This window comes from Sminthopsis crassicaudata, chromosome 1 (assembly GCF_048593235.1).
Source record: "Sminthopsis crassicaudata isolate SCR6 chromosome 1, ASM4859323v1, whole genome shotgun sequence".
Classification (NCBI taxonomy): domain Eukaryota; kingdom Metazoa; phylum Chordata; class Mammalia; order Dasyuromorphia; family Dasyuridae; genus Sminthopsis; species Sminthopsis crassicaudata.
This window is the reverse complement of record NC_133617.1, coordinates 138,153,198-138,225,286: the sequence shown is the minus strand read 5'-3', so window position 1 is coordinate 138,225,286 and position 72,089 is coordinate 138,153,198. Positions and strand designations below refer to the sequence as shown.

Below are 72,089 nucleotides of genomic sequence, written 5' to 3'. Positions count from 1 at the left end.
TATTTGTTATATATTTAGTATTGATATTGGGTCATTGCTTATGGTTCCATTAAGCATGATTTCCCTTCCTTATATTCACATTCTCTATCTATCAACTTCCTGTTAAAAGTAAGAATTCCTCTATTCACATCCTTTCTTTTCTGTTTCCTCTTTTTGGTGTGGAATGATTTGAGTTAAGTGACTTGCCTGGAATCACACACTAGTAAGTGTCTCTATCCACCCCCCTCTTCCCCATGAAAGGGAACTTTCCATATGAACTTATTAGAAGCTGATACTCAATAATAAGAAGGACTAGATGCACAGCATGCTGTACTATGTTGGATAGTGAATGCCAAGTGATGTTGTATTCCTGTCAGACATTTGTATCAGATACTTTTATAGTCTATGTAGGAATTGCATGTTTGTGGATCACTTATAATAGGACACTTTCAGTGTCAGCTTAGTTCCCTAGGGAAGAAATAGATAAAAAAGGGAGCCAGTATGTCCAGTCCCTAAACATATCTGGTGTGCCAGAGTAAATTGAGACTAACTACAATTTGTTCAAAGTATTAACAGAATATTATGGATATGAGCTGAGGATCAGTACATGTACTGCTGAGCAATCCTTGGTTCATGTTCAGATAATCAGCAAAGGAAAGAAGCCAGTAGTAGAAAACAGTATCAAAGGAGTGCTGAATCCTACATCTTGGGAGAATCCAGGGAAGCTTAATTTATTGATTCCTCAGTGCCTGAGCAATTGAATAACCAATTTAAGAATAAGTTTCATTACACAAAAAGAATGAGACCATGAAGTGACATGGAGAATCTACATCAATGTTTCCCAATGCTTTAGAGATGGATCTAAAAAGATACATCATCCTGGGGTTAAAGACATCAGAAAATATCTGCATATCTCTCAGTCAATGGCATAATCATAGGGTCTTGAAATTCTTAATCCTCATCTAAAGTGGTTTCAAAGAAGGACCCTGAAAAATGCAGACACCCAAGAAGTATCAAGTTTTGAATGAGAGAACTAAAGTGTATCAGTACACCAAGCTATGTTTTCAAGATATCCTAAGTAATCAGGGCATTTTCAGTCTTAGATATGCACAGTGGGTATGATCAGATCCCCACTGCAGAGGAAGTAAAAGAGAAGACAACCTTCATCTGCCCACCAGGATTCAACTACTTTGAACAGATAACCCCAAGGAATCTTAAATTTGCCTGCCATTTTTTCAGTGACTTCTGGAGAATGTAGTTGAGCATGGCTAACATGGTAAGATGTTTGATAGTATGTCATATGCAGGATGGATGTGGAATTTTTTGCCTTCTCAAAAATTTTAAATAAAAAAAGAAAAGGTAATTGGAAATATGAATCATTGGGAGGTATTGATGCCTTCATGCCCTGTTGAATATTTTTTTTCAGAAGATTTTTGGGAGAAAATAAGTAGCAAAAAAGGTATTTTAGCTGCAAGATATGGTCTACAGCTATCAGTTCCTAAGTGTCAATTCTTTTAAAATATTTTGTTGATATTCTTTTTTAATCAAAGCTTTTTATTTTCAAAACATATATATGGATAATTTTTCAACAATGACCCTTGCAAAACCTTATGTTCCAAATTTTCCTCCTTCTTCCCCCCACTCCCTCCCCAGATGGCAAGTAATCGAATATATGTTAAACATGTTAAAAAAAATATGTTAAATCCAATATATATATATATATACATATATATATATACATATTTATACAATTATTGTGCTGCACAAAAAAATCAGATCAAAAAAGGAAAAAATGAAAAATAAAACAAAATGCAAGCAAACAACAACAAAAAGAGTGAAATGCTATTTCATTTGATTTTCACAACAACCTTGGGAGGTAGGTGATATTAACCCCATTTTACTTTTTGAGGAAGCTAAGGTAAAAAGGGGTTAATTGAAGGGTGGGTAGATGGTACAGTGGATAGAGCACTGGCTCTGGCATCAAATCCAGTCTTAGACACTTAACACTTACTAGCTGTATAAATTAATCTCCTTAACCCCAGTTACCCCACAAAAATAAATGAAAAGAGGTAAAATGACTTTTCCAGAGTTGTGCAGCAAGTGTCTGAAGCCTCATTTGAACTCAAATCTTCCATTATTCTATCCATCATACCACCTAGTAGCCTATCAAATATTTTTTCTAAGATTTGATTCTCACTACCAAAAATTTGTTATGTACTCTACCATCAAGATTATCTTGAAGTGAATTCATTCCTGTATAAGTAATGGAAATGAACTAAAAACATAAGGGGAAAAAAAGTCAAGTTGACCCAATTTCTTTGGTACTATTTGGAAATGTTTACTGGAGAAGCATAAAGAAGCTTATTTAAAGAACTTGATCAGTGGCTTCAGACATTATTCATTTATGGGATTCTTTGTGTTGGGGATCTTTTTTGTTACTCAGTGAAGTTACCCTGGAAGGCTTGGAACCAGTCTTATACCACAAGAGAAGCAACCATCAAAAAGCAAATATATTTGCAATTAGAGTACATAGTGATAGGGAGATTTGCTGACCCATGCATCAAAGGAGTTCTTGGTTGTGGAAAGGGTGTGACAGTAATTTCAGAGACTATAAATGTAAGGAGCCGATCAGGGAAGATACTGATCAATTTTATGAGCTATAAGGTAATCTTTGTTTGAAACTTTGAGAACATCTGTCTATGAAGGGTGTGGGTAAATACATTGCCTGTTTAATAATCTTCCTGAGAGGACTGGGGAGGAGAGTCTGTTTGATAACTGGTACATGTTCAGTAACACCTTTTCTTTTTGAGGGGACAAGAAAAATCAGATTAAAAAAAAAAAGAAAGTAAATGAGTAAGAAAACAAAATGCAAGCGAACAACAACAAAAAGAGTGAGAATGTTATGTTGTGATTCAGATTCAGATTCAGTTCAGTCTTCTCTCTGGGTGTAGATGGCTCTCTTCATCACTGAACAATTGGAACTGGCCTGGATCATCTCATTGTTGAAAAGAGCTATGTCTATCAGAACTGATCCTCATGTAATCTTGTTTCTGTGTATAATGATCTCCTGGTTCTACTCATTTCACTCAGCATCAGTTCCTGTAAGTCTCTCCAAGTCTTTCTGAAATCATCCTGTTGGTTGTTTCTTATAGAACAATAGTATTCCATAACATTCATATATCATGACTTTCAGCCATTCTCTAATTGATGGTCATCCACTCTTTTTCCAGTTTCTGGCCACTACAAAAAGAACTGCCACAAACATTTTTGTACATGTGGGTCCCTTTCCCTCCTTTAAGATCAAATGAGGAAAAATTCTAAGGTTGAATTTACAGTTTGGAATAACAAGAGAGGAAGCTAGGAGCATAGTAAAAGCCTGTACAGCTTGCCTTCCTTTCCACACTTCTACTCTCCCTCCAGGGAAGAACCCTCCTGGTTTGAGACCCAGTGAAATTTGGCAAATGGGTGTGGTCGTCTGTCTTTTATCCACATGGTGGTAGACACCTTTTCAGGATTCACTTTTGCAGTGCCAACAGCAAAAGAGATTGCCTGAGTGGTCACTGAATTTCTTATCCAAGCATTTGCAATTATGGGTGTGCCAGAAGAAATAAAAACAGACCTGCATATACTTCTAAACATTTTGCACACTTTTGTACACAGCATAAGATTTTACACATCACTGGCATATCTTTTAATCCTCAAGGTCAGGCAATAGTAGAAAGAAGAAACAGAGACATTAAGACACTCCTCCAAAAACAAAAGAAAGGGGGAGCCATAGGTAACCCTAGAGAACTTCTAAATTTAGTTCTCTATACCATTAATTTTTAAATTTTTGACAAAGATGCACTGGCTCCGGCAGACAGGTTTTATAACCCACCAGAAGGACAGTGTCCAGTACGAGCAGCTCCACTATCTTTAGATAATCGCCCGGTGATGTAGAGAGACCCAGAAAGTGATGAATGGAAGGGACCAGATAGGTTAACTGCTTGGGGGAGAGGATTTGCTTGTATTTCTTCAGATGAAGAAAGAATCAGATGGGTGCCAATGAGTCATATTCACCTTGCCCATCAGAGAGAGACAGAAAAAGAGAAGAATATGAGAACAAAGGAGATCTAAGAAACGTCTGTCACTGAAAGAGCATGGCTGATGATAAAAACTGTTGAAGGACTTGAAAATCATCAGGAATCATTGGATTCCTTGAGATGAAAAATTGTTGATGATTTTATTGCAGGACTTTAAAATTTGCAGGAATTATTGGATTCCTGGAACATGAACTAATGGACAATGGATTCCTTTTAGACTATTTCTAGGACTTATGGACATGTATAAATTCCTCATATTGATTCATGTTATTACATCACTTCTAGCCTATGTTATATTGCTATGTGCTTATGTAATTTATGTAATTATGTGTAATACCTCGCATATTGATGGATTTATGTATACCTGTTTCAAGTGAGCCTCTTCAGAAACCTGCTAATCTGATTTGATTTCCCATTTCCTTTGATATTTTCATCTCCCTGGGAAGTCAGGGAAGATGTGACTACCCCCTTTTATGATTTTTTCACTTATTTTTTGAGCAGTCAGAGAAGGAGTGATCACCTTCTTTTGGGGGGTTCTCACCTCCTTGAAAAGTCAGGGAGGTCATGAGCACCCTATGTTCTAAATAAAAGAAAGGAGGAGATGTTAGGATTCTTACAAGGTGCTAAGTCACTGGAATGGATATAATTATCTAATGGTTCAGTATGATTGATTTAATCCTACAAAGAGATGTTATGAGCCTGAACTTGAAACAAGGTACTGAGTGGAATTGAGGAGACAATGGTTAAATCTAATTTAGCATTAATTTAATCCTACAACAAATAATGGTTTCCTAGTGATGAAATGATTGGTGTATACTCAGTGTGCACCATATAAGCAAGAAGCTCTCAGGGCCAGGGAGGACTTTGGGAAAACTTCTCGGGAGTTTCAGAGTGAAGATTCATTCCCACTTCAACATTCCTGCTAGCAGGTGACATTCTGACAAGAGCTCTCTGGAACCAAAGAGAAAGATAGGCCTCTAAGAAAGCTAACCAGGCCCAGGAAAAGATTCAGGATTTTGAAGGACACAATAAAGGATCTGGACTGCATTTTGGGATTATTGAACTGAACTGAAACTAAGGCTGCCTCCAGAAGCCCCCCAAGAAATCCTCCTCCCAGAGAATGATTTCAATGTAGAGAAACAGAACATTAAAAGATCCCCCAAACTAGCTCTGAATACAGCAGCATAAAAAATCTGAGGCTTGAGACTGTTCTCTTGACTCCAGGAGGAGAGCCTACCTTTAACACAAATTTGAAAGTCAAGAAATATTCTGGAAAAATGAACAAACAACAGCAACAGCAAATCTGACCATGAAAGTAACTAAGGAGACAGGCACAAATCCAGAAGAAGACAAGGAAATGAAAACAGCAGAATGAAAAGCCTCAAAGAAAAAAATTGTAAAACGTGAAGCCACAAAAGAACTCCTAGAAGAGCTAAAAAATGATTTTAAAAAATGAACAAGAAAGGTAGGGAGAAAATTGGGAGAAGAAATGAAAGTAATGGGCAAGAAAATAAAAATTAAAACAAAACAAAGTAATGCTTTTAAAAATGGAACTGGCCAAATAGTTAAAAGGGGGGGGGGGCACTAAAAAAAAAAGGCACAAAAAACCTCTCATAGAATAAAAGAAACCATAAAATAGGAGAAATTTTAAAAAGCAGAATTGTCCAAATAAAAATTTTTTTACAAACATTCACTAAAAAACAAAACAAAACAAAACAAAACAAAAAAACCTCATTAAGAAGTTGAATTGGTAGAAGTAGAAAGGAGTTTGTAAAACAAAAACTCATTAAAGAAAATAATTCTTTTTTTTCCCCTGAGGCTGGACTTAAGTGACTTGCCCAGGGTCACACAGCACTTAACACTTAACTTAAGTGTCTGAGACCAGATTTGAACTCTGGTCCTCCTGAATTCAGGGCTGGTGCTCTATCCACTGCACCACCTAAGGAAAATAATTCTTTAAAAATTAGAATTAGGCAAGTGAAAGTTAATGATTCCATGAGTCATCAAGAAACAATAAAACAAAATCAAAAGAATGGAAAAACAGGGAAAAAAAGTGAAATATCTCATTTGAAAAACAACTGATCTGGAATAGATCAAGGGGAGATAATTTTAAAATTATTACATGACCTGAAAGTCTTGCTCAAAGAAAAAGTTTAGACATCATATTTCAAGAAATTATCAAGGAAAACTACTTTGATATCTTTGAATCAGAGGATAAAATAGAAATTGAAAAAATTCACCGATCACCTCCTGAAAAAAATCCCAAAATGAAAAGTCTCAGGAATATTATAGCCAAATCCTACTTAGAATTCCTAGATGAAGAAGAAAATATTGCCTGCAGCCAGCAAGGAACAATTCAATTATTGTGGAGCCACAGTCAGACTAACAGAAGATCTAGAAGCTTCTACATTAAAAGATTGGAGGTCTTGGAATATGCCAAAAGGCAAAGGAATGAGAATTACAACCAAGAATCACCTATCCAGCAAAACTGAGTACAATGCTTCAATAGTGGAAATGGTTTTTTAATGAAATAGAAGACTTTCAAACATTCCTAATGAAAAGTCCAGAGCTGAATAGAAAATTTTACTTTCAAATACAAGATTTAAGAGAAGCATAAAAAGGTAAACATGAAAGAGAAATCACAATTCATTAAAATCAAACTATTTACATTTCTATGTAAAAATACTTGCAACTCTTAAAAACATTTTTATTATTAGGAGATGAGTGTGAGTCAATTATCGTGGGATGATTTCCTAAAAATCAAACAAACAAACAAACAAACATACAAAAACATTAGGGTGAGAAAGAGGGTTGCACTGGGAAAAGGGACAAAGTGGGAAAAATAGGGGAAATTATCTCATTTAAAATATAGAACTTTTACAGTTTAAGGGAAAATAGGGTGTTGGACTATATTGAACCTTACTCTCATTGGAATTGTCTCAAAAAAAAGGAATAACATAGGCAATATAAATCAAATTCCTTTAATGGGATAAATGTGTCTGATAAATAAACAGGGAAGGATAAATTATGGAAAGATAAAGATCAATTTAATTAACATTGATGTTAGTTTTGCTTTCATAGTTCCTAATAGTTCCTTTCATTTCCTCTCTGTTATGTATTTGCCTTATTCATTTTTTATTTTAGTTATTTAATGTTTTTCTCTTTTTCTCGATCAGGTTCACTATATCAATTTTGTTAGGTTTCAAAAGAAGTTCTTAGTTTTATTTATCGGTTCTCTATTGCCTTTTCCACTATTATGAATGTGTGCTGAGAATGTCTGTGGCAGCCCTCTTTGTGGTGGCCAGTAACTGGAAACTACGTGGATGCCCATCAATTGGAGAATGGCTGAATAAATTGTGGTATATGAATGTTATGGAATATTATTGCTCTGTAAGAAATGACCAACAGGATGATTTCAGAGAGGCCTGGAGAAACTTACATGAACTGATGCTGAGTGAAATGAGCAGGACCAGGAGATCATTGTATACTTCAACAGCAATACTATATGATGATCAATTCTGATGGATGTGGCCATTTTCAACAATGAGATGAACCAAATCAGTTCCAATAGAGCAGTAATGAACTGAACCAGCTACACTCAGCGAAAGAACTCTGGGAGATGACTATGGACCACTACATAGAATTTCTAATCCCTCTAATTTTATCCGCTTACATTTTGGATTTCCTTCACAGGCTAATTGTACACTATTTCAAAGTCCAATTCTTTTTGTTCAGCAAAACAATTGTTTGGACATGTATACATATATCATATTTAATTTATACTTTAACATATTTAACATGTATTGGTCAACCTGCCATCTGAGGGACAGGGTGAGGGGAAGGAGGGGAAAAGTTGGAACAAAAGGTTTGGCAATTGTCAACATTGTAAAATTACCCATGTATATATCTGGTAAATAAAAACGATTATAAAAAAAAAAAAGAATGTGTGCTGTATTTGGAACTATACTCAAAAAGTTATCAAACTGTGCCTACTCTTTGATTCAGCTGTGTTTCTACTGGGCTAATATCCCAAAGAGACACTAAAGAAGGGAAAGGGACCAATGTACACAAAAATGTTTGTGACAGCCCTTTTTGTAGTGGCTAGAAACTAGAAATTGAATGGATGTCCATCAATTGGAGAATGGTTGAATAAATTGTGGTATATGAATATTATGGAATATTATTGCTCTGTAAGAAATAACCAGCAGGATGAATTCAGAAAGGCCTGGAGAGACTTAGATGAATTGATGCTGAGTGAAATGAGCAGAACCAGGAGATCATTATACGCTTCAACAACAATACTATATGAGAACCAATTCTGATGGACGTGGCTATCTTTGTCAATTAGAGGATCCAAATCAGTCCCAATTGATATATAATGAACAGAACCAGCTACACCCAGAGAAAGAACACTGGGAAATGAGTATGGACCACAACATAACATTTCCACTCTCTGTATTTGCTTGAATTTTTGTTTTTTTCTTCTCAGGTTATTTTTTACCTTCTTTCTAAATCCAATCTTTCTTGTGCAACAAGATAACTATATAAATACATATGTATACATTGTATTTAACATATACTTTATATTCATATTTAACATGTATGGGACTACCTGCCATCTAGGGGAGGGATGGAGGGAAGAAAGGGAAAATTTGGAAAGAAGGTTTTGCAAGGGTCAATGTAGAAAAATTATCCATGCATATGTTTTTTTTAAATTAATTTTATAATTATATATTTTTGACAGTATATATGCATGAGTAATTTTTTATAACATTATCCCTTGTAATCATTTTTCCAGATTTTCCCCTCCCTCCTTCTACTCCCTCCCCTAGATGACAGGCAATCCCATACATTTTACATGTGTTACAGTATAACCTAGATACAATATATGTGTGTAAATCCAATTTTCTTGTTGCATATTAAGTATTAGATTCCGAAGGTAACCTGGGTAGATAGACAGTAGTGCTAATATTTTACATTCACTTCCCAGTGTTCCTTCTCTGGGTGTAGTTGTTTCTGTCCATCATTGATCAGCTGGAAGTGAACTAGTTGGATCTTCTTTATGTTGAAAATATCCACTTCCATCAGAATACATCCTCATACAGTATTGTTGTTGAAGTGTATAGCGATCTTCTGGTTCTGCTCATTTCACTCAGCATCAGTTGATGTAAGTCTCTCCAAGCCTTTCTGAATTCATCCTGCTGGTCATTTCTTACAGAGCAATAATATTCCATAACATTCATATATCATAATTTATCCAACCATTCTCCAGTTGATGGACATCCATTCATCTTCCAGTTTCTAGCCACTACAAAAAGGGCTGCTACAAACACACACAGGTCACTTTCCCCTCTTTAGTATTTCTTTGGGATATAAGCCCAGTAGCAGCACTTCATGCATATGTTTTGTAAATAAAAAACTATAATAAAAATGATTGTGTTGTTTTATTACACATTGTTATCTTTTTCTCATTTTTATTCTTTCTTCTAGTTTTGTACTAATTTTGGTATTTGCTCTAACAAGTTATCTGTAGACAGGGAGCTAATTCAGAAAGACTACTATCTCAATAGTAAGTAATTTCCTGTCAGTTTGCCCCTGGGCCAACAGTTTAACTGCTGGAATGCTTTTCATCATATCTGATCACTGTGATTTCCACAATCCTTTTAATATTACGCATATAAAGATACGACAATGCTTTTAAGAATTTTGTAACTGCAAGTACTATCCTTCCTCATTTTAAGGAATATAAATGAATTGATATTGCTTGCCATAGAATATATTTATACATCTACAAAGATATAGTTATATTTATAAGCAAGGTCTTTATCCTCTTAAGATTTATGTATATGAAAAGTTGATTCTATCTCTCCCCACACCTACCCTCTTGAATGAGTTAGCATTTCATATATAACATCTTAAAGAAAAAGCATAAAGTACTCTGTAAACATTTGATTCCTCACTTGAAATAACAATCCAAGGATATTCTCCTTCCATTGCCAAATAATTGGTATATTTCATATAAATACGTTCTTCAGTTTTGGTTTTCATACCTAAAAGCAACTGACAATTCCCCTTATTTTTCCAATAATTTCAGAAGTTAACAAAAAATTGATCTAGACCTATATGGTTCCATAGCATCATGGGTAAAAATTCTCTACATCGTCCTCAGCTAATTTTGCATAATCAGTCTCATACTTTTACTACCCTTAACCAATTGCTGCACTCAAAGATCCCCAAGTGTTGATAGGGGAACAAAGGTAAGGGATAATGTCTTCCTCCCCACAATCTCCATTCAGGAATCCCTAAAAATGTAGGAACATCTCTAATACAGGTCAAAGATAACACTTTTTCTAAATGAAAAGGAAAACTGGGGAAACCATTTTTGGAGATGCCATACCTCTATACTATGGAGAATTAAAACATTTCCCCCTAATCTAGCTGCAGAATCTGAAGGTCTAAAGTTTTACAATCTTATCTTCAGATAGCTACAAGGTATTCTTTTTAAAATTTCCTTTGGGGGAAGCTAGGTGGCACAGGGGATAGAGCACCAGCCTTGAAGTCAGGAGGACCTAAGTTCAAATTTGACTTCAGACACTTAACAGTTCCTAGCTGTGTGACCTTGGACAAGCCACTTAACCCCAATTGCCTCAGGGTAGGAAAAACTCCTTTGGACTTGTACATTTTTGTATAATTTTCCTTTTCTTCTTCCTTGTCCAGGTACAAGATTCCCATGTAACTATTCATTTGGAGACGCATTTGCTGCCAAGAGAAAAAATAAAAAACAGGTAAAAGAATTTTATCAGGTATCCTCATTTTTAAAATTTTTTTGAACTCAAGGACCTCTCATTTTTATTGCTGCAGTAAAAGACTATACCCCACCATTAAAACAAAATTAAATCCCTTTTTTGATAATGTGACATCATTTCTGATGTCTTTGGACATTCTGATACTTTATCACTGATCCATATTTTCCAATATATAGCTTTTATTGACATCATTAACTATCAAAATATGTATTTGGAAGGTCTTATCAATTCTTCATAAAATCTCTCTTCATCTTCTTCAATAGATCTTGATGATTAAGATACCATTTTTATGTTGCTTGCTTTGTACTTATTATTGTATATAATACAAAATTTTTATTGTATTAATATGCATTTATTAGTAGTATTGCTTCTCAATTGTTCTCAATAAGTGTGTGGATGAATCCCATAAAACATTTTGTATAGAAAATAAGAATATAGGTCAGAATTTTTTCCTTACTCAACTTTTTCAGTACTATCAAGGACTGAATACCCAAATTTGTTTCTCTTCCAATAAGCATATAAAACACAGCCCAGTTTCATAAAGCTGGATGCCTCTATGAAACTCTACAGTATGAAATGCAAATCATTGGAAAGATAGTGTGAGGGGAGTTCTAATTGCAACCCCAAGTTGACTTTCCTTCAAAAGGAATTTCAAACTATGAAATTGTTCTATGAGTCTGGAAGACTCTAGAATCCCAAGAACTCTACAACTCTTCAGAAAAGGTAGACAATTGCATTGATTTTTATGGATTACTAAGAGTCTTTTATCATTTTCTTTTTCTTTTCTTTTCTTTTTTTTTAATTTCCTGTGAGCATTAAAGACTGAACTGCACTCAGTATATACATTATTATCTTAAATGCATGTTTGGGATCTAAGGACCCTTTTACTCATATATGTGGAAATCTAGACATATGTATTCCCAGTAGAGAAAGGGTATTATAAACCAAAAAAGAATAATTCAGGGTACAGCTTCCAGATTTAATCTGGTCTGTGTAAGCAGAAAGTTTTGGAAGAAATCACAGAGCTCAAATATAACTGTTCCACAAATAGTCCACTGGTATATTCTTACCAACAGTAAGTTTGATACTGCTTACCAGCAATGGTTATTAGAACTAAATAATTATGAGTTCAAGATGCATTGTCAGAGAAGGCTATGTGCTATTCACATTAAATAGAAAGGATATTGACTTTAGAGTACCAAGTATAAATCCTTCCTCTGATATTATTACCTGTGTGACCTCAGGCACATGAACTAACCTCACCAGATTTCAGTTTTCTCATTTGTAAAATGAGAATATTAAAAAAGCAATGACTATTGAGCTGGGATTATTTTTTTTCCTAAAAGGCAAGAAAGCAGTCCTAGAGACTTAAATGACCCAGGAGACAAGGCTATGAGCTGTTGATATGATTTTCCAGGTTCCTTGGGAATAAAAAACCCATAATAAGGCAGAAATACTCAGACTTGGTAGATATCCTACTTCTATATAGGTCAACAGACTTTTCTGACCAACATACTCTCTGACCAGAATGACATGGCCCAGAGGTAAAGCATATGCATCTCCATGCATGGATCTATAATTGGAAGGAATTTCAGAAACCAATAGTTTAGTCCAACCCTTTATAGGTTCTAGGCCATGCTTGATTCAGACTCAGGATGAGAGTGAAATGTTTCATTAGTAGGCCATCTATCATTTAACAAAAAGAAGTTTACTTAGTAATAACTTGGAAAGGATATTCAGCAAGGATACAGAACTAGTTTTAGTAGATAGATGCAGCCTTCATCTCTATCAAATCAAATTTATATGACCTTGTCTCTAGCTCTGATCCTGTGAGCCCTTTAGTCCCACCTTCTCATTTTGCATTTGAATAAAGTGAAGCTTAGAGAAAGTTAAATGATTTGCCCAACATCAAAGAGAGAGTAAGCATCAAAAATGGGATATGAACTAGGTCCTTAGTGATTTTGTAAATGTCTATAAGCACTATTCTCTGAATGATTGCTATAAAAAAGTGCATTTTGCTTTTTTGGTTTTTAGCAGAAAAATCCCCAGGCATACATGGGCACCATTATTTCAGAGCCTACAGAAGCTATGGAGGTAGCTGGGTATCTCAGTAGATAGAGTATCAGCCTTGAGTCAGCAAGGTCTGAGTTCAAATTCAGCCTCAGATACTTTCTAGCTGTGTGACCTTGGACAAGTGATTTAACTTTTTTTTTTTTTTTTTTTTTTTTTTTTTTTTTTTTTTTTGCTTTAATCCACTGGAGAATAAAACGGCAAACCACTCCAGGATCTTTGCCAGAAAAACCCCTAGTTTTTAATGTGTCCATGGGGTCATAATGAATGGGGACTTGACAGAACAACAATGGTAAAGAAGCTTTGAAACAGAAAAGCCTTCCCAATATTTTTCTACTTTGGTTGTGATAAGAATTTTCTGCTTTAAAAGCAAGTAAACAAGTATTGTATATGGAAGTTTGGGAAGTAGTTCTTCTAATATTTTCCTGCAAATCTGAAATTCTCATTGAATCATTGCTTGTGTTCTAGGATGGGAGCCTTCCTCCCCAGGGAGCACTATATAAATGTTGGTGGTTGTTCTCAGTTCCTCCCCAGTCTGAGAACAATCACCAACATTTGTATAGTGCTTCCTATATGCTGGACACAATGCTCAGCACTTTATAATGCTGCCCCTGAATTTTGCCTTAGATCACAGTTATTATTTAACATGAAATAATTCTCTCCAATACTGTATCCTAGAAACTTTTAATTCATGGTAAGACACAAAGCCCGTTTCTCCCTCCCCCCCAAAAAAAATAGTAGAGGGAAAGAAATTAGGAGAGAACTGGGGGCAGAATATTCTACCTTGCTCCTGTTGGGTAAATGCTAGTGCCTATGGGAGGGCAGGGTTGAAGTTAGATATCAAAACAAGAAAATTTCAGAGAATAGGTAATAGTTTTAGACTTATATACAGTCATTGAAAGTAAGGCAGCATTATTATAGGCTCTAACGTGCACCTGTCATAAGAAGGCACCTGGAAGACCAGATAGATGTATGGGGATGCAGGCAGAGGCTGGAATCTAGCCTTCCAGAGGAATGGGCATGGGAGTCCAAAAGGAAGAAGAGAGTCTGAAAGAAATCAGAAGGGAGAGGGCAAGTGGGTAGATGCACCAGGTCTCAATCTGTGAAGGTTGGGCACAATGATCAGTCAATATCCAAATGGCAGCCATAAATCCAGAGAGAGGCACAGCAGCTCCAAGAATAATAAGGGGTAGGAGGCTAGGTAGGCTTTGTAGACTAGGGGTACAACAACAAATACCCCCTTACTCATACAAGTTCACTAAGACCAGGAAGCACACTCAGGCAAAATGCACCAAGGTGAAGCCCAACAAGGACCATCGAGGTGGAAAGAACCTGGGGAACTTCCTTCCAGGACTCTGAGCTCTGAACCTTAGGAGCATGAAGGGCAACACTGAACCTGAAAGAGCTTTTCTGGAGGCAATAAACTAACCTCCAGTTCACATGGTAACGGAGACTATGACATCCTCAGTGGGTGGTGAGGTCATAGAATGCATGCTATAAAATAAGTGAATTATGGGGGTTTCCTTTATCTTTAAAGGAAACTTCTGAGAAGAGCTTAGAACAATTTTTTTCCCCCTCGAGTGCCAGTTTCCAAAGGTACTCACCGACAAATAAGGTGTGACTAATGGCTGCACTAAGTTGTCTATTGGACAGTGTAAGAAGGGATATAAGGAAGGTGGACAGAGAACTAAGGCAATTGAAATGCCTCGACGAATGCACACGTTGCCTCTGCGACTTATATGTGCATCCTTATTGCTGTTGTGACTTACATCCATACCCTTATTGCCAGTGCTATACCAAGTGCTCACGCGTTTGTGGGCTATGTGATCTATATCCATATTGCCTGTGTGATATCAAGCTATTCTGTCTTCGACCATCAATCAGAAGTTTGGAGAGGAAAGCCATTAAAGCCATTCTGGATGAAAAGAAAGAACTGACCAAGTAAACTTATTCTTGCATATTTATAGTTGCTAATATTAACCTGATAAGATGGGATAAGGAAAGAGGTTCAATGATTGGTTCTTACACAAAGGTGAAATGATGCTTGGGAATAAAAAGGATGCCTTAGCAAGGAAAAGAAAGACAATGAGTTCAAGGAGGAAAGGGATGTAGTAAAAGTGACTGCATGATGTGAACATGGGTTTATAGTATTACTACTATGATTATAATTAGGTTTGACGATGGTTCCACAGACAGATGGAATACTGGTGCTTGCCAAAAAGGTTATTTGATAAAGGGCAAGTGCACATAAGGTGGTCAGAAAAAGTAATAAACAGACACCCTCAAGGTCTCTCTTAAGAGCTTTAGAATTAATTGTATGACATGGGAGACATCAGCACAGAACTGCTCAGCATGGTGTGCCCTCATCAGGGAAAGTGTTCTGTGAGCAAAATAGAATTGAATTATCTCAGAAGAAACATGAGATGAGCAAAGTTAGAGAGTGCATCCCTAGTTTTCACAGGATCTATTTGTGACTTACCTGAGATCCTATGGGTCTGATCAGCCATAGTTGGACATACTGTAAAACTACTCTAACGCAGTGATGTCATTTTGGTCCTCTTCGAGAATGCAGGGCAACAACCAGCCAGGTTTGAGAAAAAGTGTGGGGCTCTGAATGATTGAAGGCAACAAACTCAGCATCTTTTCCTCCCTAGGGGATAAGTAAATTGAATTTCTTTGAAATTAGAGAAATAACAAGGGATGGGAGTACTGATAAAAGATGTCTTAACGTATGCTTTAGGTTTTGCTAGAAAAGAAGCAAAGAAGATAATACAAGCAATAACAATTTCTCCACCAAAAGGCCAAATGATGTCTTGAAATTTTTATTTATTGCATTGCTTCCTTAATTCTAAATAGAAGTTATCTGAAGATTGAAAGAAACATATGCTAGAGGGACAACTAGTTGGCATAGAGGATAGAGCACCAGCCCTTAAGTCAGGAGGACCCGAGTTCAAATTTGATTTCAGACACTTACCACTTCCTAGCTGTGTGACCCTGGGCAAGTCACTTACCTTCAATTATCTCAGTAAACTAAATAAAATTTTAAAAAGAAATATATGCTAGAGTAGAAAGAATTCTGACCTGAATCAAAATTAACCTGAGTTCAAATCCTTATTCTATTAATACCAGTCAACCCTGGGAAAGTGTCCCTCCTTGGTTCTCAGTTTTGTAAAATGAAAGGATTGGACTACTATGCTATCAAACTAAAAATGTTGCCTATTGACTTAAAAAACTGCAAATTAGCCTCATCGATGCATTATTTTTGATTTTGTTAAATATTTCTTATCACTTAATACCTGTCACCCCTGGAAGTGTCCCTCCTTGGTCCTCAGTTTTCCCATCTGTAAAATGAGAGTATCGGACTAGAGTGGTGTCATTGCCTATTGACTTAGAAAAATGTAAATTAGCCTCATCAATGCAGTATTTTATTGATTTTGTTAAATATTTCTTAATTATATTTTGATCTTCTGATTCAGGTAGCACTCTGGAGTTTCTGGATGCTTGCAGTTTGACATCTCTGGCTCTCCAGGATCTTATCTCTGGCTTTAAATTTTATAGAGCTGATCTAAAATTGCTTGTTTTCAGCCTACACTCCAAAATACTTCAGTTTTAAAAGGAGCAAAACTTTTAAGTGCAGATTTTTTAAACTTCTTTTTGGGGAGGTTATATTTTTCTTTTTCCCAGACTAAATCTTTCTTTGTAACTTTTTTTTCCTTCTGTCCATTTGATTACAGTGTAAGTTTAGCTGTTCCTATTGATGAAAATTAGTGCTTGAAGACCTCTCACTAATAGGAAGAAGTAGGCAATGCTGCGTCACACATGCTGACAGAGAAAGAGAACACCATTCTCCCATTGGCATGGAAGGAGGAAGTGTAGGCAATGCCATGCTCCCTTGTACACTGAAGCATCATTCTCCCATTTGTTGAAGGCCTTTTATGTGACCCTTTCTCATGTTTGACACACTTCAGGATATGGGAGAATAGAATTCACCACATTCACTACAACAGGAAGGTACAAGAATTGATGATGATGAAGGTGCAAGAGAAAGGTCCAGTTATGAGAGATTCAGAAGTGTTCATTTAAAAAACAAACAAATCCCAGATGTCATCAAGTGAACTTGTTTTTGAAAAGATAAAAATCATTTAGCACATTCTATTTGGTGATATTATTTCTTTTGTCCTATTTTTTATATTATAGAAAAAAAGTGAAAGCACAACCAATGTAAAAATAGTGGGTTAGATCCATGCATATTCCATCAGTCCAATATTACAATGATTTGACAACAGCATCAAGGGATGTTTATCTGAAGGACATACTCATCTTTTATAATCTACCTAGAAAGATTAGGCTGTATTTCCCTTATAATTCATTCTTGGGGGCAGCTGGATGGTAATATTGGAATATTATGAAGAAGCATCTCCATCATCTTGATCTCTAGCTTTGCATTTTTCTTGAGATACAGAATTATTACAGGGATTAGATTCCATGGGTTATATTATAATTATCTGGTGTGACCAACCTATTATAATCAGGTTCATGATTTCTACTTTATTCTATTCTGATTGTGTTATTTTAAGAATACTCAGTATGATGATGTTGGTCCTTTTGAGTTACAACAGTCCAGTCTACATTAACTCCTAGTTCCTTTCTTGGGTTTATGGGTAGTATTTTGGTAATATTCATATTACCAATTACCAATAATTCAATTTATAATTGAATTTAATTTATTGAATTCAATTCAATATATATTCAATTTATAAACTATTTTATTTCTCAATTATTTTACCCCAAATCCATTACTTGGCCCATATAGAAACTCATTTTACACTTCCTTGTCTGTTCACCTTTGTCTCTAATGTTTTGGCATTTCACCAAGAAGAAAAATTTGGTATCATCCCCAGATATGATTCTCTAATTTTCTTAAGACTTTGAAGAAAAAAAAATCAAATAAAACTTATCGTAGCATCCATCTATGGAAAATTCCTCCATCCCAGAAAATACTTCTAAAGGAATGTATGATTATTTATAGAAATATTCATAGGAATTTTACCCCTGAGTTCTCAAAAGATGGTCACACACACCCCCACATGTCAAAATGACATTTTTTATAATAATTTTTGCTGTAGAACCTCTTTTATGGCATTTAAAAGATACAAGTCAGTCCCATTCACATAACTTCACTATCTCAGAGCTGAAAGGAGTCTCATAGCTTATTCAGTTCAAACTTATATTTGAAAAATAATCCATATTTTTGACATACCTTAAAAATGGTCAGCCAACCTTTGCTTAAAGAAGCAAAGAGGGGGAACTTATTGCATCTTTTGCCCATTGCTCTCAGTTCTGACCTCTGCAACCAAAAAGAGTAAAATTGATCTAGATGCTATCAAAAGTGCCCTTAAAGCACTGGAAAACAGCTATTATGTCCCTATCTGAGCTTCTCTTTAGCATAACATCCACAGTTCTTTCAATTAACCCATACATTATATGAATTCAAGATTCTCCACTATCTAGGTCTTCTTTCTCTGGATGCTCTCCAAGCTATGTTGTTCTTCATTCATTCCATTAAATCCAACTCTTCTTGATCCTATGGACCATAACATGCCTGCCAGGCTCTTGTATCCTTCACTATCTTTCAAAGTCTGTCCAAGCTCATGTTCATTGCTCCTATCACACTATCTATCCATATCATTTTTTGCCATCCCCTTCTTCCTTTACCTTACCCTTTTCCAACATCAGGGACTTTCCCAGTGAGTCTTATCTTCTCATTATGTGATCAAATGATTTAAGCTTCAGCTTCTGCATTTGTCTTTCCAATGAGTAGTTTGAATTAACTTAATCATTGGCTGATTTGATCTCCTTGTTGTCCATAGGCTCTTAAAAGTCTTCTCTAGCACAATTAAAAAATGTTGATTCTGTGGTTCTCAGCTCTCCTTTGTGTCCAAATTTTCATAACCCTACATTACTATTGGAATATATATAACTCTCTCTCTGTATACATATATATAAACTACAGGAACCTTTGTTGGCAAGGTGATGCCTTTGCTTTTTAGCATGCTATCCAGATTTGCCATACTTTCCTTCCAGGGAGCAAAATCTTTTAATTTCATGGCTAGAGTTACTATCTGCAGTGCAATGATCTCTGAGCCCAAGAACAGAAAATGCTTCCATTTCTTCTCCCTCTGTTTGCCAAGTAGTGATGGGACCACTTCCCATGATCTTCACTTTTTAAAATGTTAAACTTCAAGCCAGCTTTTACATTCTCTTCTTTCATCCTCATCAAGAGGCTTCTCAATTCCTGGGCCCTGAATAGAGTAAGCTATATTTCCCATTGTAGAAGCCCCCTTACTTATCTCTGCAAAGGTTGTTGATCAATCAATTAATCAACAAACATTCAATAAGAACCTATTATATATAGTCAGGTCCTATATTAAGTACTGTGGATAAAAAAAGCTAAAAACTAAACAGTTCCTTCCCTCAGGGAGCTTACACTGTATTGGAGAAGGCATAGAGATACTAAGTAATTGGTGGAAAGGAAGTGAGAGCATTGGTAGCTGGAAGGATAAGTCAAAAAGCATTTAGAAAAGGTCTCAAATAGAAGATAGTGATTGACATGAGCTTTGAAGGAAATTTAAGGTTCTAATTATGCTTAGATATTCAGTGATCTTGCATATTTATTACTAAATCCATTAGTTTTCCTCCAGTGGCTCACATAATGCCTTTTGCAGCATTAACTCTGAATGGTCAGGCTTCTAAGCCAAACACCAACTTTCTAGCATAACAATGTTTGGGCATGCATGGCCATTGAAAATAGCCAGGGATACTACTAGACATGGGACCCCTTTGCAACAGATTGCAAAGGTTTTTTTTTTTAAATCAAATAGTTCATAATTTCATAATGAAGTTTTTTCAGAAGTCCTAGTTCCATGTGCTTCCATTCCATTATAATTATCTGTGTTTATCTCTCTCCATATGCACATATAATTACTGTGTATAATACACACATGAGTGTATGATATAATGTATATCATATTGTATATATTGTCCTGTGTGTATTTCTCTATACACATGTATATACAACCTCACATAGGCACATACATAGGCACATACAGATATGTGTATATACTTTTGTTTAGCTGAGTTGAGAAGGTCCTCTGTATTTACCCGTATCTGACCTTTAAAGTCTAACCTGTGACTTCAAAAGATGATTGGAAATTAATTCTTTATCTCATCAATAAAATGTGAAGCAAAAAAATGCTCTGAACATCCTTCACCCCACAAAGATTTCTCTTACTCCCTACCTTTCCTTTGGTGTAAAGAACCTTTGATCCTAGATTTACTTTAAATCCCTCTATAAGGTTTTTCTCTGATGTTGTTTTTTAGTTATCAGGATTTTGAGGTTGGCCTTCATCTCATTTATCTTTGTCTTTCCATTTGATAAATGCACAAAGATAGCTATATAAATCCTACCCTTTCAGAACGTATAATGTAATAAATGAATGCTTCATGAACTTAAAACTCTGCAATTAGAGGCAGCATGTTAGAGTGGAGAGAGCTATTGATCTTGAAATAAGAGAACCTGGGTTCAAAACCTCTCTCTAGTATTTATCTGCTAGTTCCTTAAAATTCCTGGGCCTCAGTCTTATCATCTATAAAATGTGAAGATAAAAAAAACTAGGTGGCTTCTGAAATTCCTCCATCTCTATTTATGTATAAATAACTTTGTTATTATTTTGATATAGCTACACAATAAGAAAGGGGTTGTGACTGAAATCAACCTGGAAAAATGAAACATGGCTTTTTTACTTATCAAATATCCTTAAATATGTTATTTTCTATATTGGATTACCCCACTAAATTTAACATTTCTCTATACCTCAAATTCCCAAGCATAAATCCGTTCATTCATAAAAAACTGCTAATTAAGCACTTTTTCTTAAATTCTTTAACTTAATGTTTTACATTTTCTATGCAAAGCATTGTGTTTTTCGTTTTAGGAGAAGATCCTCAAACACATTAGGCCCCATAGCCTCAAGAAGTTTCCATTCCCTTATTTCCTCTTCCATCAACTTTACTTTGAGTAGAGATTAGTGAACAATTAGTGTTATGAGTAAATAAATAATGAGAAACTTTGGTTCCCAGGTACCAACCTACTCTAAATTTAATGTTTATATTAAATCAGGTTGAGTTTCTTTTGGGGGAGCTTTAAAAATATAGTAAAAAAAATACACAAATGGTATTCCTAACATAAATGGTAAACAAGGCACCAAGGCAGAATAGGTAGGCCTCTGCTTGCAGCCAGGAAACTAAAAATCTCAAATCTTAACTCCAATAAATTATTGTTTTTCTCACTTCATGGACAAGTTACTTAACATCTGTGAGCCTCAATTTTCCCATTCATAAAATGGGAATTAATATCAGTAGTATCTACCTCAAAAGATCATTGAAAAGATCAAATGAGATAATGTAGTGAAAGTACTTTGGAAACGAAAAAGGTTATGGAAAAGTTAGTTACTATGTATAATTGAGTAAGTCCATTATGCCAAGGGTTAAAGCCCAGGCTGAATTGCAGGAAACCTTCAGAATAAAGTCCTAAAGTCAGGCTTATGGTGGAATGAGACAATCTTATCTTCTCTCATCCATAAGAGCAGCAGGGTTGTGTATCGATAGGTCATGCTATGTGCTTTCTCCTTAGTCCTTTCCAATCATCATTCAGCCACTCAATGGCTGCACACACACAAAAAAAGAATTATTTCATGCTTACCAATCTTAGTTCTAAATTTAATTTCACTGCACTCTGTCCCATGACCTTGCTGTTTAGGAGAATAGTACTCATCACCACCTGACCTGAACACTCATATACAGGTCACATTGATTTGTAGCTGGTGATTCAGATTACAATCTCTCTAAAGCTTCAGATGCTATTTTTAAAAAAGGCTGGAACTCTTTTGCTTGACCCCTAATTTTGCATATCACCCCAACACATTGTTTGCCCGGATTTTGGGACTTGGAGGAGATGAAACAGAAAAAAAAAAAGTCAGAAATAGACCTTTGGAATTACTTAAATCCACTGAGAAATGAGGGAATGAGTGTATAATTGCCCTTCCCCCAAAGAACCAAAGATTTAATCCTTTTTGGCCAGCTTTTCAGATCCCCTACTGTGAACCTCAGTCCCCAAACTCCTCCCCCAAAGATATGGCAGTCATCTATAATATGGAATAGTGGGGAAAGCACTGTTGTAGAAGAAGAAATTTTTTTTTGTTTAGTCATTTCAGTTTTGTCCTAGTCTTCATGATCTCCTTTGGGGTTTTCTTGACAAAGATATTGGAGTAGTTTGTCATTTCCTTCTCCAGTTCATTTTACTGATGAAAAACTTAGGCAAACAGGGGTGAAGTGACTTGTGTGGATCATATAGCTAGTGTCTAGAGCCACATTTGAACTCAGGTCTTCCTGATTTCCTGTCTGGCACTCTATCCACTGATGACTTCAAATCCCATCTCAGTTCCTGAGTAACTGTCTGAGGCTTTCTCTTCATTTTCTATAAAACAAAGGGATTGGTCATCTTTAAAACTGCAACACTATGGAATTGCAAGTAGGAGGAGATGTGAGTCCTGATTATACCCCTCTTCCCAGCAATGCCTATTTTTATAAAATTCCACTCAAAGAACAACAGAAAGTCACCTCCCTCTATTAAGATGGGATAGTGGAAAGGATGCTGACTTCCGAATCTGAGAACTTGAGTTTAAAGCTTAGCTTGGCAAACAAATACTTTTCTTCATTAATAAAATGAGAGCATTGGACTTTTGATGGTTTCTAAGGCTCTCATTTATGCTCTAAATCTGGCTAAAATCTGAGATCATTGCAAGTGAACTTTCCCTTAACGATGGAATTTCTCCTATGGCTGGGACACAGGGAGTGATGATCCATTATATAGGATGACTTGCAGGGTCTACTATACAAGTCTCTTATGAGTCTCAGTTTCCTCATCTATAAAATGAAGATAATAATAAATACATGCCATTCAAGGTTATTGTGATGATCAAAAGGGATGACACACATACAGAGCATGATAATCCTAAAAGTGTTATGTTATAGTGGGCTTCAGTGAATGAGAAATATCATGGCCTTATGGCAGCATGGGTCTTTACCCATAGCTGATTGTGATAGCGCAAAGACCTGGATTCAATTCCTACCTGGGACATAAACTCTGTGAAACTGGATTAAGTTATTTAATCTATCAATGCTGGATGCAACTCTGTGCCTCATATTGACCGAGAAGGTGCTGACCTGCATATTGGGTAACGGAAGTTTTTTCATCTGAGAGTTCCCTATACTAATATTCACAACTCCAATCCCTGTCCTTTATCTGGTGAGTAAACTTTGTCCATAGCAAAGCTTTGGCTTTTGTTGTGGTTTACTTGCACATTTATTTTTCAGTTGAGTCAACTTAAAAACAAGGTGAGGGAATGGCAGAATATTTTCTGGAAGGAGTCAAATTAGGACCATTTCCACAAGACCAGACTTTCTCTGATTCCTATATTGTGAAGGAGAGCAGGAACAGGAATAATTCAAGTACAGGAGGAGGAAGAGTACCTCTTTCTTCCTCCTATTAATTGGTGAGGAAAAACTTGGGAGGCTCTAAGAACTGAGGTGCTGTTGCTGCTGTTCAGTTATTTCAATCATGGCCAGCTGTCTTCATGAGCCCATTTGAGGTTTTCTTAGCAAAATTTCTGGAGTGATTTGCCATTTTTTTCTCTAGCTCATTTTACAGATGAGGAAACTGATGCAAACCTGATTAAGTGAATTGCCCAGTTAGCTAGTAAGTGTCTGAAGCAAAATTTGAATTCAGAAAGATCAGTTTTTCTAACTCCAGGCTAAGCATTCTATCCATTGAGCCACTGAACTGTCAGTCCCTTATAATTTGAGAAAGGATTGTATTCTTGCCACACCCCACGTTAGGCAATAGAACTTGCTGAGATTCAGTTCCAAGCAATCAACAAGCATTTATTAAGCTCTTGCTTTGTCTCAGGCATTGATAGAGGTACTGGAAATACAAAAGGAAAAATTAAATAGCCCTTGGTCTCAAAAAACTTACATTTCATTGGGGGAACCAACATAAGAATATAAACTTTTTAAATTAAATTATGATGGAGGGTAGGGCAGAATACTAAGAGACAGAGGGACAAGGAAAGGCTTTACATAGAAAAAAGATGGTATTAAAGCTGAATTTTGAGGGAAACATGATTTTAAGAGGTGAAGGTAGGGAAGGAATATATTCTCCATTCTTTAAAGGACAGTGTATAGAGACATCTGGATAATGGAGTATCAATAATAAAGTCAGTATGGTTAACCCATAGAGTACAAGAAAGTAGCTAATGTATAATAAGGCAATACAGGTAAGTGAGGATCATGTGATGAAAGATTTTATATGTCAAACAGAGAAGATTATATTTTATCCTAAAGGTAATAGGAAATCACTAGTGTTTTATAGACTAAAAGAGTTGACAAGATGAAAATTATTCTTTAGGATAATCACTTTGGCAACTCTGACATGTGGTAAAATTGGAAAGACACTGGAGGAGGTGTGACTGTATTGTAATAGTCCAAATGAGAGATGAGCGAATTCTGGAAGGCAGTGCCCCTATGAGAAGTAAGAAAGGGAACATATACAAAAGATGTAGATGTAGAAATTCCAAGATTTGATGAGGAGAGGGGAAGTGTGGAATCAGTGACAATGACAATACTATAAAGCCTCTGAATGACTGACTGATTGGATGGTAGCAACAGAAATAGGAAGTTCAGAAAAGGAATAAATTTGGGAGAAAGATAATGAGTTCTGTTTAAGAAATGATGAACTTAAGAGGTTTGTGGGACATTCTGTTGGAAATTTTCAGTTGACAGTTGGAGAAAGACAATTCAGAAACATGCAAATTTAGGAGAAAAAGACCAAGGCAAAATAAAATAAAAATAAAAATTTCTGCAAGCCATCTGCATAAAAATAACAATTAAATCAATGGAAATGGATAAGATCCACAAGAGAGAAGGTATAAAGTAAAAAGGTCAAGAATAGAGCCTAGAGGAACATTCAAAGTTAGGGGCCACTATACGGATGATCATTCAACATAGGAAGAATCTGAGGAGCATTCAGACAGGTAGGAAGAAGAGTTACCAAAAAATCAGAGCAAAGAGAGTATCCAGGAGAAGGGGAACAGGTAATAATATTAAATGATGCAGAGAGGTTAGGAAAAGATGAGTATTGAGACAAGAGATCTTGGGTAATTTTGTAGAGAGTGGTTTCAGCTGAGAAGCAAAGTTGGAAGCCACATTGCAATGACTTGACAAGTGAGTGAAAAGAAAGGAAATGACCAAGAAAATGAAAAACTGGCTACCTTGTTCCTTACTCAAGACACTGCATCTCCCATGTGTCTCTGTGTACTGCCATTTCCTATGTCTGAAATGTACTCCCTCTTTCCTTCCATCTTTCTTTTAAGATGTAACACAGGCACTATCCTCTGCATGAAATTTTTTTCTGACCACTTCCTTTTTACTACTAATGCTCTTCCTCCCAAGTTATTAGTCGGCATTTAATTATTTTGTATAAATATACACATTTATGCACATACATGTTCATACATATGTATATAAACACAAATATTCCCAAATATATCTAGACTGTGTGTTTGCATATATTTGCTAACTTTATACATTTTTACCTTAGAATTTGTAAGCTTTATAGCAAGTAGGCATTTAATTTTTTTTTAATTTCTATCCCAAAATTGCAATAGCTCAAAAGAGATATGAGATGCCCAAATTTAGAGACTCCAAATGTTCATATGGTTTATTTGTGTCTGATTTGTGATAGAGCTTTCTAGGCTAGTATTGGTGAGAGATGATAGTTGGACACACTGTAGCTTGGCCCCCAACTTAGTGATGTCATTTTGGTCCTCTTCAAGAATGAAGGAGAACCACCACTACTTCTATTCCCAGAGTTTAGTACAATGCATAGCACTAAGTAAGTATTTAATAAATGTTTGTTGATTGACTAATAGATTGAGACAATCATTGTATCGATTGGGAAAAGGAAGAAAAGCCAGGAAAATAGTTTGAAGGGATGAAAAAAGTGTTCATTTAGGGTTTATAATCATTCATGTTTATTTTTAAAGGTGAGATATGAGCATATTTGTAGGTATGGGAAAGAAAGCAGACCTTGGTGAAGATAATTGACATTCTTCCAGTGACTAGAGAATAATTTGTTCTTTTTGCATTTTTCCCTTTAAAGACAGGAAGAAGCCCAATGATCTGAAGTTTTGTGAATCCTGCTAGATAGGATTCCAATTAGGAATAGAACAGAGTCCACCTGCTTCACCTTGGAAACTTCAGTCTAGACTGCTCCCATCAAAAGAGATAAGAACTTGCCCCTTCCAAATTTTTTTATCAGCTCCAGAAAGCCTGGTACCTAGAATTTCCAAGTTGGCTCAGAGCTGCTTGTTTGAGCTATTTCCTATTTGGAAACACTGGGTTTCGATCAGCTTTCTTTTTTACTAGCCCAGCAGCTTTCTTAACGGTGATATTTATACTTGCTTCCTACTTACCTTATAAGTAGGCTTTCTGCATCTGCAGCATTATTGACCCAACGTGTGTTTCCTTTCCCTCTATTCCCATCTCTTTGGGATGGTATTATTATGTGTTGGAAAAAGAAGCTACCCCTCCCCTGCCCGAATTGAATGCTGAACATTGTTACAGAATCTGTGAGTCAGTACTTGACTTGTCTCCTTGAAAAAAAGCACATGGCCCAGCGTGAAGCAGGAAGGGATTTCATGGTATCCTTTTTCATATAATCCATATTCTACTAGTGGATTTCTCTTTAGTGTCTGAGTATGTAGCTCCAGCACCTTGGTGAGCTCCTAAGAGAGAGTAGAGCTTCATGACAATGATCTTTTTCTATTCTGATGTCCTTTGTAAGAAATGAGCTTTATATGTCAATGGCTGACTTGAAAGCACTTTGAAAATTAGAACTATTTGGCTGTTTGTTACTTACCAGGCTTATGACTTAGACTGCTTGCTCAAAGATTTAATTGCTCTGTTTTTAAGTTCACATTTTGTTGTGATATGGGAGCCACCTGCCATGGCTGCCAGGGCCACTAACTCAGACCTGTAGAATGGATCTCTTCATGTGAAAGGATGATGATGATACAAAGAGAGTGAGAGGTAGTTGTGTTCTCTGACCTTCTTCTTTTCCCTCTGCCTCCAATTTATTTCATTCCTAATCCACAAGGAACATTTGCGAAGGCTGCTTTGCAACTCCTTCAAGTTTATGATTCATAGCTATGGAGGCTTTTGGAGAATTAACCTGCCCCTTCATTTAGCCATGGTCCTCAATAACATTTAAGTACACATGAGTAATTCTTTTATATATCAAAGTGTTTTCCTTAAACTAGGCTATTTTTTTTCAGTTTTTTTTTCAAGGAAAACAACAATAAATTCCTAATGTACCAAAAATCAGAATATCTTTAAAATTTTGAAACAACCTAAATGATGTATAAAGGCAGTCTAAATTTCTTTTGTTATCCAGAGAGGTCAATCTATGCAGGATTGTAGAAAGCCATATTGGAGGCTGAAATAACTGGAGATTACTGAACAACTGAAATAAAAGAGAGTGCCATCCTGTAGTAATTTAACTGAGACAAGGGAATTACAACCCAGATCACTAAGTAGTGCCAAAATGCTGGACACTACTCAAGAAGGGCAGGGTTAAATATATTTCAACAGGGAGGAGTTTCAATGGACGCACAGTCTTAAGAAGCTGTTACCTAAGTTGTTTTTATATAACAACTAAAAGTTCATAAAGAAGGCTGAGGGGGAGGAGTGATTTCTGGTCAGAACAGCAGGCCTCAGCTTCAGGTACAACAACAAGGAAACTAGTTTAGACCTGCTCTAGTCATGGGGACAATTGAGATCAAAGTCAGGTAGCCTCTTTTGACCCCTGCATTCAACATTCTTTTTTTAAATTGGCTTCAGTAACCCTCAAGTAATTCATAGTTCTAGCATCAGGCAAGATCGGTGACTGCATTCAATATTCCCCACTTTTGGTCAAGACAAATTCTATTATTGACCTAGGGAAGCACTGAGGAATTTGATGAGCTCCTGGACCATGACAGTATCATGGACCACAAGGAGAGACATGTAGGTAACATTTAATCCCCTTAGCCCCCAAAGAAGGAGCAAAGTGCAGAACTATGAGGGAGAAAAATAGTATGCAAGGGGAAAAGCAAAGCGATAGACTGACACATTGACAAGAGTCTTTGAGGGCAGTCTCCTTTCAGCAAGCAGGGCCTTATAAAGCACATGGAAAGTAAGAGAAAGGTAGTCCACCCCCACTGTCCATTTAGGACTCAGATATCTCGTACAATTGTCTAGTTTCTGAGAACTGCAGTCATCAGTCTTCTGGAAATGTCCCTCCTTAGGCATTCTGAACGTGGCCAACAAGCAAAAGGAGGAAACTAAAAGAATCTATGAGATTATAAAATTATTATTATGTTATTATATATTATAAAATCTATAACCAAATTATCAAAAGGAACAGATGACTCTTTAAGTGTGCATGTTTATAGATATTTACCTATCTCTATAACTATATCTATGCAAAATTGAACTCCACTTTTTAATACAGTACCTTACATGAACTTGATTTTAAATGATTGTAAGGCATTCAATGAAGAATTGTCTACAATGTCAGCAATAACAGTCATAAAGCATTATTGTATTGATTGAAATGTCTTGATGTCTTTTAAATCATTCGGCATTGATACATATAGTAGTAATAAACAGTAATTTCATGAGCCATCTTTATTTTAATGAATAGCATGTTTTTAGCAGCATCTTTTTACATTTTCATTAGAAATTACAGTAATCACTAGAAATTTCTTCAACAGTTACATATACTACAAGGGCTGTTTCTAGCTTATATAATATATATATATAATATAATATATGTTATATCATATATATTATTACATTATATATAATATGTTACATATTACTGTGATATTATATATTATAATGTTACATATTATATATTATATAAGGGCTGCTTGTATATATTGAAATACTATGGTAGACTTAAAGATGTTTAATTACCTTTCAGAGAGGAAAGAAAAAAATAAAAATAGAAGGTACTTCATTTAGGTTGGATCTAATATGTCACATTGAGTATGAAAATGGTTTGCTTAAGAATACCATTATACTGATGTAGGTAAGGCAACGTTTAAAAAGTTAGGTAGACAAAAACTAAAAACTGAACAGAGATTACAAGAGTTCATAAACTCAACAATGAAACAAAATAATGGTAATGGAAAGAAAAATGTTAAAATAGTATAAATTTTCTTTAAAACAAGAAACACCAAATAGTAATAAAACAAATACTAATTAGATATTCTATTATGAAACAAAACAATCTTCCTACACACAAAACACAAGATGTTTAATTTGTAATATTCTTATGTATCTATCACTTTAAAATATTGTTTTTAATAAAAAGTATTTTTACTAAAGTGCTTCCTCAAGTACATGTCAATAAATATCACACAAATTCACAGAGCCATCATAATATTTGAATGCCAAGAGCATGAAAAATTGAAATATCTATAATGCTTATAGGGGAAAAAAATGAGATCACCCATTCCTTTTTAGGAGATTGAGGTGCTGCCAAAAATGGTCACATAAATGAATTTATCCAAAAGATGCTGATTTTTAAAAAAAAGGCTGTGGTGGGGTATCCATGTAGAGTATATAACTCTTTCCAGATTTTCTCAAATGAATTGTCTATAACTATATTCAAATAAACTGGATAATATATCCACATATACCACTGTTCTCAAATCCTCTTTGAAATCCTTGTGCAATTTCTTTGCATTTCAGATGCTTTCTATACAAATGTTAATCCTACATTAAATTACAAACCTAGGTTAAAAACAAATTAGAATTCCCTTTCAGGATAGTGCAAAAATTAATTATTCTCTTCTAAAATTAATCTTTTAAAAACAAAACTAAAGATGTTTTAGATTTGACTAGGAATTTATATGTGTATATATGTATATATGTAAATATATATGCATGTGTATATGTCTAATTATTTCCATTACATTTTGGAAAATTAAAGGACCTTATCATATATGTGAATATATAACTATAGATAGGCAGATGCCAAGACTATTCATTTGGTTATTCAGCGTATGGAATCTCAGACTGAAAACAATAGGGAGTGCTAAGGTATTATAGCAACATGAAGAAGGACTTGCACTGGTTATAGAGATTTTGCTAGGAGAGGAAGAAGCAGATTGGGACCATTTTAACAGACACTAAGATGAAGCTCAAGGACTCCAAAATGGCTAAAGCATGCTTAATTCCAATTGCTTTTAGATAAGAATAAACATAAGCAACCAAGTATATCATGAGATAGGACGGCCTGGCTCTGAATTAACCAGGCAGAAAGATTTCTTTTATGGCAAGCTGAGTTAAGAAGGTCCTACTTTGGCCTTTCCAAGGCTGCTTTTCTAACCTTTTCCCTAAAAACAGATATCCACTGACTGTAGTCACAGACTCCACTTCTATTGAGCTGCTGGCATTTTCCTTGAGCAGTGAAAGCTTGGCTCAAGGACACAATAAACCTAAAAAAGAAGTTAAAAAAAATTTCAAGACCCCAAAAGATTTCACCTCAGACCACAAAGTCTCACTAACCACAGTGGGGTTGGACACAATTGTTATCAACATAGTCAAGCTGTTGCAATAAAGTAGCTAGCAAATAAAAAGTTATCAAGCTTTTAATAAATCATATAAAAGATTTTGTGTAACATTCTTTTCTTTTCAAATTCCTTTTTTCAAATACAGGTTAAAATTCAGCCTGACATAAAAAAGCAGTTATTAGAATTTGATAAAGTTATTCATCCTTTAAGGCAAAAATACATTTCTAAGACTAGTCTAATAAATATTATGTGTGGGCTAACTCCCTGGAGGAACTTGGGATCAGTCAGAGTTAGGACCAATCAAAGTCTTTGGTCTTTAGGGGGAGAAGTGAAGGAGGCAGGCAAGCTGCCATGAGGCTTACCAAAGATGAATCCTGGACTCTGGATTCCAGAGCCTGAAGTCTCTCTTCTCCTCATCCTCTGGCAGAGTGACTCTGACCACTCTCCCTCAGCCCTCCAATCCTTGCCTATGATTACCACACCACCATACATTCAGCAAGTACCAATGGTAAGGAGAGCCATCACATCACCATCTCATCTAAATATATGTATATAGAAACATTATCTCACATCAATTAGGTAATTAGCCTTAAGGGCTCTGCTCTCTGATTCAAGTACACCTTTTCAGAGTTTCAGCCCTCTACAAATGACTGTTTGTAATTAGTGCTGGCTAAACTGAATAGTATTGAGGAGGTAAGTCTGTGGGCAATTATTAAGACTGTTGCTCCTATAAAGCTAAGGGGGGATTGTATAAGGACTGCAATGATTACTAAACCCATATGGCTGGTTAAAGATATAATATCAGTATAGACTATTCTAGATATAACTTTCTAATTCACAATAAACAGTCCTATACTATAAACAAATGTCTGCTTACTCTCCTCCTCTCATTAAGGAGCATTTGCATTGAGGAAGGAAAAGCAGTTTTCTAAGTAGATCAATATACAAATTCTTTTACAGAATTGTAAACTTTTATAAGTGATGATAAATTTGAAAGTTGAAACAAAATCCATTACCCACTGAGTTAACCTCAATTCACTTGAATGCAATTCAAAATTACCTTACATATAAAATCACAATTGACTTTAATACAACAGAACAAAATTTAGGTGAAACTTCCTTCAGAAAGGGAGGTTGCTATGATCACTTAGCTTCCATAAGCCAATCCCTGTGGTAACTTTTCTGACACTTCCTGCTTACAACCCTGAAGATTCTTGGGTGAACAATCCAATGCAAGGTGAATTCTGCTTCACAATGATAGGAAGAGCCAAAAGGTATTTCTTAGCTTTGAGAATTAAAGAACTCATACTATGGTCACCACTAGAGCTGTCAAATAGCAAGTCTCACAGATCTTACTAGATAAAATGAAGAGATTTAAAAAATAAATTAAACAAAAATAATTAGCAGCTTTAAGACAACTCTTCAACAATTGAGTTTATTTCTAAATTACAAGAAGTCATTCTTCTGTGTTAGTGTTACTAAAATTCACACTATACATTGTAATTAATTTTTACTGCAGGATTTTCATAGAGAGTTAATACAAGGAATAGAACACTTAAAATCACAATAACTAAACATTTTCATAGTACTTGATATATAATATCAGGCAAAACCTGATATTAAGTACTCTATAAAAGCTTCTTACAAACTATCCTGAAAGGTGGATGGGCAGGACTATTTTATGTTTATCCAACTTTATTTCCTCAAAGAGCTAGACCAATTCTTAGTCTCAGGATTCATGTTACTATCTGAGGTTTTCCAGATAAGGATAAATTTCCCATTCTCATCTCCCAGCTACAGAACCCAGGAATTCCAAATTGCATGTCACATAAAATAACCACATGGAAGTTTCCCATATCTTTTATTCTTTCTACCAAATTAGAAGCCTTTCTCAACTTTTTCTCTCTTCCTCTTTCTCTTCTTTCTCTTCACACACACACACACACACACACACACACACACACACACACACACACACACACACACACACACCTCTAGTGATCCACACCTTTTTTTCAAATCCTACATTCCTCACATTTCAATTATAACCCAGGCTGTATTCATTCCACTGAAAAATTTCCTTTATACTTTTGCCATATACTATTATTAAATAAAACTAATAATTTGACTTTTACTCTCAACGTGCAATAATAATTATCAGTATACCTGTAACAACTAAACTATTGAGTTATGGCCAACCAGTTACAAGATGAAGATGAAGATACCAAAAACCTGTTTAGAGAGTATTAACATTATGAAAACTTTTTACAGCTTATAAAAACTTAACTTATTCTAATAAATTTTGGTATATTATTCAGAGAAATAAAACATTTTTCTAAATAAATTTCATGTTCATTTCAAGTTGCTTTCTTAAGTTTCTCTTTTTTGTGTGTGCAACAAGCAAAAGAGTTCCCTAAAATGTAAATATGTAATTGATTATAAGAAATGGGTGGAAATCTCATATAAATTACAGCAAAATTTGTAAATGTAAACATACACACATATGCCCCAATTCAAAAATTATTTCTAAATTAATTTATACTATCCCACAAATTCAGTTTAGATTTTGTAATCAAATCCAATTTATCTTTTAGTTGATCCCCAATTCACCAAACTTTTCTTTTTTTCATGAGTTAATACTTAAAACTCTGGTGGTTGAGAAGCCAGACAGTTCCCCAGATTCAGTTTCAACATAATCTATAAATCTTAATTTGCATGTTCAATTAAATCTAGATTTATAATTTCTAATATTCAAGATCAATTCCTAATTAAAATTTCAGTTAGAAGCAAATTAGTTAAATAAAAAATCAAGGTGTTTCACCCTCTAATTGACACTTTGTGTAATTACCTTTCTGGAAATTTTTCCTTTTTGGCAGAAATTTATATACCTTAGTGAGCAATATGATCAAAGGTAAGGGGCTTATTCAAATTAATTGAAGAGGGGAAAGGGCATCTGGAGGAAAAAACAATCTCAACAAAATTTTCTTGTAACTAATGGTTTTTCTGTTCTGGGTTCCCATAATATATTATGACTTTTCCTTTTCCCTCCATCTCAGAACACAAAGGGGAAAAGGGGAAAAAAATCTTCTGGGATAGAGGAAGGGTTAGGGTTAAATAATTTCAACGGGAAAGGAATCTAAATGGAGATACAACTTCAAGAAGCTGTTACATAAGTTCTTTTACCTAACAACCAAAATTCCATAGAGAAAGCTGAGGGAAGCTTGGGGAGAGGAGTAATATGTAGTCAGAATAGCAGATTTGAGCTTCAGATGCAGCCACAGGGAAATTGGTTTAAACCTCCCTCAATCCTAAGAATTGTTGAGATCAAATTCAGATGTCCCTTTCTGATGTCTGCAACTGACATTTATTTTTAAACCGATTTTGATAACTGTTGAGCAAGTCATAGCTCTAGAATCAGGTAATGTCACCAGCTGCATTCAAAAAGTGGTAAGGAGCTAAAGAAATCCCAATGTCAAGTCAGGGATCTGCTTTCCTCCATGAGACATTCCCAATATTTCCAGTCTGGGAATATTCAGGAAACCACCCACCCTTCTCCAAAGGAAAACTCATACTCCTTTTGAGAGAATGGAGAAATGCAGCAGCTGTAGCTATGATATGTTTATGATAAGAATAAAGGAAAGAACAACTCATTCCTGATCCAGAGATCAAAGGCTCCTTTAAATCCCATTTGACAAAATCCAAGATCTGAGCAGTCATGCTATTTATCCAAATATACCATTGGTTCTGCATAAGCTGTTCTGAGATAGGCAGCCAACTAGACACTCACCTCTGAATAATTGATATTAAGTCTTTGCGAGTCACTGGAAGGGACAGCGGAAACCCTACAGCTCCATTCTCTCATTATACAGATGAGAAGAACAGGACCCAGACAGATTAATTGACTGTCTAAAGATGTACACCTACTAAGTGGCAGAGCTGGATACTACAATCCTAGGTCTCCTGATCCCAAATCCCATGTGCATCTGATAACCTCTAGATGACTATTTTATCCTCACTCCCATCCCCACATAAAATGACATAACTGTTTCCTTCTTAAAGTATTATCTGCTCTGAGCTGCCTTTTTTTATTTTTTTAATTGCAGACTAAGAAGAACAACAAACAAGATTCTGGCAGCATCCTGTTGCAGTAGTAACTTACTAGGGTCAGTGAATGTGTGCGGCTTTGAGCCTGACCAAGTCAAAGTCAAAGTGAAAGATGGAAAGGTGTTTGTGTCAGCGGAACGCGAGAATAGATACGATTGCCTAGGATCGAAAAAATACAGCTACATGAACATCTGCAAAGAGTTTACCTTGCCCCCTTGTGTGGATGAGAAAGACGTGATTTATTCTTATGGACTTGGCAGTTGTGTGAACATTGAAGCCCCTTGTGCCCCATGCCTTCCATGCGGTCCATGTGACCCATGTGTTCCATGCAATCCATGTGGCCCTTGCAACCCATGCGTTCCATGCAACCCCTGTGTTCCATGCAACCCATGCGTTCCATGTAACCCATGCAATCCATGCAACCCATGCAATCCGTGCAACCCATGCGTTCCATGCAACCCATGTAACCCATGCAACCCATGCAACCCATGCAACCCGTGCAACCCATGCAATCCGTGCAGTCCCTGCAGTCCTTGCGATCCATGCAATCCCTGCGATCCATGCAGTCCCTGCGATCCGTGCAATCCCTGCGATCCGTGTGACCCGTGTGATCCGTGCGACCCATGCGACCCATGCAGTCCGTGCGATCCTTGTGATCCTTGTGATCCGTGCGATCCATGCTATCCATGTGGAAGCCGAATTTCCTACCGGAAGATCATAACATAGAGGGGTACAGTCAATAGGCTGGTTAGGAGTTAGTTAGTTTTAACATGAGGCAGCTCTTTCAGTGTTTCTCTTTCCCTGCTTTCTGAAATACATAGGCGCCATAATACATAACTGCAAATATGTTGGTGTTGTGTGAGAATCTTTCGGCTCTGCCTGCCACTGAGTGGGGTTAGCCCTACACAATTCCTGGGTTCCAAGGAGTGGTAGGAAAGAAAAATGGCATGGGAAATCCATTCACAAAGACCCAGGCATGGATTATTCAATGATGGTCCTTGGGGACTCTACCTAGGAGTTTAAAGAAAAGTGGAATATTTGAAATGCCCCAAATCATGAAGACAGACCATATTATATGCTGCATTCCTGGGAAACGACCAAGAAGTGAATGAAAAAGGGACTTATTTGGGAGAGGCCTAAAAAAGGGAGTAAGTTGTTGATTTCAACGTGTCCCTGGAAGATATCACAAAAACCATAAAGTTTGCACTATAAATATCCTTGTTTAACCAGTCTGAGTTGTGATGTGATGGGCTAAATGGACCTAGAATTTTTTCCTAAGCTGAATATCTCCTGGCTGCTTCTTCAGGTACAGGACTGAAGAACATTGGTGTCAACACAACAGTTGTCTTGAGATATTTTTGCTCCCTGTGTAAAGGCTATCCATTTCCCATTCATTTTTGGTGTTGATTTGCCTCTCCTCATAGTCTTGCCTGTGATATTCACCCCATCTCCCATCCCCTGCCCAATTTAATAAGGTGCTCTCTCCCTTGAATTCCTTGCTCCTCTTAGCCTAGGCAGCTGGGTGGCACAATGGGTAGAGTGCTGATCTGAGAGTCAAGTAGATCCAAGTTCAAATCCTAAATCAGACAATTACTAGCTACATAATCCTGGGCAAGTCCCTTAATTTTTTTTTATCAACTTCAGTTTCCTGATCTGAGGAATTTAGAGATTTGGACATGATCACTTCCCAGCTTCAAAAAACTTCAGTAGTTGACTAAAAATAGCAAAAATTTAGCCCGGCATTTAAGGCCCTCCGTAATCTGACTCCAGTTTACCTTTCCAGGCTTTTCATACTATTCTACACACACCACATACAAGAATCCCTGTTCTCCTCAAATCAACATTCTATCTCTCTTCTCTGTGCATTTATTCAGACTATTTCATAGTCTGGAAGACCAGTCTTTTTTCATCACTATCTGTCAATCCTAATCTACCTTTAGTGTTCAACTCAACTATCAACTTCTCTATTAAGCCTTCCCTGATCCCCGCATTCTCTCCCTCTTCAACTTTCTTTGTTCAGAGCTCCCCTCACCCAACCCCCTTTAACATTATACCTTGTATTATACCAATTTGTGTCCTATGCCTCCCCTCCCCAAGTAGACTGTAAGCTCATTGAGGGCAGAAACTATTTTATTTTGTCTTTGTATCCTCAACACCTTGCACAGAGCCTTGCACACAACAAATACCTAATAAATGTTTGTTGAATTGAATTGGAGGTTTAGGAGTGCTTTTGGATTACAGCCTCTCCTTCCAGTTAATAGAATTCCACTGATGAATTAAGCTCATTGAATAAACAGGGTATGAATATGAAGACTTAAATATAGCCCTCAGAAATGTGTGTGCATAAATGTGTGTGTTTGTGTTTGTGTATGTGGAGGTATGTATATACATCATAGGGAGGAAGGGGCTGCTACTGATTTTCTCCCTCCTCTTGTTTATAGTAGGTGACTAGGAAAAAGAACATTTTTTATCCTTATACGTCCCCAGACTGCATTGTTGACATCACTCTTGAGTTTGAATGATCAACAGAAACTGTTACTGTCCTGTACTGTGTCACTGTCCTGTGAGGTCAGAACCAAATATATGTTCTTTTGGTGGATAGGTAGATAGATTGGTCACTTCTATTCACAGAGAAGTGGACTTGGTCAATCGATAAGCCATTACTGAGTGTCTACTTTGTGCTAGATCTTGTGGGGAATCCCAAAAAAAGAGCCTTCTCAATGAACTTGTAATCTAACCAGGGTAAGTAGATTGATACACACAAAATTATTAGAGAATAGTACAAATCTATCTTTAAAATACAGAGAATTTGTGTCCAGATTTCTACTTATTCCTCTAAATAATCACTGTTAATTGTTGTTGCAGGGTGACAAATAGCACCTCTCAGAGTATATCAAAGGATGCTTCAGGTAACTCAAGGTCACTGGTTTTCAATTATTTTTCTTCCACCCTTTGTAAATTTGGACTTATAAGTTTAATGAGGATAGCATAAACACAACTATCCTATTATCCTATGGTAGGAGTTCTTAAACTTTGTTGGGTCTTGGACCTCTCTGGCACTCTGGTGAAGCCTTTGGACCTCTTCTCATAACAACAGCAACAACTTATTATTTATATTAATTTTATTTATGAGTTTATATGAATATTTATATATTCAAGGCTTACAAAGCTTTAAAATATTATCCTCACTATAATCCTGAGAAGTGGGTTCTATTATTCCCATTTTATAGATGAGGAAACCAAAGCAGACAGATTATGTGTCTTATTTAGAGTCACACAGCTAGTAAGTATCTGAGGTCTTATCTGAATTCAGATTTTCCTGACTGCAGTTGAGGGGGTCTATCCACTGCACCACCTAGCTGCCTAGAATATGGCTTAGAACAAATAGATTGTAGAATTGGAATATATCTAATAAATAATTAGGATTTAGACATAGTTTAGAGTGAATATTCTTCCAGATAAGTAAAGGATGTGCCAAATTTCAGTTAAATCATTTTTATTTTTAATTGATCTTTTTTTTTTTCCTATTTAAGTTCGTAGATCCCCTGAAATCCATTCAGATTAAGAATCCTGATCTAAAGAAAAGGGAAGAGGCCAGAGTAGCTTCTAGCTTCTTCTCTTTTGATATTAACAAAAAAATTTAATTGAAAATATAACAATCATTCATCTAACCTTTCAAATATCTAAATAAACACTTCTCAAACAAGTCTTTACTTAAAATCTTATGACCCTCCCTTATCTGATAAGATAATCTGTCAGCTATGGTTTTATTGCATTGATGACTGGTTCATCAGAGATTTGTTTTCAATAAACAATATTCCTCTTCAATGTAATGATAGTTGTAGCATTATTGATAAAATAATGATTACAATCTTTCATTTCAACTTTCTCAACTTCTGGTTTTCTCATTCTCCTTTATTTTTAAAGAGCTATCTTTTCTCCCTGTCTTCTCTTCTTTTCAATACACTCCCCAACCACCCCCAAGTCCCCAAAAGTACATTTCTCCTTAGCCTACTCTTTCTACACAAGTCACCATAAATCTCATGTTTGCCATGCAATCTTTACTGATTACCCACCCACTGATGTCCTACTAAATGTTTAAAAATTGGCTCTCTGGGGAAGAAAATTATGTAGGACATACATTTAAATTTAATTGCCATGATTAACATTTTCTCCATCATTTCCTGAAGCCTAGACAATCAACAACAAAATCAAATCCTGTTTTATAGTGTTTGCTGATTTACCAGGCTTGATTATGCTTACACTAAAATTTTAACAATTGATTCTGTTAAGATAGTATGACCTAGTTCCAGCACATCTCTGATTCTACTCACACTGACAAGTCTTTCTGACAATTTGTTCCTTTCTGCTACCCAGATTAATTCTTTATTTTATCATTATACAGTAGTGTGAGAATCAGCATGATCAAGCATGGGGATAGATGGACCTGGAGTCAGGAAAATTGATTCAAATTCTATCTTGGAATCTGTGGTCACTAGAAAGTCCTTTATATTCTGGGCCTCAGGCATCTCTGTCTATTCAATTATATCTGATTTATAATTCGCTAAATAATATTCAGTGAAATATCAGCTCCTTCATGTATATGTGATTTCGTGACCACTAGTCATTTCATATATACATATGTTTGGTCTCCCTTAAATGTATTTAAAAGTGAAAACCCAAGTCATCCTTTTTCTGTCTCCCTACAGAACTTAATATAGTGCTAAACACACAGTAGACACTCAATACATGTTTATTGATGTATTGAAAAATCATTTCATAGGCTGGAATCTTCCACCAAGCCAGTCAGTTTATTGTCCCTCTCCCTCAACCCATTGTAAACAATGGCCCTGTCTTGATGAAACTTTTTCTGTTACAACAAATAAATTTATGCAAATTATTGACCACCACTGCACACTCCATGGTGATAAACTCACTGCTGATTTCCTAGAGAACATGTCTTTTCTAAGGGTTGATCCTTACTATACCAACGATTTTTCCAAAGAAATCATGATCTGCTTACATGCAGGTTTGATGTCATTTACTTATTTCTCCCTGTCCTCAAATATTGTGCCCATTTGTGCATCTTCTCCTCTGCCTCCATCACTGATCTGATTGATTTTGTGGTTCAGTTGTTTGTCTGTCATGTCCAACTCTTTGTAACCCCATTTGGACTTATCTTGGCAATGATATTCGAGTGGTTTGCCATTTCTTTCTACAACTCATTTTATAAATGTGAAAACTGAGTCAAACAGGATTAAGTGTCACACAGGGTCACACAATTAAGTGTCCGAGGCCACATTTGACCTGAAGGCTTCTTGACTCCAAGCCCAGTTCTCTATCCATTGGGCCTTATAGCTCTTCAAGTTGATTGATATGTAGCCTGAAATTCAGCTCTTACATTTATTCCTCTGGCTAAAGTAGACTTCTCCAAGAGTGTTCTTCTAAAATGCAAATATTTTTAGGAGAAATAGTACTTTAATGGTTCATCATTTATGGCACATCAGTGTGAATTAATCAGTCTGTTTTCATAGTACAGTTAGTTGATATCAAAGCATTGCAGGAATGTATATTTCTATGTTGGGAACAAGAGGGGAATAGGAATAGGAATTATTATGGAATCTGAGTACTTATCTAGAGAGAACTTGGGAATGAATTAGAATTAATAGAATGAAGGCAACAGATGCCTGGAAATGAGGACAGGAAATGGGTAAAGGAGATTTTTTTTTTTTTTTTTTTTTTTTTTTTTTAAAAGAGGTGATGAAGGTTATTGAAAACAGATTTCTTCTGCAATGGAATTGCAGGACAAAAATCTAAACTAACTTTTAAAAATATATGTTTCTGATCCTTTTTGCCTTTGCATCAGTTATCTTTCACCATCCCCACCCAGATTGAACTTTCCCTTGAAACGAAGAAAAACAATTAAAAACATCCAGTACAGAGCATGTGTCTTAACAATGCATGCAGTATTCCATCCTACTAGCACCCCACTTCTGTGCCAGGGGAAGGAAAGGATTTCATTGCCAAGATCTTCCTTGTCCTTCATTGCTCTTTATCTCTCATTAATGAAAGCTCTGGTTCCTTTTAGGGGGTTGTTCATTCACATTGTTGTAAGGAGGGAATATGTTTTTGCCTTGTTCCAGGAAAAATCACACAGGCTTTGACTTGGTTGTAGAGTAAATCTAATAAATGTAAACACAAATTAGGTAAATAAACCCTGACTAATAAGCATGCTGGGTAAATATTATAGAATTAAGCATGGAAAAGAGGTTAATTGCACAACTCTATGAATACTGAATATATTCTAGAGCTTGAGGTATTTAATTAATGTATCATGAGCTGAAATTTTCCCCATTTTAGGAATGAGCTAAATCAATATCAATATCCAGTGGTTAGAAGGGATTATGTTTGTTTTGTTTTCAGTCATTCATTCAACAAACATTTATTAAGTGCCTGCTATGTGCTCAGGCACTGTGTTAAGTGCTGAGAATAAAGGCAACCCCCTCCCCCCCAAAACAAAACAAAACAAAACACATTAGTATGGTGCTCTCAAGGAGCAAATCAGGCACAACAACAACAACAACAACAACAACACACACACACACACACACACACACACACACATATATATACATACATATACACTTTGAGTCATATCTGTGATTTTATAGGAATGGGAACTCCCAGTGAGGAAAATCCCTCCACCACAGATTATCATCTGCTCTGCAAGTTAAAGTCAAAGAGAGTAGTTTGAGAAATAAAGTGACTTATCCACTATTCCATAGTCCCTGTTTTAGAAGTGTAATTTGGATCTAGCTCTTTCTTCTAATAGTCAATAGTGGCTATCCATATATATCTTGCTTTTTTCTCTCTCCTTTTTCCCTACCCAGCCCTTCATTGTCATATACATGTGCATTATCCCTAGTTGTATAGTAATAGCTATATCTACGGATAGAGTTAGACAGATGTACAGTTTTAGTGCACATATAAATATGTTTGGTCCAGAACTGTGATTTCATCGATGATGAGTAAGAAACTCCTTCCCTGATGCAGATCAAAAATTCCCCTGTGATTTATAGTTTTGGGGAGTTGTCCCACGCTATTAAGAAGCTAAGTGGCTTACCTATGGTGTCACAGCCAATGCAAGTCAGAATAACACTATATTCTCTCCCTTTAGCCACCTTGCCTAGAATACAATGATTAAACTTAAAGTTTTGGACTCCTATGATAGCGGTATGGTACATATCATAGACCCCAAAGTCTTTGAATTATATAGTATTATGTTAGATTTCAAGCCTAGCACTAAGCATCAGAGGGGCTGGAATTAGAAGCTGGAACTAAACTATGGTTTTAAAGCTTCATAAAATATTGACCAACAACTCCCCTGTGAATCCCATGGTATTCAATCTTAAGATTGACATGTTTATTCATAATAGTGCCTTCATGAAGCAATTTTTTTTAAAAGACACTGGAACTAGAGCTTGTACTTGTCTTTCCAGTCTTGCTTATAAAAATATAAGCACATGGAGTAGTTTGTTTATATCATACTCTTAATTCATACCACGCCTCCCTTGCCTAGGCCCCTAGATATGTAATGACAGCCTCAAACTAGATGAGCAGAAGGGAGTACTCTTGGTCCCTGAATCAGTCACCTAAAAGTGACTAAAGGTCAACCACTCATTTTTCTGTGCCTTCTTTCAACTCTTTCAACCTCCTAAGGCTTTTACTCCACTTTAGCCTCCTCCATATAAATCTAATATAACTATTCTCACATACATGAGAATACACATTTTAGTCTTCCATATCATTATTTGGAACTGTTCCACTTCTATAGTTAGAAGCATTTTAGTTTCCTGTCCTTCCATCTCACATACTTTCTCACTCCATTTATACTTATAAAGTTAATTCTTGTCATGACGTCCAGTCCCTCTACTCCCAGAATCATGGAATCTCAGGTTTGGATGGGGCCTCCGATGCTTATCAAATCTGAACAGAAATCTCCTCAAAAGGCGTCATTTAGATTCACTTGAAGATCTCCAGAAATAGAAACCCACTGCCTCCTGAGGTAACAAAGATGATGATGATGATGATAATAATAATATAATGATAAGCATTTATATAGTGCTGTTAATAGTCACAAAGCAAATGTCTCATTTGATCCTCTCAACAACCCTAGGAGTTAAAAACTATTATTATCCTCGCTTTATAGATGAGAACATTGAAAGAAACATTGTTTTAGTCATACATGTTTGCAAGGCTAGTAAGTATCGGAAGAAGGATTCAAACTCATCTGCCTGACTCCTAGACCAGCATACACAAATACACACAAGTAGCATTCAGATAGCTTATATACTGTAGGAAATCTATATATGTGTGCATATATACAAACCCCTCCAGAGCTACTCCAAAGCTTACTCTGATTAGTAATATCATGCCTGTAGATAACAAAGCAAACTCATTTATTTAAAAAAGCAGCATTCAAAAAAGCCTAAAAAGACTTAAATGAACTCTGATGCTGAGCAAAGAGAGCAGAACCAAGAGATCATTATACATAGTGACAGCAAAATTGTGGAGTGATCAACTAAGTCTAAGCTCTTTTCAGCAACACAGTGATCCAAGACAATTCCAATAGACTTAGGATGGAAAATGTTGTCCACATCCAGAGAGAGTACTATAGAAATTGAAGATTGAAGCATACTATTTTCAACCTTTTTAAAAATTTTTTCATGGTTTTTTCTTCTTATTGATTTTTCTTTCACAAATTTGAAAATATGTTAAAAATGATATGTACACATATAACCTATATCAAATTGCTTTCTCTCTTAGAGAATGGGAACGTAAGGGAAGGAGAGAGGAAAATTTGGAACTCAAAATCTTACAAAAATGAATGTTGAAAACAGTAAATGTAATTGGAAGAATAAAATACTATTGAGGAAAAAAAAGAATCAGGTTTACAAACTGCCATTGACAGTGGAGGATAGGAAAATTAGAAAAATAATTTTGGGGGGGGTCCGTCCAAACAAGAGAAAGTAGAATGAAGAGGGTCATGCTTGCTACCTAGATTCTGCAACCAGGAAGTCTTCACCAAGCTTGAGGCTGAACTCCTAATATGTCACTGCTTCTACTGTTGCCTCCTCCTTTGGGTGAAACTTTTGACGGTGCTCTGTATTGGATACCACCATGCCCACCTCAGTGTTCAATTTCCCAAAGACAATTCTACCAGCTCTGCTTTTCCCATGTATTGGTCCTCTTCAAAAATGAAGGATGATCAACTCCTTCTCAATTCTGGCCCTAATTCATTGCTGTTTGCCATGTCTGTTATAGGTAGATGGACAGTTAAGTGGACAGTACTAGGTCTAGAGTCAGAAAGGTTTATCTTCCTGAAACTGGTCTCAGACACATATTAGCTGTGTGATTCTGTGTTGCAACCCTGTCTTGTCCACTTTATGTCCCCCAATTCTTCTGAACTGCTGCTTCTATGCTAGAGTCAAGAAGATAGGTTTTCTCATGTGGAAAAAAGCTCACAACTTTTTTGGGTTCTGCTCAAAATGTAATTTGTAATTACTTGTGACCCTGTAAGATGTAATTCCAAATCTTGTTTAAGATTTTCTCTATCTTCTCCCAGGTTAAGGAAGGAGAAGAAAACAATTCTTTCTGGAGGAGTTATTTGTTGAACACTTGCCCCATGGTGCCATTAGTCACTTCCTCCTGACCTACAGGTACAAAGGGTTACAGGTATAAAGGGCTACATAAACATCAGAAATAATACCTAGGGGCAGTTAGGTAGTGCAGTGGATAGAGCACCAGCCCTAAAGTCAGGAGGATCTGAGTTCAAATTTGAATTCAAACACTTAACTCTTCCTACTTGTGTGCAAGTCACTTAACCCCAATTGCCTCAGCAAAAAAAAAATAAAATAAAATAAAATAAATAATAATAATAATACTTAAAGGAAGATCTTATGACTTAAGAACTCAGGTTTTTCCTACTGTACTCTCATACATGAAAGAAAAGAGTATGAGCTAAGGCTGAAAAGTTGGAGTCATAATGTAGAGTCTTGAATGACTATGTTGGAAGTTATACTTTTATTTATTAGATAATGAGGAAAATCGATCATTGAAGATTTTTGAGGACAGGAACAATGCAATAAGAGGAGTAAATGAGGAAGATTACTTCATACTCAAGTGTAAAGAATGAATTGGAGGGGGAATAAAGCCAAGGAAATAGAAAGTCCATTTAGGGAGTTACTGCAATTGTCCCAATAAGAAGAGATTAGGGCCTGAAAAGGGTGGTTGCAGTAGGAATGAAAAGAAGAGATATATAAATACAGGCTACTGTGCAAAGAGAATTGGTAAATTTAGCAATTGGTAGGACATAAAATATGAGGAAGGAGGAGGTCAGAAATGATTGGGAGAGTGATAGAAATAGAAGAATTAGAAGCAGTTTCTTGGGGAAAAGTGATAAGTTCTACTTTGGACTTTTTAAGTTTGAGTCATTGGAACAGTATCTAAGTGGAACTGCCCAGTGCACAGTTGAAAACCAAGAAGTAGCTCACAATAGACAGGTTGGATTTAAAGATGAAGAACTGGGAGTTATTTATATAGAAGCAATAGTTGACTTCTTGAGAGTGATTGAAATTACCAAACAAGAGAAGAAAGAAAATGGAAGAAAAAGGAAAGGGGACAAGGAAGGAAAAAGGAAGAAGGGGAAGGGAGAAGAAAGAAAAAGGGAGAAAAGAGAAGAAAGAAAGGAAAGTGGAAAGAGAAAAGAGGAAGGGAAGAGAGAAGGGGAAAAGAGAGAAATGGAAGGAAAGAGAAAGGGAAGGGAAGAAATAAGAGAAAGGAAGAAAAACCACTGAAGTATATTGACGAAATTTGAAATGATTTGTAGTGTATTGATGTAGCATATTTGATCTAGGAGTAGGGACAAACTAAATTGATAAATATCACAGAAGACTAAAGAACTGAATAACTCTGGAGAACAGAAAATACTACACATAACAGGGTCACAAGCAAACCTTGGGGGGGATATATAAACTTTATTTAGTAGAATGCTAAACCTTCAAATATATAAGTGTCTAAATATATCTTGTCTATCATGTGGGAAATGTTCCCCAAGCCACTATGTCTAATTTTTTTAAGAAGCCATTTTGAAAACAAAAATGAAATCAGTGAGCGGTTTTGTATTAATAGGTGTTTTCAAAGTCATCCCCACAAAAACGTGTTGTTTTTTTTCAGGATCCAATGTGTTATACACAAACCACATTGCTTTTAAAATGTATGCTGAAAGGATATCTGATACAGTAAAGCATGAAAAATTTTGAGCCTGCCTGTTGATTCTATTTTTAATCATACTGAATTAAGTCTACAGGTTAGAGAAGCATTGGCTATAAAACCTGCATTGGTGTCATGTTCCAGTGTACTGCAACAAACAAATTTTTTCTAGTTTCTCATAGTGTAGTCTAAAGGAAAGTAATTGTGATGAGGAGAACTTCTATTTGGACTCAGATTTTGACACTTGATAATTGTGTGTGTCCCAATTAATTAAAGTAATTAAAACTCTTTGCACCTCAATTTTTTTATGTATAAAGTAGAATGATAACCTTTGGGTAACCTACCCCTTAGGATCACTGTAAGGAAAGTGCAATGTAAAACCCTACAAGCACTGGAAGTATAGAAACTATTTTTACTATAGCGCTAAAAAACATTTAATTGGCATCTCTATAATCATCTCACCCCATGCATCAATTTTCAATGAAATCTGACAAAAAACAGAAGTTATGCCTATTTGAAAAGTCATGATAAATACTATTTTGTTTCAAGATGGTGGGCTGAACCACAAGTCAAATATTAGCTATATCTTGTTATCTTTAGTAAATAATAATTTATATATAATAAAATAATAAATAATATATATATTTTAAATATCATCAAAATTTATAAAATGTCTTTAAAATGTTGATTGTATAAGAAACAAAAAATTCACTAAATTTGAGTAAAAAAAAAAAAAGATGGGGATTGAGGCCTTTAATTAAATTTGAATTAGTCTTTCTTTCCTTGATCTATTTAGTCTTTGAACAGATTGGTGGCTCAGTGGATTGAGTGCTAGACCTGGAGTCAGGAAAAACTGAGTTCAAACTGACACTTCCTAGCTGTATGACTCTGGGCAAGTCCCTTAACCTTATTTGCCTCAGTTTCCTCATCTGTAAAATGAGCTGGAAAAGGAAATGGCAAATCACTCCAAAATCTTTACCAAGAAGACCCCAAATGGGGTTATGATGAGTCACACAAAACTGAAATGACTGAACAACAAAATAACTCTTAACCATTCAGATGTCCATTGTTATATGCTAGAAAATTTAAAAAGGAGAATAAGTAGAAAACAGTTTGGGTAGTATGGCTGGTCTAGTGCTGTAATTGCTGCTCCTCTTGGGGCATATATGACACTCTCCACTGTAACTGAAACCAGGTGAAACTGTGGTCTGGGACTTGATGGGGAGATGCAAATTGATAGTCTGGATTTTCAGGGAGTTCTTGGGTGAATCCTTGAGTATCTTTATGGCTAGCTATGTGGCACAATTAGAAACAGGGAGGAGCAGAGGACAGGGAGATGTGTCTCTGCACCACTCTTGCTTTTAAGTTGCAATTCTTAAATCCCAGACATACATATATATCCCTTAGCTTTCTAATTTGTTAATTATTTATTAATCACTGAATATGTGCCAGGTACGTCCCATGCTATATACTAGAGATATGAAAAAAAAGAAAAAAAAACTCCATGGTTCCTGCCCTTAAGTTTCACGTTCTAATAGAAAACCAAACATACAAAACATTTTAATAGATGTATGTAGATGTATATATTCTATGTATATATTCATATATATGTTGTGTAAATATGTATACATACAAATATGTTCTTATTATGTTATATTATCTATTATGGTATCTATTGCATTATATTAAGTATTTTGTTTAAGTGCTTACTATATGCTCGAATTATGCTGAGTATTAGGGACATAAGGAAAAACATAAATAATCCCTACCCTCATGGAGCTTACATTCTAATGGGGAGAGGGTATGTAAATGACCAAGCATATGTAAAATATAAGAAAATATGGTGGGGAAAAGCTTGGGGGACCATGAAAGACTTCCTTCTTGAAAGAAGTCAGAGAAACTAAAAGGCAGGAGCAAGGTTTCATGGATGGGAGACAGCCAATACAAAAATATAGAATTGAGAGATGGAGTATTGTGTTCAGGGATGAGCAAATGGACCAATCTGCATAACTAAATTGTGCAAAGAAAATAAAGCATGGGGCAACGAGGTAGTGCCAGTAGATAGAGCACTTAATCTAAAGTCAGAAAGACCTGAGTTCCAATTCAGCCTCAGACTTTGTTAATTGTGTAATTCTGGGCAAGTCCTTTGTGGTTTTTGTTTTTTTTTTTTTGTTTTTTTTAACACTTACCTCACAGGGTTGTTATGAAAATCAAATAAAATAATCATTGTTAAGTGCTCATCACAGTGCCTGACACATAGTAAACAGAATAAAAATGTTACTTAATAATGCTAAATATTATTAAATATGAGAAGACCAGAAAGTGAAAAAGAGTCCAGTTTATGAAGAATTTTAAATTCCAAAGAGTATTTGATCCTGGAGTTAATAGGGAGCCAATAGAACTCTTTAGAAGAGGGAGATTGAGACATAGTCAGATGTACCCTTTAGAAAAACAACTGTGACAGGTGTAGAGTGATTGGAAAGGAGAAAGACTTGAGGCAAGAAGATTAACCAGAAGGTTATGGCAATAGTCCAGTTGACAGGTGATGGATGAGAGCCTGAAATAAGTAGTGGATGTGTGAGTGAAAAGAAGGGAACACATTTCAAGAGATGTAAAAGCAGAAACAAGATTTGGCAAAGGACTTGTTAAGCAGAATGAGTGAAAGTTAGAAGTTGAGTATGACACAGAGCCTGCAGACCTGCATTACCAGTAGAATGATAGTGTCCTCAACATTAATTGGGAAATTTCAAAGAAGGGTTTTGGGAAAAGATAATGTGTTCTGCTTTGGACATAAGGAGTTTAAGATATCTAGAAACCCTAAAGGAGATTGGTAATGTGGATTGGAGTTTGAGAGACTATGGTTAGATATATAGGTCTGGGAAATATCTGCATAGAAAATATCTCTGAATCCATAGGATCATGTGAGATTACCAAGTGGTATATTATTGAGGGAAAAGAGAAGGTCTAGGAAAGAATCTTGGGGCTTGCCCATTGGTTAGTAAGTCTTAACCTAGAGCAGGGTTTCTTTTTTTCTACTAAGACCTCTTTTTATCTGAGAAATTTTTATGTGACCCCGGGTATATAAGTATATAAAATAGACATACAAATCAAACACTTACTGATAAGAAATCATAATTTTGTGACTTCCACATTCAATTACAAGATTCCCTATGAGATCCTGAGCCACTGTTTTAGAAGCTGGGACCTACATGATGATTTGGCAAAGGGAATTGAACATCAGTCAGACAGTCCCAAGATAGAATAGGTCACAAACTTAGAAAGGAGATAGGATCCAAGAAAAATAGTGTCTGAGGCTTTAGAGAGGTCAAGAACAATGAAAACTGAAAAAACACAATTAGATTTGGTAATTAATAGTTATTTGGTAACTTTGGATAGGGCAATCGCTGTTGAATCATGAATGTAGAAGCTGGATTACAGAGAATTTAGAAGAGAGTGAGAGAAGAAAAGTGAATGAATAAATCCACTGAACTTTCTCTATTTAGCAAAAAAAAAAAAAAGGATGAGAAATATAAGATAATAATTATGATATTGTTTTTTTAAGATTAGGAGAGACTTGTTTGTAGGCATCAGGGAAGGATCCAGTAGGTAGAGGGGAAAGGGAATAAGCATTTACTACTCACCTACTATGTATCAATCACTGTGCTAAAAGCTTTATAAATATCTCATTTGATCCATATAATAAACCTGTGAAGTAGGCATTATCATGATTCTTATTTTGTAGTTGAGGGAACTGAGACAGAGACACACACAGTAAGTGTTTAAGACTGGATTTGAACTCAAATCTTTCTGATTTTGTGATTCCAGGCCCAACACTCTATGCAATTTGTGCAAGCTAGGGAAAGATTGAAGATGAGAGAAAAAATGGGAATGATAGCAGATTCTGGAAAATGTAGGAAAGATAGCTGAAGACAGGAGAAGTTGAGAGCCAGGATACGTGCAGAGGGGTGGACCTTCCTAATTATAATGCTAATAACGATAACCAGTACAGTCAATCCTCAACAATCCTGTATTTAATTTTTGAGACTTCAAACATTCCCATGATTTTATTAGTAACCTCATTTTCACTTTTGTGTTGACAATCTTAACACATTTAAAGATATGCATAGTAGAGGGGAAAAAATGAGTGCAAGTTTGTGAAGCAGCTGACAAATGAGGTAGATAGATGAAATAACTCAGGAAAGTCTTCAGTACAGCAAAAACAATGGCAAATCCCCAAAATTGTGTCATCAACCATCTGGCTAGAGTCATCAAGGCTGTCAATCCCATCATCGGAGGCAGCCTCAAGGTTTAAACATCATCTTGCCTCTGCTTTGCTGTCATACTGTGAGAATCCCTGAGGATCTTAAATGGCTCATGAAGTAGATGTTGCTCATAGACTGTCTCAAGTTGGTGCACCTTCCTGATCTACATCTAAATCTATATCTATATCTTCACCATCTGTGAAAGACAGAAATGATGTTGACACTTCACCAGTCTTGGGGTCTTCTGACAGCAGCAACTAAAGTGCTAATAAGCTCTCTCTTGGTTTTCAGATATTGTAGTAAAATTTTACAGTACTATGGTATACACACCTCATTATCTGACACAATGGAAGGTAAGGCTTAGGTTAAAAAAAGTTTGGGTATTTATGGTACTGCTGATTTAATGTGCTAAAAAAATGAATATAGTCCCAAATCAATGTGTTGTATTTTTTTTAAATTAAGATGTTAGTACAAAAGATCACAGAATTCTAAGGAATTAGTGAGAAAAACTGTTTTGCATGTTACCAATTTTATTTTGTATACTGTATGTATGGCTTGCTGTTAGGAAAAGCGTGCATTATCAGAATTAATGTTTTTGATCAAGAATTATATGCAGAAAATTAAAGTTTTAGCAGTTTTTAGGGAAAAATTATAATTTTTGGTAATCAGAGGAACCTAACTCCTTGTTTCCCTTAAGTTCAATGTATTAACATTTGGTTCACATGGTTTTCTAGGATTGTAACTTTCATAAACGTTGAGGATCGGTTGTATTTATAAAACATTATAAAGCAAATGCTTTATAAATATTTTCTCTTTTGAGAATCCCAACAACCCAGTGGCCAATGCTTTGATGAAGAGCCTCTGCAAACTGAGACAAATTTGTCTTCAGACCACTACTACCTGTTTTAACTGGCAAATTATTTAATTTGAGAAGAGAACATCACATCAGGTAATGAATTTTTTTCGGACATATTAATAAAGACCACCTACTAATGTATGGAGGGACTATGTTACTGTCAGAAGCCATTGTCCTCACAAGGAGGTAATGGCCAAGCTTTAAAGTAACTGACCCTTTGTTTTTCTTCCATTCCATGAATATTCTACCACTAGGTGGCGGATGCTTTTTATGAAAGGAGACACCCAGAGAGAGTTAGTTAGGTTTCCCTAAAATGAGGCAATAAACAGAAAATTGTCAGACTGAGCTGGGGTGTATGCGTTACATCCAGCGCTTCTAAGCACAGTTTTCAACCACGGGACAAACATAAATAATAAAATTTGTTACTTGGCACCCAAAATGATAAAGCAATTTTAATTTTAGTTTTTAGCTCTTTCCAAAGGGTTTTATTTAGGGGAGAAATGGGATTAACTTCCCTCTTATAGAATCATTTAGGATCCTAAAAATATATATTGTCATAAAAGTTTATTAATACATAATGGGCTATGAAGGACTTCTTTTGGGATGTCTTCTGGTTGAGGCACTGGTGTGCATGTGAGAAATTTGCTTCATTGCAAATGGACACAAAAATAAAATATGTTTTGCATTATTTCTCTCATAAATGCATGGCTTGCTTTGCTTTCGTCGTGGGGTTGGGCTTCTTAATCACCTGGGGCTACGGTGGCCCTGGGGTAGCCTGCAGTCTGAAGGATGATTGGAGGTTTCCAGCCACCATCTAGTGGCCAACTCTGTTATGGACTTGGTCGCCTGGAAAACTGATGCAGTCAGTGGTGAAGTGAGACCATAAGAGCAGAGATTTTGTTCTTGAGGAGCCCTTAGGGAAGATTGAATTCTACCCAGGAGACTGGTGTGATGGAAAGGGGGCTGGGTCTGGAAAACCAAAGATAGGGGTTCAAATACCACATCTGATGAGTGTTATCTTGATCAGGTGACAACCTGTATACTCAGTTTCCTCATCTGTAAAATGGGCTGGGAGTCAGTCTAGTTCTTCACCTTTTTTTATGTCATGAATCCCTTTGTCAGGCTTATGAAGCCCATAATCCCCTTCTCAGACTAATGTTTTCAACTGAATAAAAGTAAAATACAAAGGATCACAGAGGAAGTCATTGTAATAAATTATCCACATGTTAAAAAAAATTCATGGATATCTCGTTAAGAATTCTTGAATTAAATGGATTCTGAGGTCCCTTCTAGTTCTAAAACCATGATCCTGTGACATCTAAAGGAGTGTAAGTTGTTTTTCAAAGGTCATTTACATAATATATAGAGTAATATATATTTATATATTATATATCACAAGCATCTAGGTCAGTGGTACTCAAACTTTTTAAATAGGGGCCAGTTCACTGTCCCTCAGACTGTGGGACGGACGGACTATGGTAAAAACAAAAGCTCACACTCTGTCTCCGCCCCTCAGCCCATTTGCCATAACTGGCCCCCAGAAATGTCCTCAGCGGGCGGCAACCCCTGAGTGGTTCAGTGGATAGAATGCTAGGCCTGAAGTCAGGAAGATTCTGGCCTCAGACACATAACTAGTTGTATGATTCTAGGCTAGTCCCTTAGTCCTGTTTGCCTCAGTTTCCTTATGTCAAATGAGCTGGAGAAGTTAATGGCAAACAACTTTGGCATGTTTGCCAAGAAAACCCCAAATAGGATCATGTCAAACATGACTGATAAACAACTAAAAAACAACCTCAGACTACTACAGCTACAGCTCCCAAAATGGAATTCATTAAATTAAACCCTCTCCAATCTTGGATTTTCAAAAGATGTAAAATAACAATCCCCCAAAACTTGAAAGCATAAATCATCCTAGTTTCAGAGGAAACATGGCAAATGGAGCTGGAACCCTGAGAATAACCACCCCAGAACAACTTTTAAGTGATACAAGATGTAATATGGAACACTAGATATCTGTAACAGCCTCAGACACTTAATAATAAAATCCCAGACAAATAACTTTTTCAGCCTCATTTGTAAAATGGCATTAGTAATAGCACCTACCTCCCAGGGTTGTTATAAGCATCAAGCTACATACAACACACGTAACATATGAAAAGTGCTTTGCAAACCCTAATGAGTTATATGTGCTGCTTTTTATTCTTGTTCATTTATTCATTTGTCCCAGACATGTCCAACTCCTCATGACCCCATTAAGGGTTTGGGGGGCAGAGATACTGGAGTAGTTTACCATTTCCTTTTCCAGCTCATTTTACAGATGAGGAAACTGAGGCAAACAGGATTAAGGGACTGCTCAGGGTCACACACTTATAAGTGACTGAGGTAAGATTTGAATTCAGGAAGGTTAATATTCTCGACATTCTAGGGGAAAGACAGAGATGGTGGGACAGGGGAATGGCAGTGGGCAGGGGAAGAGAATTTCATATAATAGTATTACTACTTTAAACATTATGCTTTTTGGTGAAGAATACATGTAATAAAAGCTCTGTCCCCTACCTGAGTTTATCTTGTCTTTTTTTCTTAGTCTCTAAACCTTCCTCTCGTCCTCCGCAGCCCAGCTCAGTGATAGCTGGGAAAGATCAATATTATGCTAGAATGATAGAGTATAGGAGAGGAAATCTGTCAAGGAGCAGATCTCAGTGGGTCAAACACCTGTGTTTGGCGACAAATACTACACATGGCATTCCTGTTTTTGTCATGGCCAATTATCTTAGCGCTAACTGGTAATAGCTGGGTAGCCCTAAAATAGAGGGTGTGCTTTTGCCTGTCAGCTTTCCTGGAAACTGGGCTCACTGTCCTATGTCCCTACGTAACCCCAACAAGGCATTGCTTGCCTGGCTGCCTAGCTCAGGGTGGAAAGTGACCACAAGGATTTTTAAATTTGGGACTTTTTGAACGCACAGGAAGTCAGAGAGATATTGGGTGCTGATGCTGTCCTTTAGGTTTCCAATATTCTTTGAGACTGTCAAGTAGCAAACAGCTCTTAGCTTTCACAAAGGAAAAAAAATGGAATTTTAAAAAGACTGAATGACTTCTGAAAAAATTAGGCTAATAACTCCATGACTCATTAACTATGGTAATGGAATGGGTGGTTGCCTCAGTCAAATTGATACCTGTTAAACATCTTAAGTTTAAAAAGCCAAGATTTCTCACTGCATCCAGGGTCATCTCCAGTCATTCTGATCTATATCTTGCCATTAAACCAAGATTACTCCAGAGAAGAACATGAGGCAGGTGACCTTGCACAGCCCTCCCTCCTTAAATCCAATTCAGATGCATGCCATGACATCACCTCCTCTATCTCATCTATCTTAGCGATCTTTTCTTCCTTCCTTTGTTTCTCCCTTCCTTCTTTCCTTCCTTTCCTTTTTTCTTCTTTCCTCCTTCCCTCTCTTCCTCCCTGAGCAAATCACTTAACTTCTCTCTGTCTCAGTTTCCTCAAGTGTAAAATGACTATAATAATACCACTTATCTCTTGGCATTGTTGTGAAGTATGTGATAACATCCTATTAAATGGGATAGTATCTATAAAATGTTTTGTATACTTTGAAGTGCTACATAAATACTAGCTAATAATACTTTTAATCTCTCTGTCTCAATTTCCTCATTTGTAAAATAATAATAGAGTTGTAAGACTCAAATATTATTTTCTATATTTACAGCACTTTATAAATATCAAAGTTATTTCTTTTTGTTAATGTGTATAAAGGCCCAGAGTTTCCTAATGGTGTTGTTGATACTGGTTAGGGGCTTTAAGAATGTCTCTAAGAAAGATTGTTCAGAAAGCTTGTCAAGTAACAAATAGTTCTTAGCTTTCACAAAGGAGAAACTGAAATACTAAAAGATTGACTGACTTTTGGAGCAATCACACTTCCAGCTTCTGAGGTCCCTTGCCAACATTGATCCATCAATGGTACCAGTGCTACTGGAAAGGGTATGGCCATCAACTTTCCTATGGTTCTGATGTGGACTGACTCTTTTCCCTTGTCAGGAAGAAGCTCAACCAGCTATTATCAGGTATGACCAATTCCCAGCCTATCCTGATTGTATAGACTGATTGTAAGGATGGAACCTTTTTATCAGACCCCCATGGTCTATCCCGCAAGTTCTGTGCATCTTTAAGCAACCTCTGAGATATTGATTAGTATATCTTTAGAAAGGTCTGGGACCTGGTCTGCCAGGTGCATTTTATCTGACTCTTGACTCCTCCCTCTGAACTCCAACCTTTATTTTTCCAATTTCCCTGAGAAAGCTCCAAAGTTGTATTTTCCCTATGAAAGATTTACTCATAATGAAGATTTTTGCTAAATTATTTTCAGGACTAAGCCCACTATGAGGTTTCCCTTTTTCTCTCTCACACTGCCTTCTCCTTAATGGTCCCTTTCTCCTTACTCTTAACTAAGTTTGATCAGTCTGCTAAACTCCTCTATGGATCTAACCTACCAGGTTCTTCCCATCTCACCAAGTATTTCCTTTCTCCTGGTTAATTCTAAGATCCCCTGGAGAACTTGTCTTTTTCCTTGCTAACTGTATGTTCTCCCAACTCTCATATTTGCTGCTCTTAGTCCCTATTTTATGTCTTATTTTGTCTTTAAAATATTAGTAATAATTAATTAATAATGAATCTTAATAATTTTGTAACCTCTTCTAAATAAACCTACATCTTGGCAAAGAGAATAGCCATTGTGAATTTGTCACATGTTTATTTCAAACTAGGAATAGCTACCCCAACTTCATCATGATACTCGAAATCCATGGTTGTCTTCTTGCCAAAGGTAAGGTAAGTAAAGGAATACTCCAATATTTTTTCCTACTAAGGCAGAGTGTGACTTGGAGCCTAGCAATTATCTGGTGCTCTGAAACTGGCCTTCTCCTTCACCTGAAGACAAGGGGGTCCCTCCCCCGCCCACACTTTCTAAGTCTCATTGCTCACTCTGGCAAAGTCCTTGGTGAATACCCAATGGTTGGGCTTTTTAAAAATTTGTTTGTTTTTTCTCTAAGGCTTTGATCACTTAGCATAACTGGAAGCTATGTGATCCAACTATTTAGGAGATACCTTGAATTTCAGTTGTTTTGCCATTTCTGGTGTAACCCTACTTTTCTGGAATGCTAAATCTGTGGGTGTCAGCTATAAGGATAGGATGGGATAGAAATGAGTGAAGCCTGTAGGGTACAGAATTTTTGGCTTTCCAGGGGGACTCTTGAGACATTTGGCCATCTAATTTAAGGCATGCACATGTCATGTCTTTTTTCTTCTCTCTCTGTCTCTCTGGGTTTTTTTTTGTTTTGTTTTGTTTTGTTTTGTTTTGTTTTGTCTATCTCAGTCTCTTAGGCTAAATTATAAGATTGGGGTAGTTATTCTTCTAGAGTTTATGCTAGTACCCTAAAATTCTAAGTCTAACAATTTCCTAAAGTCCCTAATCCTGGGGCCCTATGCCCCAAATGGGGAATATTCCTGTTTGTGTATGTGTTTGTGTGAAAAGGGTATGACTTGTGGGCCCAGCCATCCTGCACCTCATGGGAAACCTCTTCCCCTCAATCCTTCAACTCTCTGCAGAAGGGTTGAATGGATGGGAAAAATATAGAAAATTATTGTAATTTGGAAGGGCAGTTTTCTGCCACCTTGAAATTTTGGGGCTATGTTCATTTAAGGTGGAAATCTGATTCTAAAACAGCATGAGATATATTAAATTTAACACATATTTTTACCATGTTTAAGATATATTGGATTACTTGCCATCTAGGAGAAGGGGTGAGGGAAGGAGGGGAGGGAAATTGGAACACAAGGTTTTGCAACATTAATGTTGGAAAATTATCCATGCATATGTTTTTAAAATAAAAAGCATTAATAAAAAATTAGAAAAAATAAAACTGCATGAGAGAATAGTATAAGATAATCACTATTAACTGGTGCATGCTAAAATTGTGAACTTGTTTATTCTGAGTATAAGCTCTTAGAAATATGAGTGCATTGAAATATGAAGGGCAGTTAGATGGCACAATGGATAGAGCACCAGCCCTGAAATCAGGAGGACTTGAGTTCAAATCTGATCTTAGACCCTGGGCAAGTCACTTAATCCCAATTGCCTGAGCAAAAAAAAGAAAGAAAGAACAAAAGAAAGGTGCATTAATATGTAATACTTAAGTATCACTACTAAAAATTTAAATCTGTATTTGATTTGATTTTAAGCAAAATTTTTAATAGGCATTGAAACAATGTTCCCTGGTAGTTTACTCAAAAAGGTCACATGTTTGTAACTCCTAATTAAATGAAATATGTTTAAGGTGTCATATTGCTTTCTGAATTGTATACTGTGCATTTTATAAAAATTGTATGAGCTATGTTTTAAAATTTTGTCAGCCCTGATGAACACAAGTTTTGTTTTGTGAAGTTTTCACTCAAAATTATCTAGTTATCACCTATGTTCTAAATTCTTGAAGTTTCATGTTTCTTCCTTTAATGAAAACCTGACTTTTAGCTAAATCTTCTCAGTAAATATTACCTGATGAATTAATGAGTTCTTTCTGAGGTTATAGTACTGGAATAAATTGTTCTCTAGGAAAGGAAAGATACAGTGAAAACTTTATCTGGATTGAAATCAGTTATCCCTTTCCTCCCCCTTCACTGTTTGGGGGGAAGTAAAAGGAAAAAATTCAAACTTTGTTAGCAAAGTCAATAAGCCTTAGGAAATGAGCTTGGTATGGAATGTAAAATTCCCATACAAGAAAGAAAATACAAGTGACAATTTGACTATCATTTTCAAAAATTTTTATTACAATTTTGGGAGTTATCTGAAATTAGGGATTGAAAATTACAAATTGGTTTTGTTTTTGATCAGTTGAAATATGAGGGCATAATCTGCCCATCCCTCTACCCCTTCACAGAATGGGGAGGTATCAAAGAATGCAGTCTATAAAAGCCCTAAGAATAGTTGGGATGAGCTGGTAGTTAACAAATTCAGCCCTTCTCTGGGCCCCCCTACTTATTAAATAACATTTCTTTAAATTGCTTTGATTGTTTAAAGGAATAATCTATGTTTGCATGGTGTTAATAACAATACTTGTTTTTATTTTTCACATCTATGGTTGTTTTAAGAGAAAAATCATTTATGTTTAACATCTATATAGATAAGATGCTGTATTAAAAGGTTCTGTTTAGCAATGCAAGGAACTTCTAAGAGAAGTTTGTTAGATTTTTTTTAGTTTTGATTAACGACAGGTTCTCTAAAAAATTATTACATCTGACATAGTTAACATCTATTTTCAACAAATTATTGATTTGTTTTTTATGATTTTTAAATTAAATTAATTTATTTTTATTACCATTTCTTCATGAATCAGATTGAGAGAGAAAAATCAGAGCAAAAGGGAAAAACCATGGGAACGATTTAAAAAATAGAAAAAAAGAAGTGAATATAGCATGTGTTGATTTACATTCAGTCTCCATAGTTCTTTTCTCTAGATTTAGATGGCATTTTCAGTTCAAAGTTCATAGGGATTGCTGTGGATCACTGAACCACTGAGAAGAACCAAGTCTTTCCTAGTTGATCATCACACATTCTTGTTGTTATTTTGAACAATGTATTCCTGGTTCTGCTGGTTTCACTCAGCATCGGTAAATCTTTCCAGGCTTTTCTAAAATCAGTTTGTTCATCAGTTTTTTATAGAAGAATAATATTCCATTATCTGCGTGTACCACAACTTGCTCAGCCATGCCTCAATTGATGGGTATCTATTCATTTTCCAATTCTTTGCTACCACAAAAAAAAAAAAAAAAAAAAAAGCTGTTCAATAAATTATTTAATATAATTATTTACTAGTGCATAGTATTAATAGTGTATTTTTCCATTTTTCTTTTTACACCTAGTTTTGACTGTGTCTGTCTGCACAGCACTGGGAAAATGAAATCCCCTACTTAAAGATACTTGAAGATTCACATGTGCATGTGAAAAGAAAGCATGGCATGAGAGAGAATGCCCTCAGATAGCTTAAGTTATGCACAATGATTTGTAAACCTTTTTAGATCTGAAGCTTTTGATGTGGGATTTTTATATTTGAGAGAAAAATCTCTTGCAACGATTTCTTTTGAGTTGTGAATTTGGGTATGATTGTCTGATGGATAATTAAGTCAGTAATCTACCATTCAAGAGAAATGCCATAAGTTACTTAAAGGGATACCATCCTGAACTTATAGGTAGATGTTTGGGAAAAAATTGGGACAACCTTAGTCTCTGCTTAAGGTCAAATCTTTCTGACTCAGTTTCCCAGTTGTGTTTCCCACCTGATTTCCTGAGTCTGGTTATGAGGCAGTAGCAAGATTAGTTGTCCATAGCCTATTACCTGAAATCAAATAACTAAAGATGCTTTGTCCTGTAATCATGTCTGGCTTTTTTCTCTTATAGCAAATCTCTGTGTTCAGAGTAAGTAGTCAGCTTAAGCTTTAAAGTTTAAAGAAAGCTTAAAAGCCAAGAGCAAAAAAATGCAAGTATAAAATTTAGCTGTTTTCTATCTGAAAATGTGTGATTATTAGGTAAATGGCCCTTTTCTATCACTGGGTAGATAAATATTTAACCTAACCATCTGTCTGTCACTAGAGATATATCTTAATTGAAATATGTTTGTATAAGGCCTCTAAATCTTTCAAAAGGTAAGAACATTTAACTACTGACGCAACTGTTTGTGAGACACAGCTGCTATTCTCATGCAGTGTGACTGAGAGTAGAGAATGTTAGTACAAACAGTTTTTTTTTTTTTAAATATAACTTATCCAAGACAATCCCAATAAACTTTGGATAGAAAATGCCATCTGCATACAGAAAGAGAATTATGGAGATTGAATGTAAATCCATGCATGCTATGTTTACTTCTTTTTTGTTTTTTTCTCTCCCATGGTTTTTCCCTTTTGTTCTGATTTTTCTCTCCCAAGATGATTCATAAAGAAGTGTGTATTTAAAAAGTTAACATTCATGTATAACCAGAAAAAATAAAATGATAAAGAAAAAAAAAGAAACATAACTTAGTTTTTTGTTATATCCATGCAATAAATCAATTCTATTTAAGCTAATGTAGAAATAATATCTCTCTGTCCCATTTGCTTTGCGGCACAAGCATTTTTTTTTTTTTTTTTTTTACAAAATAACTTATTTGATATGCACTAACTAAGCCATAGAAAATTGGCTTGCTAATAAAGACACAATTTACTACATTTTCCTTTTTAATCTTCAATAGACTCTAGCAAAGAGGAGATAATATATACTCTTCCCCTTCTGAGTGGTTTTAAACACTCTCATATCAGCTTCTAATTCCAGAGACTAGCTAATGGAAACTTTTCTGAGACCTACACCTGGCTATAAAGAATGCCCTTTGGTCTCTTATGAAAACGTATTTTACTGGTCACAAGCTAGGAGAAACTATTAGGCAGGATTATGAGACATGCCCAAGATCTGATAATTTGTCCCCATAAATCACACCTCTTCTAAAATCTGTTCAGACTAGAGATACTTGTCTAGGAAAAAATGGACAGGGAGGCTTTACACATATGCTTTATGTAAAAGTTTGGGTTAATCTCTCTGTCTCAATGTCCTGCTTTTGCCAGAGGATTATTTATTCCTAGATCCTTGTAAAGGAAGGGCTGGATACCTCTCTTATACCCCTTTCTGAAAATTCCTTTTAAGTTAAATATAAGCCCAGCTTTCCAAAGCAATCTTCCTCATGAGGACCATGGCTACTCTCTTTATTTGGGTTCTATACTCACTGCACTTTAATCCTCAGTAGGCAATGGACTTTTGATTAAAGTCCCATCCTAGGTAAAGACCTCTGGAAACCCTTCCTTTACTTATCCAAACAGAAAGCTAAGTTATGATGTCAAACCCCCAAGGTTATATTTCCTTGGTGCTGTCATATCTTTCCAATTAAGCCTGTTTTTACTCCTGATGCAGATAAAATTCCTCAGGAAGAAGAGCCAGATCAGCACAAGAACAGCAAAATCTCTTTTAAAAGAGATCATACTTTGTTTTGGGCTGCCCAGCTCTTTACAGAGTGACTAACCTTCATGTCATAAATAACCCAAACTGTGGCTAAGACACTTAAAACTGATTATTATCTCCACTCTGCCTGACATTCTCAGTCTTCAAGGAAGGTGGAGAAAACATCATTCTCTCTCCAGGTCAATTGCTTTCTCCCTCACTTCTTAAGCCATTTTTTCACTGCTCCTTTAACCATATGTTCCAGGGATGAGAGTTCTGCTTTTAGTGTTCTCTCTCTCAAGCTTTCCCTGCCCCTCCCTGTGGGCTCCGGGGGGAGGAGAGGGGGGAAGAGAATAACCTTTGGATCAGACTAGGACAAAGCCTGATCTCAGTCTGTTATCCTCTCTACTCAGTGTCTAAGTCCTTTTGAACAATTTGGCACGTGTGTCCTTGACCACCAAGCGACTGTTTGCAATGCTACTGTGTCTAACCTCTGTTTGTTAAGTTTGTTTTCTTCTAGGATTTGGTCAGTTCAAATGATCAGCACCAGACAGCTGTATCGACCAACTTCAGGAATCTGACTCAGAACCATACTGGATGCTGCTTCAATCAGCTCCTGGTCTACATAGCTCCATGTCCATTCCCAACAAAAAGTCATTTCAGAAAATGAGATCATCGCCCCCTATCCCCAAAAACTTTGGGCCCCCATTTGTTTGGGGGGAAACTAATTATTGGAGTATCAGCAAAATACTAACCAGTAGTCCCCCAATAAGGAACAAACTGACCCTAGATTTAGTCTCCACTATTGTGCTTAGGTAACCAATTTGTATTGCCTCCTTTGACCTAAGTTTATCTCTACAATTCTCCTTATTGTATTTTCACTCCTAGCTTCTGTACTTATTAAGTATATAACAAGTTTGAATTTGAGCTCCAAAATGGTCTCAAAATTTGTCTCCTAAAGTCCCTCCTATTTAGAAACCACACACACTTTTTGAAAGATTTCTTTTGCAAATCAAAGAATGGCCTTGACTCTCTTCCCTTGTCAGGAAGAAGCCCAACCAGCTACTATCAAGCATAATCAATTCCCAGATTGATTGTCAGGATGGAACCCTTTTATCAACTCCCATTGTGCATCTTAAAACAACCTATGAGGTATTGATTAACATGTCTTTAGACAGCTCTGGGACCTGGTATGCCAGGTACATTCCATCTGACACCTGACCCCTCCCTTCTTTACTTCTCTGGTTTCCCTGAGAAATCCCCTAGGCTGTTATTTCCCTTAAAAAAGATCTACTCATGATAAAAATCTTGGCTAATTTTTTTCAGGACTGAGCCCACTATGGGGTTTTTCTTTTCTCCCTCATAGCGTCTTCCTTTAATGACACCTTTCTTCTACTTAACTCTGGTTAGTCTGCTAAACTCCTCTATGGAACTAACCTGCCAGTCAATGAGTTGTTCCCATCTCATGGACTCTTTCCTTTCTCCTGGTCAATTGTAAGTTCCCCTGGGAAACTTGTCTTTTTCCTTGCTAACTATATGGTCTCCCAACTCTATTTCATATTTGCCACTCCTAGTGCCTGTTTTACTTCTTATTTTGTCTATAACCTTTTCTCTTAAATAAACCTGCCTCTTGGCAAAGAGAATGGTCATTGTGAATTTGTCACATGTTTATTTCAAAGTAGGAATTGCTTCCCCAATTTCATCAGTTCGATTTCTCATACCAAAATTCCCTTTCCTGGATCCAAGTTCTCTAGGTTGTATACTCCAATAGAAAGTAAGATTCCTGAAAGCAAGAGCAGACTCAAAGTCTCACTTTAGTGTTTATGTCCCTAGTATTTTACCCATCTTAGAGGCTTGGCACATAGTAGGCATTTTAAAATGGCCATTGTTTCTTCAATGAAGATTTAGGCAAATACTAAAAAGTAAGAAAAGAGGAAGCTGTGTAGAACAATATGAATTACAAGTTTTCAGCTTAGATTTTAAGAAACAATGAAAACAAGGATAAATAACTGAAGATAATCAGAGAAGAGTGGTATAGTCTCATAAAAATAGGGACTGTAAAGTTCCAGTCCAGAATAAGCTTACAATTTAATAGGAAATAGGGTCTTTGGCAATACCATTGAGATCATAGCAAAATTTGTCCTAGTAATAAAAAAAAAATGGAAGAGGGTATGTTTGGATACATTTTTAGTTTAATAATCTGTTGTACCAAGATAAAATGTATCAATAACTTAAAAAAAACTATATTGGAACATTGTGGTATAGTGGATTAAGAGCTAGCTTAGAAACCAGGAAGACCCATATTCCTCTGACTCATATTTGTGTGACTGTGGAGAAGCTCCCATTCACTGCTCTAAGGAACTCTTAAAGATTCTCAGTTTCACAGAGATGCTGACGACATCACAACTATATCCCTATATTGGGGTCAAGGGAAGATCAAAAATAGATGAAATGATAATCATTTACAGAAAGAAGACAGAACTAGACAACTTTTAGTTTGGTTCTGTTTTGCCTACCAAAGATAATTGCACTTTGTAAATAACAAAAATTGTTAACAGAAGACTTGTATTTTAAAAAAAAAAGTATCAAAATTCATTTACTTGAATGAAGGCATAGAAATCATGCTCTGCAAATTTGTAGTTGACATGAAGTTAGAGGAGTTAGCTAACGCATTGGATAATAAAATCAAAATCCCCAAAGATCTTGATAAGTAGAATAGATTTGGGATTCTTTCTTTCTTGATTGAACTATTTTGTTCCCAAAGGGAAAGCAAATTCACTCTCTGCATGTTGTCTGGTATATTCTCATCTGTATCTTTTCTGATTTCTGTTTGCTATCACTTCAGAGCATTAAGGAAGAGAATCTTTGAGTTTAGAGAATATGTTTTGACCTGGGATTCTCAATGTGAATCAGCTGTATGGCATAGCCACAAAAATAGATAATGCTATCTTGATTTCCATATAAGGCAGGGGCAGTTTTGCCAACCCGTATATAAAAGAAAGTACAACTATATTGACTCTGGGCAGCCAACAACTGCTCAGTTATGGAAATCATATTTTAGAAAAGACATAGACAAACTGGAGTACAGTCAGAAGAAGAAGCCCCAAGTATTGAGAAATCTAGAAGACATACTATATGAATATTAAATAAAGGAGCGAAAGAGGCAGAGCCAGAAGCAGAAAGTTTTGGAGAGACATAATTATCTTCAAGTTCTTGAATATCTGTCATTTGGAACAGGCTTCATGTTTCTTCTATGTGACCCCAGAAGTCAGAGCCTGGAACAATATGTGGAAGTCACAAAGTAGCAGATTTAGACTTAAGGTAAAGAAAAACATTATAATTAGATATAACTGCCCAAAAGTAGAATGATTTGCCCCAGAAAGTATTGTGATTTTCTAAGTGGAGATCTTGATACAAAGATTGGATGTTTATTTGTTGGAGATTTTATAGAAGGACTTCTTATTCAGGAATGGTTCAGGAATTAGCCCCCTTCCAGCACTTTGGTCCTTCTGTGATTTAAATTTTGGAGGAGAAAAGTAAGAAGATTATAAGAAAACTTCTCACAAGTTCCTGGCTATGGAGAGTACATACCTAATACAGACCAGTAAAAATTTATTTGTCTATGTATGAGATTTGCAAAATCTAATCAAAAGGGCCTTTCACGAAAGGGAACAGAAGGGAAAAAACTAATTATGTCCACTAAAGTGGAGATCAAACAGCTAGATGGCATGGTGCAAAATAGATTTGAAAGAGTTTAAAAAAGGGTAGGTAGGATTCCAAATGCAAAGCTCTCAAGACCAAAATTCTGAAGCCACAAAGAAATAATTCAGATGAGGAGAAAAGAAATGAATTGTTTAAGGAGAACAATATGAATGCATGGGGAAATTCCAACCAACTTAAATTTAAGATTTGTTAAAAAAAAAAAAAAATAGAACAAATAGCAGAGGATAAACATTGAAGCATGGCATTATTCTAAAAGAAGATATCTTTTATCAAAAGGAACAAAGCTCAGAAAAAGCTGAAGTTCACAAGAAAAATTAAATATAACTTGTGTGGAATGTCTCAAACTCTCTATATAGCTCCTCCTAACTCTCACACAATTTATATTAATACCTACTCCTTCTATAGGCTGGTTCACTCATTCCAACCTCACATTGGTCCAGAGAAGGACTGCTATGAAGTAGTATCACTCAAAACTACCTCAGAGCTCTTATTGTGGGGGAATACTCTCCCTCCTGCTAACCATTTTTGTGTTCAAGCTTCCACTAATGTATTTTCATTTACACAAAATCAGTTAAACAACTAAAATGGAACATTTAATTCTTAAGCATAACCGCTTTGTTAGCAACAAAGCAAAATAAATACTGAAAATAACATCATAGTTATTCATGTACTAAGGCACATGCAAGGATAAGAAATACATCTCCATTCACACATAAACCTGAATCATTCTCTTCCACCAATGTACTCAGTGTCTAAGATGGAGAATGGGCACAAACTTCAAAAACCTGGCAAGGAAATGCTTGAGTGAGAAAAACCATATGTTTAGAGGAATTCGCAATTCGGAACCATACAATTTATTGTCCTTTGTCTCAGGAACTGTCCATAAAACATTTTTAACAAATGTAGCTTCTGTGTTGAGCAAATGCTTCCATTGCTAAATTGAGTTGATCCATATTATCCATATTATGTGTGACAAGGTGGCAAAGTGGATAGAGTGCCAGGTCTGGAGTTAGGAAGTTAGGAAGGACTTCTAATCTAACCACAGACAATTACTAAATCTGTGACCCTGAACAAGTCATTTAACCCCATTTGCTTCAGTCTCCTCAACTGTAAAATCAGCTAACGAAGGAAATGTCAAAACTCCCTAAGATCTCTGCCAAGAAATTCTCAAATTGGGTCATGAAGAATTGGACACAATTGGACAACAACATGATTGACTAAAATATGTCACTGGCCATGATGTCGGTCCAATTAGTTGAGCCACATAGTGACTTTTCTGATTCTCTGCTTCCAAGTATTTCCTCTGTAGGCTCTTTGAGGATAGGTACTAATTTATTTTGTCTTTATATCCCCAGGACCTTGCAGAGAGCCTTGCATTCATTTTTCAACTCTTATGTAGTATTTATAATTTCTGGCTTCAAATCTGGTCTATAAAGTTCTGTTATCATTCTTTTCATCTCTGCTTGTTTCTGTCTCTGTCTCTGTCTTTGTCTCTCTCTTTATATGTGTACCTGTCCCTCTTTTCCCCCTTCTCTCTGCCTTTTGTTTCATCTTACCATTCTTCCTTCTCTGTCTGTCTTTATCTCTCTGTGTGTGTATGTGTGTCTCCCTCTTCCCCCTGCCTCTCTATCCATCTCACCATTCTTTTTTCTCTTGTTTTCTGTCTCTCTCTTCCTATCTCCCCATTCTCATTTTCTATTTTAATGCTTCAGTAACTTTTTTTTCCTAGAACTTTGAGAAGACCTATGGCCCAGACAATCTCAGGCATGTTTTAGACCAAAGTTTGTTACACTGTGGGTCACAACTAGTTGTGTAATTGGATTTGGGGGTCATGAAAAATTTGGTAACAGTAAATATACCACCAAGATTTAATTCTTTGTGTAAAAATAAACAAGCACATCCATCTCATTATTATGCAAATTTTCTTTCATCTTTAATAAATGGTAAAGTTATATATACATATATATCAAAATTGTTTTAAAATAATTTCTTTATGATTTATTATCAGTAAATATGTGATCTGTTTATCCATTTTATATATCTATGTTCTTGGGGTTGGATAAAAATATTTTGGGAGAAAAGGAGTTGTGGATGGAAAAAGTTTAAGAAGCCCTGTTTTGGACAAGTGAACTGCCAAGGATCATTCTTCCTTACATGAACAATACAAAGTTTTCAGCTATACTTGAGAAAGGGAGATGAACAAAGAAGGAATAGGACACTGCCCAAATAGGTGGATGATCTTTTCACTCTACATTCACTCTCAGTAATCTCATTACCTTCTAAGTTATCTTCAGTTATCTCTATTTTTAAAGCAGATGACACATTGAGCCTTATATTCTGCTAACCCTAGTTCCACATGACCAAGTTTCAATTGGACACTTTGAATTGAATGACCTCAAGCTGGCCACAACTCAGCACATCTGAAGCAGAACTTTTTGTCTTTCCCAAAGACAAAGTATAAGCCGATAGCTCTTGTAACGTTCCTCATTACTGTGAAGGACATCACCATCCTTTCCAAAATACAAATTCAGAACTTTGGATTCATGCTTGACTCCTTACTCTCATTCACTTTTTATAGACAATGAGCTTACCAAATCTATTGCTACAAAACCTTAGTACCTGTGCCCTGTATCCCCTCACTCATGACCACTATTCCGATTCAGGTCTTCAACACTCTTTGCCTGAGCTTTTGCAACAATTTTTTTCTTGGTCTCTTGGTCCCTTAAAGCACAAATCTGACCATATCCCCCTCTTACTAAATAACCATCAATACCTCTCCCTTGCTCATAGTGTGGTGGTTAAAAATTATAAAAATATACTATTCTATCAAATTGATTAATACTGATTAGAATAAAATAAGGCTCCAAATGAATTATTTCTCATATTCAGATTAAACATGAATTCCTCTGTTTGTCATTTAAAGCCCTTCACTCTTCCAAACTTATTCTTCATTTTGTTGTTTAATCATTTCAGCCATGTTTGACTCTTTGTGATCCCTTTGATAGGTTTTCTTGACAAAAATATTAGAGTGGTTTGCCATTTCTTTTTCTAACTCATCTTACAGGTGAAGAAACTGAGGCAAACGGAGTTAAGTGACTTGCCTAAGATCACATACCTAGGAAGTATCTGAGGCCAGATTTGGACACAGGAATAAGAGTCTCTGAGACTACAGGCCTGGCGCTCTATCCACTGTACCACATCTCTTATTGCTTATTACTCTACTTTGTACATTTTATGGTCCAACCAAATTGGTCAGTTGACTGATTATTTCTCACATATGACATTCTGTCTCCTGTCTCTGTTTTTTTTGCAGAGATCATCTCTCTTACCTGGAATATACCTTCTTTTATATGTCCTTCAAAGCTAAATTCAAGTACTACATTCTATTGTGAAATCTTTTCTGATTTTCCCAAGTGCTGGTACATCCTTCCAAAAATTACATCTTTTTCATTTTCCACATACTTAGGCAGTTAGTTGGACAAAATATTGGTCTTATAGTCAAAAAGACCTGAATTCAAATCTGGTCTCAGACACTTACCAGCTGTGTAAGTCTGGGAAAGTCACTTAAATTCTGCTTCTATTTCCTCAACTGTAAATGGAAATAATAATAGCACCCATCTCACAGAGTTGTTGTGAAAATCAAATGAAACAGTATTTGTCAAATACTCAGCACAGTGGTCCACAGTAGATGCCTAATAAATGCTTATTCCTTTTCTTCATTTGTATATAAGAAGCAGGAGCAGCTGAATGGAGCAGGGGATAGAATATCAGCACAGGATTCAGGACAACCTGGAAATCCAGTCTTAGGTAATTAATGTTCACTAGCTTGTAATATTGGGCAAGTCACTTAACCCCAACTGCCTTGCCAAAAATAAATCAATAAATACATGAATTGTATAGAAGAGGCTACATGGAAAAATGGAGACAGAACTGAACTCAGAACCAAGGAGACCTGTGTTCAAGACCCTCTTCTGACTCATATTAACTATACAGTCTCTTAACAAGTCATTTTTTTAGTGCTCTAGGCAATTCTCTAAGAATACAAATTGCTGGGAATTTGCTAGATCTTTACTAGTTGAGGGCATTTCCTTACTTGGGAGTGTCCTATAACAATATAACTATGAGTTGGTCCTTATCCCTAAATGGTATATTTTGTTTCCTCCAGGAGAATATAAGATTCTTGAGGTTAGGGACTTTCATTTGTCATTGCTTTCCCATTGCCTAGCACGTTCGTGCACACACATGTACATGCACACACACAGGAGGCATTGAATAAATGACTGCTGATTGATGAATGAAGGTCTTCCCATTAATCAATCAACAATCATTTAATCAACTGATGACAAGCAGAAGGCAGAATTGATCATTTCTTAATCTGCTTATTCACTCTGCCAAACAGAATGAGCTTTGACCTGGAAAGGATGGAATAAAAATGGCTAACAGGAAGATAATAACCTAAATTAGTTGGTGCAACTAGGTGGTACAGTGGAGAGAATGCTGGGCCTGGAGTTAGGAAAACTCATGTCCTTGAGTTCAATTCTGGCTTCAGACACTTCCTAGATGGACAAATCACTTAATCCTGTTCATCTCAGTTTCCTCATCTATAAAATGAGCTGAAGAGGGAAGTGGCAAATCACTTCAATATCTTTGCTAAGAAAATTCCAAATAGGGAACTAGGAAGAGAGAGGACCTGATTGCCCTGGATTTCTTTAAGTCACCTGGCTAGATGAGCTATATCCTCAGGTTCTTAATAATGTGATAGCTAAGCCACTATCAGTGATGATGTTGTTATGTCTGACTCTATGTGGTTCTTGGTAAAGTTACTAAAGTAGTTTATTATTTCCTTCTCCAGTGGGTCCCCATTTTACACATGAGAAACTGAGATAAAGAGTGGTTGAATAACTTATTCAAGATCACACAGCTAATAAGTGTCTGAGACTGGACTTGAACTCAAATCTTCCTAACTCCAGATCCAGTGCTCTATTCATTGTACCACCTAGCTACCTCACTTCAGTGATAGTTGAAGGCAAATAGAGATTAGAAGAGAAAAATGCAGCATTTGAAAAAAGCAAATATCCCTATTTTTTTTACAGGAAAGAAAAGTATCCATATTGTAGATTAGTGAATTTGACTTCAGTTCCTGGTAAAATTATATACAGGGTTACTAGACCATTAAATTAGGGGAAAATTATAGAGATAGTTTATTAAAGTAAAAAAGCATTTAAGAAAAATTTCTCATACATGGTTGTGAAAAAGATGGAGCTACATGAGTACAAAGACCTAAAGAATCATCAATAATAGCTCAATGTCAACTTGAAAGGGAATGTACTCAGAAGAAAGTTCTAGGAACCTGTGCTCAGAATTGTGCTGTTTGACATATTTCTCAGTGACTTGGATAAGAACATAAATGATATGTTTCTCCAATAAGCAGATGACATAAAGCTACAAAGAACAGTTAATAAAATGGACAGCAGCCTAAATACACTCCCCAAAAAAAGCTTGAATGTTGAACTTGAATGAAATGAATTCTAATAGCCCCCACAACTGCTAATGCTTCAGAATCCTCCCTCCCTCCCTCTCTCCCTCCCTTCCTTTTTTCCTTCTTTCCTCCTGGTGATTCTAAAAGGTCAAAGCTAGGTAAGTGAGCATTCTAGGGTTTGGGGGTGGGATGGAGGGACAAACAGTGCAAAGGAATGGAAATTCCCAGCAGTTGAAGCTTGCTGTGTGAGAAACAGCATGTAAATCAATATGACTAAGTTGTACAAAAGGTGAAGAGAATTAATGAATAAGAGTAGGATGTTTGGAAGGTGCTAGTTTGTGAAGAGTTGTAACTCTTCAGAGTTGCTCCTGGAGACAATACAGAGTTACTAGAATTTACCGAGTAAAAGAGTGACATAATCACACCTGTGCTTTAGAAAAATTACTTGGTGACCATGTGCAAGATATATTGGAATGTGGAGAAAACTTGAGATAAGAAGACAAATTGGAATGCTGGAGCAATAGAAATAACAATATGTTCATATGTATGTTTTTAATGAATGGAAAACTTAGTTTCCCCACTGAAATGTTTCAAAATTATACAATTTCTAAGTTTTCCCATGATTTACTTTTCCCAAAAAAATATCTTTAGGCTAAAAATAAATATGAAACACTTGAGCTTAAAGAACAACTTTAATAGTTCTATGGAAGTACCCCAAAACAAGGCCAACAATAAAAAATGTCCCTGCACTTTAATTAGCACAATGCTCTCCCAGGTAGCATTAATATTTCATTAATATATTCACCACATGCTCAAGGATACATCTGTAGGAACCATTTGCCATTATTTTTTAGAATGTGTATTTCAACATCAAAAGGAAGGGGACATGTCAAGTGCAGCATGCTGGAAAAAATTCAAAAAATAATCTGATTTAAGTTAGTTCCCATTGTATTAGGAAGATAATGATTTCCTCTCCTCTCATCCTCTACCCCCAAGCACTCTTTGTTCATCAAAATTCAGATAAGAAATATAAGTAAATAAATTAGCATATCAAAGCCCTTTTCTTTTTTCTTTATGTAATTATTTCATTTAGAAATTGCTAAGTTACTTATCACTGTACACCAAAATGGGTTCATGATCTAAGCATAAATAATGAGATTATAAACAAATTAGAAGAACATTGAATAGTTTACCTCTCAGACTCCTCAGGAGGAGGAATGAATTTTTGACCAAAGAAGAACTAGAGATCATTATTGATCACAAAATAGAAAATTTTGATTATATTAAGTTAAAAAGGTTTTATACAAACAAAACTAATGCAGACAAGATTAGAAGGAAAGCAATAAACTGGGAAAACATTTTTACAATCAAAGGTTCTGATAAAAACCTCTTTTCCAAAATATATAGAGAATTGACTCAAATTTATAAGAAATTAAGCCATTCTCCAATTAATAAATGGTCAAAGGATATGAATAGACAATTTTCAGATGAAGAAATTAAAACTATTTCTAGTCATATGAAAAGATGCTCCAAATCATTATTAATCAGAGAAATGCAAATTAAGACAACTCTGAGATACTACTACACAACTCTCAAATTGGCTAAGATGACAGGAAAAAATAATGACAAATGTTGGAGGGGATGTGGAAAAACTGGGACACTGATACATTGTTGGTGGAGTTGTGAATAGATCC

General features: G+C 35.9%; 1 protein-coding gene across 1 annotated transcript; it reads left to right on the top strand.

The window, feature by feature from the left end:
* The first annotated feature begins 14,472 nt into the window (after positions 1 to 14,472).
* Positions 14,473 to 36,008, top strand: ODF1 (outer dense fiber of sperm tails 1). Its single transcript, XM_074267786.1, has 2 exons — positions 14,473 to 14,878; positions 34,779 to 36,008. Exons 1-2 carry the CDS (start codon positions 14,562 to 14,564, stop codon positions 35,503 to 35,505), a joined length of 1,044 nt encoding a protein of 347 aa, XP_074123887.1. The 5' UTR covers positions 14,473 to 14,561; the 3' UTR covers positions 35,506 to 36,008.
* Positions 36,009 to 72,089: the final 36,081 nt, after the last annotated feature.

What these genes read in the sequence shown, in the direction of transcription:
- ODF1 (XM_074267786.1), top strand. Translation starts at nt 14,562, where the DNA reads ATGGCTGCACTAAGTTGTCTATTGGACAGTGTAAGAAGGGATATAAGG. An exon ending in GAAAAGAAAGAACTGACCAA is followed by an intron (nt 14,879 to 34,778) that starts GTAAACTTATTC and finishes TTTTAATTGCAG; the next exon opens with ACTAAGAAGAACAACAAACA.